The 72,089-nt window shown below is 42.3% G+C and overlaps 1 protein-coding gene across 4 annotated transcripts; it reads left to right on the top strand.

The window, feature by feature from the left end:
• Positions 1 to 45,386: 45,386 nt before the first annotated feature.
• On the top strand, positions 45,387 to 70,232 carry MSRB2 (methionine sulfoxide reductase B2). Of its 4 annotated transcripts, none has more exons than XM_086334469.1 (6): positions 45,387 to 45,531; positions 52,821 to 52,921; positions 54,558 to 54,704; positions 60,620 to 60,696; positions 68,096 to 68,243; positions 69,239 to 70,232. In XM_086334469.1, the coding sequence occupies exons 1-6, from the start codon at positions 45,414 to 45,416 to the stop codon at positions 69,341 to 69,343; spliced, it is 696 nt and encodes a 231-aa protein (XP_086190595.1). In that variant the 5' UTR covers positions 45,387 to 45,413; the 3' UTR covers positions 69,344 to 70,232. The 4 variants fall into 4 exon arrangements, with proteins under 4 accessions (XP_086190595.1, XP_086190598.1, XP_086190596.1 ...); XM_086334473.1 differs by lacking the exon at positions 45,387 to 45,531 and adding an exon at positions 49,281 to 49,583; XM_086334472.1 differs by lacking the exon at positions 54,558 to 54,704.
• The last annotated feature ends 1,857 nt before the right edge of the window (positions 70,233 to 72,089 follow it).

Genomic DNA, 72,089 nt, shown 5'->3' with positions numbered 1-72,089 from the left:
GTGAGATTGCATGATTTAATAAAGTCCCCTAATATAGTTATTTTGCAGATAATCACTGAAGGTTTTCAAAAAAATTCCTTTAGACAAAATCTTAAATATGCAAAAAGCAAGAATTGCCCCCAGATGAACAATCCTTGAGAAGTGTGCATCTTTCAGGCAGTCTATGTTAGACCAATCCAGGACACAGACATTTTGACTTGCTGTGGGGCCAGAACTCATTTCTCATAAGGTTCCTTCCCAATTACAGCCGAGATGGAATTTACCCCTGTGTTCATAGTCACGCAAGCATGTCTTAATGAAAAACACACCTTCTTGGAGCCCTCTAACAAAATCAGTCCCTCAGCAGGAGAGTGAGAGCTTGTCTGCCATTCTGCATGGAAATGCACATTTGCATGCTAATTACGCAGAAAGCTCCTCCAATTCACTGAGGTGTTATGGAAATGCTAGGTCAGAATTCTAGAAGTCCCCCATTTTGCTGTCCACGGAGAGGAGCACAAACTGAGGATGGTTTAGCATGAAGCAACTGGAATACATTTTATTTTTAGTCATTTAAAAAAAAATCCACTTTAGCTGAATTAATCATGTCCGGATTAAGCAGAGAACGCTCTCTTGGAGTTATGCTGATTGTGGATCAGAGCAGACAGCTTATTCTTTTTCCCGTCATTTACAGCTTAAGGAGGCCCTTTCACTCTGAACTCGAATAGAAGAAAATATAAACATCAAAACTGGCAGACTGCTCCACAGAGCCACAGAACCACCACAACTCCAAAGGCTCTGTTCAATAGCTAAAAAGACATTGTCTTCAAATAGGGTTATAATCGAAAAGAATTATTTTTCGATGGAATAAACTGAAGCTGCCTCTCTGCAGCAAAGTCAATCTCTGAATACAATTTGAAAACTGCTTTCTTTGGAGGAAAACAAGGGAAAGATGGGGGACCTACTTTTACTCATGCATATAAATGAGAAGTAAAAGGCTCTTTTGTTTTCTTTGCTCCTTCCTCTATATTTGCAGGTGATGGGCGACATTACTTTCCTTTTCAGAGGGAAGTTGTTTCTTTTGTTCTGCCATTTTTCTGTTTTGCCTCTGGAAGGTTTTGCCACCCTAAGGATGCTGGAGGGGAGTGGATGTTTTTTGTACTATTTCTTAGACTTTGACTGTTGGTGATTTATGTTCTGACTTCTCTCCGTTGGTGCTAACCTTTCATCTATTCTGAATGTTCTTTCACAGACTTGTGAGATTATCTCTCAGAGCAGCATTCCCATATTAACCAGAAACTCCTAGAAGGTCTCATCCTTGCTGGATCCAAAATCAGCCCAACCCAACTCTCCTGGAACTAGAGGCCTGGATGGAGGGCACAGGCAATAACAGATACCCACTGTACTGACGCCCTCCAGTTCAAAATCTGTCTCATATTGTCTGCATTTCAAATCTTGAATTAAAATAGTGGATTAAGTTCCAAGAAAACACGTTTCCTGTTTTGAACTGTTTCATAAGCTGCTGCTGCTGCTGCTAAGTCGCTTAAGTCGTGTCTGACTCTGTGCAACCCCATAGGCAGCAGCCCACCAGGCTCCGCAGTCCCTGGGATTCTCCAGGCAAGAACACTGGAGTGGGTTGCCATTTCCTTCTCCAATGCATGAAAGTGAAAAGTGAAAGTGAAGTCGCTCAGTCTGTCCAACTCTCAGTGATCCATGGACTGCAGCCTACCAGGCTCCTCTGTCCAAGGAATTTTCCAGGCAAGAGTACTGGAGTGTGGTGCCATTGCTTTCTCCGGTTTCATAAGCAGTGTCATTGAACTCCCAAAACCAAGGATCCTAACTAAGTGTGCATGGAGCTGGATCAGTAATGAAGAAGGCAGGGTTTTGAAACATGCAGTGTAGACCGTGTGACATATGTCTATACTGAGATACCTGTCAATAGTATACGGGGTTATTCAAATTTTTTCCTCTACAAAACGGTGGAAACATGAGCAAGACAATATTCTGGCAGTTGTCTCTGCACAGTAAACACTGTGTAATGGCCACTATTTTCATAGAAGTGTAGAGTTTGGGCTAGTCCTGGGGGTTGATTCAGATTTAGTTTCACCCTACGTCTTGCAATCCAGGATTCCAAACCACTTACAACTATGAGTGCTCATCAAACTAGGGATATGAGGATTGTGTCTTATTAACCAAACAGGAATTTATCCTTCCACTAAACCCTCGTCCCCTCCTCTATTATTTATTTGTAAAACAACCATGGAGAACTTATTATTGGATAATTATTTGGAACAGTCACCTAAAAAAGATTACACTGTCCTAGAAATTAGATTATTTCTTCCTACTGACAAAGATTATTTTCCTTAATCAAACTTTAGCCTAGTCTAGTTGTAGCCATGGAGAAGGCAATGGCACCCCACTCCAGTACTCTTGCCTGGAAAATCCCACGGACGGAGGAGCCTAGTAGGCTTCAGTCCATGGGGCCGCTAAGAGTTGGACACGACTGAGCGACTTCACTTTCACTTTTCACTTTCATGCATTGGAGAAGGAAATGGCAACCCACTCCAGTGTTCTTGCCTGAAGAATCCCAGGGACGAGGGAGCCTGGTGGGCTGCTGTCTATGGGGTCGCACAGAGTCGGACACGACTGAAGCAACTTAGCAGCAGTTGTAGCCAAAATCCTACTAAGTCAGTTCAGCGAGAATCCCTTCACCCTTGAAATCTAATCAAATTCCTCATTCCCCATCCTTGACATCTCATCACCCAGCCTGCTTTTGGCAAGAAATCCGTTGGGTGGGTGTAGTGAGAATATCCCTTGATATCTCAACAGAATGATCTCTATTCCTTTCCAAGGCAAACCATTCAGTATCACAGTAATCCAAGTCTATGCCCCTACCAGTAATGTTGAAGAAGCTGAAGTTGAATGGTTCTGTGAAGACCTACAAGACTTTCTAGAACTAACATCAAAAACAGATGCCCTGTTCATTATACGGGACTGGAATGCAAATGTAGGAAGTCAAGAAACACCTGGAGTAAGAGGCAAATTTGGCCTTGGTATACAGAATGAAGCAGGGCAAAGGATAATAGAGTTTTGCCAAGAGAACACACCATAGCAAACACCATCTTCCAACAACACAAGAGAAGACTCTACACATGGACATCACCAGATGGTCAACACCGAAATCAGATTGATTATATTCTTTGCAGCCAAAGATGGAGAATCTCTATCCAGTCAGCAAAAACAAGACTGGGAGCTGACTGTGGCTCAGATCATGAACTCCTTATTGCCAAATTCAGACTTAAATTGAAGACAGTAGGGAAAACCACTAGGCCATGACTTAAACCAAATTCCTTACAATTATACAGTGGAAGTGAGAAATGGATTCCAGGGATTAGATCTTATAGACACAGGGCCGGAAGAACTATGGATGGAGGTTTGTGACATTGTACAGAAGACAGGGATCAACACCATCCCCAAGAAAAAGACATGCAAAAAGGCAAAATGGCTGTCTGAGGAGGCCTTACAAATAGCTGTGAAAAGAAGAGAAGAGAAAAGCAAAAGCGAAAAGGAAAGATATACCCATTTGAATGCAGAGTTCCAAAGAATAGCAAGGAGAGATAAGAAAGCCTTCCTCAGTGATCAATGCAAAGAAATAGAGGAAAACAATAAAATGGGAAAGACTAGAGATCTCTTCAAGAAAATTAGAGATACCAAGGGAACGTTTCATGCAAAAATGGGCACAAAAAAAAGGACAGAAATGGTATGGACCTAACAGAAGCAGAAGATATTAAGAAGAGGTGGCAAGAATACACAGAAGAACTATTCAAAAAAGATCTTCATGACCCAGATAATCACGATGGTGTGATCACTCACCTAGAGCCAGACATTCTAGAGTGTGAAGTCAAGTGGGCCTTAGGAAGCATCACTATGAACAAAGCTAGTGAAGGTGATGGAATTCCAGTTAAGCCTTTTCAAATCCTAAAAGATGATGCTATGAAAGTGCTGCACTCAATATGCCAACAAATTTGGAAAACTCAGCAGTGGCCACAGGACTGGAAAAGGTCAGTTTTCATTCCAATCCCAAAGAAAGGCAATGCCAAAGAATGCTCAAACTACCACACAATTGCACTCATCTCACACGCTAGTAAAGTTACGCTCAAAATTCTCCAAGCCAGGCTTTAACAGTATGTGAACGGAGAACTTCCACATATTCAAGCTGGATTTAGAAAAGGCATAGGAACCAGAGATCAAATTGCCAACATCTGCTGGATCACCGAAAAAGCGAGAGTTCTAGAAAAACATCTACTTCTGCTTTATTGACTACACCAAAGCCTTTGACTGTGTGGATCACAACAAACTGTGGAAAATTCTGAAAGAGATGGGAATACCAGACCACCTGACCTGCCTCTTGAGAAATCTGTATGAAGGTCAAGAAGCAACAATTAGAACTGGACACGGAACAACAGACTGGTTCCAAATAGGAAAAGGAGTACGTCAAGGCTGTATACTGTCACCCTGCTTATTTAACTTCTATGCAGAGTACATCATGAGAAATGCTGGACTGGATGAAGCACAGGCTGGAATCAAGATTGCCGGGAGAAATATCAATAACCTCAGATATGCGGATGGCACCACCCTTATGGCAGAAAGTGAAGAAGAACTAAAGAGCCTCTTGATGAAAGTGAAAGAGGAGAGTGAAAATGTTGGCTTAAAACTCAACATTCAGAAAACTAAGATCATGACATCTGGTCCCATCACTTCATTGCAAATAGATGGGGAAACAGTGGAAACAGTGACAGACTTTATTTTTCTGGGCTCCAAAATCACTGCAGATGGTGACTGCAGCCATGAAATTAAAAGATGCTTGTTCCTTGGAAGGAAAGTTATGACCAACCTAGACAACATATAAAAAAGCAGAGACATTACTTTGCCAACAAAGGTCTATCTAGTCAAAGCTATGGTAGTCATGTATGGATGTGAGAGTTGGACTATAAAGAAAGCTGAGCACTGAAAAATTGATGCTTTTGAACTGGGGTGTTGGAGAAGGCTCTTGAGAGTCCCTTGGACTGCAAGGAGATCCAACCAGTCCATCCTAAAGGAAATTAGTCCTGAATATTCATTGGAAGAACCAATGCTGAACTGAAACTCCAATACTCTGGCCACCTGATGCAAAGAACTGAGTCATTGGAAAAGACCCTGATGCTGGGAAAGATTGAAGGCAGGAGGAGAAAGGGATGACAGAGGATGAGATGTTTGGATGGCATCACTGACTCAATGGACGTGAGTTTGAGTAAGCTCTGGGAGATGGTGAAGGACAGGGAAGCCTGGCGTGCTGCAGTCCATGGGGTCGCAAAGATTCAAACACGACTGAGGGACTGAACTGAACTGCACTGAGTGAGAATCTCCCTCGATTTATCTCCTCTTAGAGACTTTCTATCCATTGATCCACTCACTTTACTTAACTATAACCCCCCAGCAACCATTACTGTATTTGCAGTTAAGCCCAATCTCTCTCCTCTATTGCAATAGTCCTGAATAAAATTTTCCTTAGGGCTTCCCTGGTGCTTAGTGGTAAAGAATCTGCCTGCTAATGCAGGAGGCAGGAGTTTGATCCCTGGTCTCGAGGATCCCTTAATGCCTTTGAGCAACAGAGCCTGTGCACCACAATGACTGAGTCTGTGCTCTAGAGCCTGGGAACCACAGCTACTGAAGCCTGTACACCTAGAGCCCAAGCTCTGCAACAAGAGAGCAGCCCCTCCTCATCACAACTAGAAAAAAGCCACAAAGACCCAGCACAGCCAAAATAAATAAACAAAATTATTTTTAAAGAAATTTTAAAGTCTTCCTCACCCCTTTAACAAATATCAAAATAATTCTTTCCTACCATCTCCCAAATATTCTTATTTAGAGCACATCTATATGAACTAGTATCCCTGGTGGTTCAGATGGTAAAGAGTCTGCCTGCAATGCAGGAGACCTGGGTTCGATCCCTGAGTTGGGAAGATCCCCTGGAGAAGGGAATAGCAACCCACTCCAGTATTCTTGCCTGGAAAATTCCATGGACAGAGGAGCCTGGTAAGCTACAGTCCACAGGGTCACAAAGAGTAGGACATGACTGAGCAACTGACACACACTATATGAATTTTTTCATACTATTTTCCTCATTGCAGATATATCACCATTAAATGGAGATGACATTCATAATATGCTTAGAGAAATCAAAGGATCCCAGAGCAAATGTGTGTTTCAGATTTACAGTTAATAAATCAAAGACTAGTGCACAACATTCAATAATATTGATATAGTATCAATACAAAGATAGAATTTTAAAGCTTGAAGAATTCCTAGAAAGCATCTTGTTCAAACTTCTCATTTGACAGCAGAGACAAACTGAGAACCAGAAAAGCAAGCTGATTTGTTCAAAGTTTCTAAGCCCTTGGCAATGCTGCTTGAACACAGGTGTCAGTAATGCTGCATTCAGAAACTGTGCCTTCGTGTTGGTGGCCTTCACCAGAGCCTGTTGCCCTCACACACCCGGCCCCCTCCCCCAAGAGTCAGCACCATTCTGGGTGCTCTGCACTCTGGGTGAGGGGTGAGTATAGGGACCAAGTGCAAGAGTGAGCCCCTCATCTGAGCATTGCAGGAGACTGAGTTCCTCACTTCCCTAATAAAAGGGCTGGCTCAGTGGGCACACCGCTGCATGTACTTCCTGGTTTATCAAGCTCTATCACCGAGGGATTCACCTGATGGTTGCAGAGACCTGGGAAGCACAGCAGATGCTGCTCATTCCATCCACACCTAAGAGAAGGTGAGGTTCAGCAAGGTTGTCACTGGCCCCCTTTTTCCATAACCACTGGGAGCCAGGAGCACAACAGCCCCTGACTCCAAACCATGTGCTCTTCCCTCTTTCCTACATGGATGCCGCTCTAGGCGACTTCCAAGGTCTTCTCATGTCAGAGACAGAAGATAGGGGAGAACGAGGGGAGGGGAGGGAGGAGGAAAGAAAAGGGAATTGCATCTATGACTTTGTGTGGGCACGTACCTTTCCACATCTCCTTACTGAGATGATTCATGAGAAAGCCTCCTTATTTCATCACTGGCACAGTTGAAAAGAAAATAATTTATAGTGATCCTAGATAGACTCACAGCACTATGTCTACATTATATATTTCCCCAGGGAGCTCAACTAATTCAGAAATCATGGCAGATGACTGGCCTTAAACAGTAACCACGGTGGCCAGCCTCCTCTCCCAGGCAGAATCACATCGGGCGTGTCCTGTCCTGGGAGCCGGGTCCTCTACCCCAAGACCTTCATAGAAATTCTCCCACAGTTCAGCCAAATAAGAAACTGGCTGATGTGAGGGAACTCTCTTAACACAGGGAGAGCACAATTTCTCTTTGCCTGGAGTGTGTAAAACATGAACAACATAGCATAGAGCAGCTCTTAAATCACTTATATTTCCCCTTTTTATGATGCCATTGCAAATTAGCTATTTCTTGCATTTGTAATTAGAGGCTGGAACAGATGGGGAGGCCGTAGTTCAGAAAGATAAATTTGCAGGCGCGCAACGGCTGTGCAGGATTTCCTCCCTGCAAGTCACCCAAATGCTTCCCAGTACAACTCCCTCACACCCCCACTGCCAGCAACTCTCTCCCCATCAGGGAGAGTCCTGTCTGCCAATGAGGGCACCTTCCCAATCCCTGAGGGGAATCCTTCAAAGTAGAATCTGCGTTTCTCACAAATCCCTTCAGCTCTCAACTGGATTCAGAGCAAGTCACAAGGACTCTATCCATCGCATGTAAACCCAGGACACTGGTTTGAAAGTCACAGAGCTAATCACTTTAGAACAAGAGCTGTTCGTAAGTCAAGAAGCACAGGGGAAGGAAGTAGGGGTCGCTGCTCATCTCCAATGTCTGATTTTTTCTTCTTCTCATTTTATTTGGTATAATTACTAATATTGCTGATGTCTTTTACTTCGTTTTTTAATTACAGGTGACTTTTAATTTTTTTATTTTTTAACTCCTTATTTGACATTGGAGTATAGCCGATTAACAATGCTTGACAGTTTCAGGTGCACAGTAGAGCGACTCTGCTGTATATAAACATGTTTTGCCTAGAAAATGAATTCCAAGGAAATAATGCAAAAGGCTCCTGAGTGTCTTGTGTGACTTGGTGGCTGCCACGTCGGCAGTCTGTTATAACTACTAGTGAAAGGATGCTTGCTGGAGAGATAAAATATACAGGAACTGGAAGGTCCTTTTGCTGTTCAAGGCTCTTCCTGAAGGAAGGATTCCTCTCCCATCCAGGGCTGAGCTCCTGCACCCCGTGAGCTGCCCCAGAGCTGGGAGCCAGGCAAGCCCCTGCTCCCACTGCCCCCAGCTGGGCCGGCCTTCCCTATTCTTTCCCAGGGTATCTCCTCTGACCTGAGAGCACATCCAGCTGCAACCAAGAAATTGGAAGGCCTCAGAGAATGAAAGGTAAACTTTCCGAAAGCCTCAGTCTCTTTTTCAACCCCACAGGAAGCGGTTTACGTCTGGGGTATTGGATAGCAGTTTGGGCCCAGTTAACACATCTCTCCCACCACAAATCACCCTGTCGCATACTCAGATGACATTGGCCAAATAAACTCTGGGATCGCAAGGCGCTGCTGCCTTTTGTTGAAATGTAAAACGAGGGAGGGGAAACTGGATATAGGACATTGGCCTGAGAATTAGGAACTGACCTGAAATCCACTTGGGATCCCGCTCCTGTTCCCTCCGCCGTGAAAATGCAATTTCGGTTACACAGCATATGGGTAATACCACACGGCCCTCCCTTACAATCGGTCCTGTCCAACTTAAACCAGCCTGCAAAGAGCTGCTGACAGCCAACAGCTGAAGGAAGACGTTTTAACTAGTAGCGGTGAGCAAATGTTTGTATGCCGAAGTCTTGGATGGGTTATGGCATTTTAGGCTTGCTTTGCAAACTAAAACCCTCCATGTGTTACCATTTGGAGAAAACAGAGAATTATAAAGAAGGGAGTTCTAAGAAAGAATAAACTGTGCTCATGAATTGGTTTAAACTATTTTTCTTTTCTCTCTTTTTTTTTTTAGTTTTTAAATTGAAATATAGTTGACATGCGAGCCATCCGTGGTTCAGACGGTAAAGAATCTGCCTGCAATGCGGGGGACCCAGATTCAGTCCCTGGGTCAGGAAGATCCCCTAGATAAGGGAATGCCTATCTACTTTAGTATTCTTGCCTGGAGAACTCCATGGACAGAGGAGCCTGGCAGGCTACAGTCCACTGGGGTCGCAGAGTTGGACACAACTGAGTGACTAACACGCACATCGTTGATGTATGGCTTAAACTTTTTTTTCTTTGTCATGCTGCATTTATGGGGTCGAACCTGGGCCCTTAGCAGTGAAAATATGGAGCCATAACCACTGGACCGCCAGGAAATTCCCTGGCTTAAACTTCATCTTAAGTGCACTCCCTACGATATCCAGAGTATCTTGTGTTGGATATTTCTTTTAGGATGATCCAGCATCTTTCAGGTAAATCCCCAAGGTGGCAAATTTTGCCCCTGCACTGCCTCCTACCCCATTTCTCCCTAGGATGACACCGGGGTGATCACAGGTCTGCAGGGGACCAGTTGGGGAGCTGCTGGCATCTGGCTTTAAGGAGGGAGAGAATATTATGGTGGCACCATGGTCCCAGCTATTTGTCTCTGGTCACAAATTTCTTGTGCTCTCTGGTTCCTCTGTTCCATCTTCAGTCAGCCCACGGACTTCTTCAGCCCCTTGCTGGGGCATGCAGTAAGTTCTAGACCCTCATCAAACACGTAGGAAGACTGGGAGAGCCAGGAGCACCACAGGCTCTGGCCAGTGGCCCAGACATCTCCTGCTGCCAAAGCTGGGTGACAACTCCCCGGTGTCCGGCATGACAGATTCCTCCATACCATACCCAGCAAAAAAGACCTCTGGGTCCTGACATCCTCAGGTTTTCCAAAATCTCACCCTTCCAAACCCTCATACTCAAGAACAAGGAGAAAGTAAGAAGCTTGACATTGACCTTCCCATCTTACTTCTCTGACTGCCCACGTTCAACCAGTGAAGGGAACAGGCTTTTCTTTCGTCATCATATCTGCCTGCTTCCCTACTGCAGCCTCATGATGGGTCAGCACATCAGCTCTTGCTGTATATCTTACGGGCATCAAACTTGTGAGCATTTATTTAGCTCTCATGTCTGTGGGCGGGCAGGAAGTTAGCTCACTAACTGATGGGTCTCTCACCCGCCTTCTCAGACCAGAGGGCGTGCCTGAGCCATGCTCTCATGGAAATGGCTGAATCACAAGACAGCAAGTGAAAACACACGTCTTCTTAAGACCGAGGTGCATCCTCTTACTTGTACCTTATTCTTCTGGCTAAGGCAAGTCACATGGCTAAATACAAGATGATAGGTTTGGGAAATACACTAATACACTCTGCCCCTTTGGTGGGAGAAACTGCAAAGTCACAGGGCAAAAGGAATGAATAGAGAAGGGGAAAGATCTGGGGGCAATGACAGACCCTATCATGGTACAGGAAAGGGAGAAACTGGCTTGCTAACAATGGAATATAATTTAGGAATTCTTTCAAAAATATTAGATCCACAAGAGACTGTTATACAGAGTGAAGTAAGTCAGAAAGAGAAAAACAAATCTCATGCATTAACACATATATATGGAATCCAGAAAATAGTACTGATGAACCTACTTGCAGGGCAGGAATAGAGATGCAGACGTAGAGAACGGAATTGTGGATGTAGTGGGGGATGAAGAGGGTAGTAAAAGAGTAGCACTGACATATACACAGTACCACGTGTGAAACAGCTAGTGAAAAGTTGCTGTATAACGCCAGAAGCTCAGCCTGCTGCGCTGTGACGGCCTAGAGGCGCAGGGAAGTGGGAGGGAGGTTCAAGAGGAGGGGGATATATGTACATTATGGCTGATTGACGTTGTTATGAATCAACATGACATTGTAAAGCAACGATCCTCCAATTAAAAATACACTTGAAAAAAATGTTTAATACTAGATTCATTACCTTTGTCTGTAAGCTGGTGCCAATAATCCATGGTTACTTGACCCACTAGGTAGCTTAACTGATCTTTGGGAAACATTCCTGCTTTCTTCCTTATCTTGCTGGCAGGTTACAACTGGGAATCTTCACCAGCCTGCCAAGGTGTACAATTGTTTACGAAAGGTGGTTCACTCTCCCAGTACTGTCCCTGCTAAGTGAATACCTTACAAAGAGAAAACCAGGGCTGTCCTCCTGGCCTCTGCTCTGGTCGTCCACCCTTGGAGGATTTCCAGCATCCAGACTGTGAAGGAGGCTGCTTGAAAAGCTAGACTGTGCTCCCCTGACCTGTCCGTTTAATGGACATGCAGTAATAACAAGTGTCAGTCCCTTCCTCACACACAGATCACATATTCTGTCCTCACCTCCATATAACAGGTTAATGATAGGAGGAATGCAGATCTTTTTCTGCCCAACTTGAGGATCCACAACACCTATGTCTTCATCAGAGACTCTGGTATAGGAAGAAAACTGCAAATGATAATGCTTAGAACAGACATGATCTTCTGGAGTTAAATATTATACCAAGATGGGGGTTATCTCTGTCTCCAGAATTGCCTGATTATTTAAGATGAAGCATGCCAATAAACATACCAATATACTTTCCTCATGGCTCAGTGGTAAAAGAATCTGCCTGAGATGCAGGAGATGTGTGCAGGAGATGTGGATTTGACCCTTGGGTCAGGAATATCCCCTGGAGGAGGAAATGGTAACTCACTCCATCATTCTTGCCTGGGAAATCTCATGGAAAGAGGAAACTGGCAGGCTACAGTCCATGGGGTTGCAAAAAGAGTTGGACACTACTTAGCAACTAAGAAACAACAACAACAATACCAACATACAACAGATATTAAAGCCAAAGGGAACATTTGAGTTAATAGGGAATATATAGGGTGTCAGAATCATTTAACATGGTGATAATACTAACATTTTGAATACTTACATTCCAGATACTGTTCTAGGCTTTTGTATACATTCCTTATTTAATTACAGTTACAATTCTTTGAAGGTACTATTATTATCTTCCCTGTAGAAATGAAACCTGAGGCTGGAAATTTAGATAACCTGTCCAATTCAGGGTCACTTAGATTGTAAATGATGGGTCTGTGATTCCAACCTGTTTATGGAGAAATATGTGGTCAAAAGTCATTCACTTTCACCTATAGGTCTTAGCTTAGCCTTGAGATATCCCACTCTGATTTTGTATGAATTTCTTAATTGGTGTGATTTAAGTTACTATTTTAGTGTCTGGAAGACACAATGTCTGGAATTTATAGTCTTTAAGGGAGACTGGAACAATATACAAAGGATATTCACCGTAGTTCACTTTTAGGTGGTAGGGTTTCAAGGGATTTTTGCTTTTTTCCTTTTCTTTGTGCTTTTCTATTATCACAAAGTTTTCTATATCAATAATATTACCTTTATATTGAATAGAAAATTGAAATTTCCTCCTAACTTTTAAACAGATATAACTGGGATGGAATTTTCTATTAGTTTTAGATGAACAATGTAATATATATATATACATATATAATGATCACTACAATAAGTTTGTTAACATTCATCACTTCACATAGTTACAAATTTATTATTAATATTTAAAATTATCTCAGAAACTAGATACTTTTGGTAAAAATGTGTTCTTTATACACATGAATGGGTTTGTTACTATTATTTTTAATGAACCAATAAATAATTGAATTTCAGTTGTAATTTCTAGCGCAGTAAATGGTGACTAATATAACCTACAGAAACAATTACTCTTTAAAACCTTCAGTAATTAGAGTGCAAAGAGGTTTTGAGGCAAAAACTTCTGTGGAATGGTGGTGGATAGGATACAACAGGAAGTTCTAAATTCTATTTGAATTCAATTCAATTCAAATTCAAAGTTCTAAATTCAAATTCAAATTCCATCACAAAACTGACTTTGATTTTTGGTAAGTTACATAAGGGCAGGCTCCAGAGTACCTGGGTCACAGCTTTGGCTCCACTGCCTGCTGGCCGTGTGACTCCAAGTGAGACATTTTACTTTTGTAAATATGAATGACTACAATACACCTTCATCTGGTTGCTGCCAGGATTAACTGGCATCGTCCTTTATAGATGTTAACAACTGTTCCTGCAGCAGAGAAAGAGCGACTGTTATAAGTCTCAAACTTTTTTTTTAGCCCATGCCCCCTGCAATGGAACCATGGAGTCTTAACCACTGGACCACAAGGGGAGTCCTTCAAACATTTTAAAATAGGAAAATAAAATTCCTTCCTTGTTCTTCATCTTGTGGCTCAAAACTGTCCATAATATTAATAACTACGTGTGATTCTCAAGGGCTGCAAGTGGTAAGAATGCCCTTCTCCATCTTCACGTCCTGCTTCTGTCAGGCATGCATGGAAGTCAAAATGGTCATTGTTATTTTCCAGGAGGAGGACATAAGCAAGGCAAGTTGTGACTCTAAAGCGACAGAAAAATCAGGGAGGTTGCAGGTTGACACAGGGGCCTGGAAGGACCCTGGAGAGATCCAGACAGCCAGGCCCACAGGATGCCTGAAACCTGCGCCTGGGTCACACATCCTGATCTCCTAATTCAGCTCATACCTGGTTCCTTCCCTATCTCCTCCCCGCTTCCCAATACAGTCCACCAAAATACCCTATCCCAAGGCCTCTGGAGCACCCCAGTCCTACAGAAATCATCCTTCCTGCCCATCCTCCCTTCCGTTCTCTGAATCCCCCCCCTCACCCTCCCATCTCGGGGCTGGCAGCGCTCTTCTCTGTCAAACCCATTAACAGACAGATGAAGGCCTTCCAGGAGCAGCTCCAGAGCCTCTGGAGTTAAGAGGCCTCCCAGCACCAGGGCTGGCAACCAGCCCTCTCTGCACAGAGACGAACTATCCTGAGGCTCTCAGCGCCCCCTAGTGGGCCCTTCCTTGTACCAAATCCCACAGACACAATTCTTTACTCACCAGCGAAGATGCCTTCACTTAGGAGCAAGAAGGTTACAAAATAATAATTCTGTCTCAATAATACAACAAAGCCCTCAAAATCTCTGCTCCCTCTCCAAAATATTTTTCTAAGTAGGTAAGAATAGAAAGTTGTTAAGAGTCACCTCACTCTACAACAGTGTTCAATTTGTCCAGTGTGCTCACTCAGTCTTGTTCAACTCTTTGCCACCCCATGAGCTGTAGCCCACCAGGCTCCTCTGTCCATGGAATTTTCCAGGCAAGGATACTGGAGTGGGTTGCCATTTCCTTCTCCAGGGGATCTTCCCAACCCATGGGTCGAACCTGCATCTCTTGTGTCTCCTGCAGGTTCTTTACCACAGGCACCACCCAGGAAGTCCCCCAATTTGTCTAGAGTTCCTAGTAAGATTCCCTAACACAAAAACAGAGTGAAACAGACTATGGAGTAAATAGGGATGCAGAGATGGTACCGGAAAAAGCAAAGGCAGGAGAGATGTGGATTCAACAATAGCGGAGGCTTGACCCAGCTCTGGCACTCTGAGCTGCTGCTGTATATTTGAACATGAGTTCAAGATCGGTGAATGGAAGTTCAAGAGCATTAAGAATGCTCTTTGGGGAGATACACAAGCAGGACAATCAGGATTTCCTGTATTCCCTGCTTTTCTGTAGTTGCCCTCCGCAGGCAGTAAAACTAACCACCTCCAGACTAGAAGAGAAAATGTTTCTGAGTATAGCACCCTGTCTTTCAGGCTACAGCTGCCTCAGGAGGTGCCGAAGAAATCCCAGCCACAAATTCTGGCTCTTTCCACTGCCAGAGACCCCCCACTCTCTTTAAATGTCAGATTGTTTCGATGGAAAACCTCTTCTGTACAGTCAGCTCAGGATGAGAGTAGACTGCTTTCAAAGTCAGGTTGTTATAACCTAGAACTCTGGGAAGCATCGTCATGAAATCATAAGAGCCTGTGTTTAGCCAAACTGGGGTATGTTCTCGTATCAATCATTCATGCAATCCCGTACAAATGCAATTTTAACAGCTGTTAGTATGTACATGAGCTGGGTGAGCATGCCCATTAATAACTGTCTGCTTGTTCTGGGAGAATGGGAAGACCTCTTCTCAGCTACAGGCTCAAGTTCCAGGCAGGCTGGGAATAGTATTTCCACTTAGACATTTTTAAAGTAACATTAGTAGAGGCTTGAAAGTGTCTGACAAATGGCAGGACATAAATATGTGACCCAGTATGATTGTTTTTAACCCATTCATGCAGGCAGTCATTTCTCCTCGGTCTTACTTGATGTGTGCTAATTCCCACCTTTTCCAAACTGATTTGATTTGAGGTCCCTGGGTCTCTTAGTGACAACAGGGCAACTAAGAGGAAAGGTGGCATTTCCTGAGAAAGAATAACAATTCCCACATGAAGAGGCTGCGCTGGGGCCAGGTGGTGGCTGCTCTGTTGCAGACACAGGAAGAAACCTAGGGCAGGTAGTCAGGGGCTGGAATATTCTGGCCCCAAACTTCTCCTTGCATTGCCCATTTCATTAATAGGAGAAAGCTCACGGAGTGGGAAAGACCCTCTACTGGGTATAGACTTTTTTTTTAAAAGGTTTTTTTGATGTGGACCATTTTAAAGTCTTTATTGAATTTGCTGCCATGTTGCTTCTGCTGTTTATGTTCTGGGGTTTTGTTGTTGTTGTTGTTTTTGCCACAAGGCATGTGGGGTCCAGTTCCCTGACCAGGGATTGAACTGGCACCCTCCGAATCAGAAAGCGAAGTCTTGACCACTGGACCACCAGGAAAGTCCCTAGACACTCTTCTGACTATTCCTAAAGGTGAAGGCTCAGGAAGATCTATTAAGTATGCTGATGCCAGCACTTATCTTTCAATTGCACATTTGATGTAAAGTTCTTGTCAAAATGTTATAGGAACCATTGTAAAATGCAGGAATGGACATATGTTTAAAATGAGGGCCAGGGAGTCTGTTAGAAAGAACAGATAGGAGTCAGAGAGACTGGGTGATTCAAGTGTTAAACTACTTCTGTCTGCAGTATCAAATTTACTGCAGTTCAAGGAATTTTGCAAGGAAAAAAAATATTCTTTTTTAAAAAAGAAAAAATTTACCCTATAAGATCTGGTTCTTTGTCACCTGTCAGAGTGGCTCTCATCAAAAAGAAGTGTTGGAAAGGATGTGGAGAAAAGAGAATGCTCCAACACTGTTGATGGGAATGTAAATTGGTACAACTATCGTGGAAAACAGTACGAAAGTTTTTCAAAAAATTAAAACCAGAACCACCATGAGACTCAGCAATTCCATTTCCAGATACATATCTGCTGCTGCTGCTGCTGCTAAGTCACGTCAGTCGTGTCCGACTCTGTGCAACCCCATAGACAGCAGCCCACCAGGCTCCCCCCGTCCCTGGGATTCTCCAGGCAAGAACACTGGAGTGGGTTGCCATTTCCTTCTCCAGTGCATGAAAGTGAAAAGTGAAAGGGAAGTCGCTCAGTCGTGTCCGACTCTTCGTGACCCCATGGACTGCAGCCCACCAGGCTCCTCCGTTCATGGGATTTTCCAGGCAAGAGTACTGGAGTGGGGTGCCATTGCCTTCTCCGAGATACATATCTGAAAGATACAAACCACCGTTTCAAAAAAATCTGCACCCCGGTGTTTTTAACAGCACTATTTACAACAGCCAAGGTACGGAAGCAACCTAAATGTCCATCAACAGAACAAATGAATAAACACACACACACACTCACACAATGGAACACTACTCACTAGTAAAAAAGAATGAAATGTTACCATTTGCAGTAACATGGATGGACTTGGAGGGCATTATGCTAATGAAATAAGTCAGACAGAGAAAGGCAAATACTATATGTTATCACATATGTGGCATCTAAAAAATAACAAGCTAGAGAATATAACAAAAAAGAAGCTTACTCACAGATACAGAGAAAAAATTAGTGATTACCAGTGGGGAGAGAGGTGAGGGGAGGGGAAAAGGGCAATATAGGGGTAGGGGATTAAGAGGTACAAACTATTAGGTATAAAGTAAGCTACAAATATATGTTGTACAACAAAAGGAATATAGCCAATATTTTATAATAACTATAAGTGGACTATAAGCTATATAGTATACCCATAACTTATAAAATATTATACAGCAATTATACTTCAATTTTTAAAAAAAGATCTGGTCATTTTTCTCTGAGGTGCCCTTGGTTATGACTGAGGAATCAGCTGTGGGCTATGCCCAGGTTCAGGCGTGTCTCCAGAATATTGGCCACTAACCACTCAATTTGTTGACATCATTGTCTAAATGTAAACAGTTAAGTAATTACGGATGCCATTAACTTAGGCCAAGGAGTTGTGGCCCCCAAACCACAAGGCACTTTAAAGGAAAAGTAATCCTTTATGTTCCATTCATTAACTACTACTTTGCATTCACTACACTTGGACATACTCCAGTACCAGAAGGGGAAGTGAGTTTACTGCTCTCATACCAGGATTCAATTCTGGGCACTTGTTCTCATACTAGACTCAGAGCAGTGGTATCAAACGTTAGCAGCATCAGAATCACGTACCCTCTTGTGATTACTGGGCCTCACTCTCAGAGTTCCTCATTTAGTAGGTTTGGGGTAAAACCAGAAGATCTGTGGTTGCAACAAGCTCCAGGTTGTACTGATTCTGCTGGTCTGGAGCCACCCTTGGGAAATCAGTGACCTAGAACTGGAAGCTATCTCCCACTTAGGCTAAGCTCTTTCTTTCCCAGCATATGGTAATAGCAGATACTACTCAATTCTGAAATGTTAACTACCATTTTGACTCATAACTGAAGGATACAGGCAGTTTTGAGAATTTCTAAAGTCTCTTTGCTAATAACCCATCAGTTGAGTTCAGTTCAGTCGCTCAGTCGTGTCCGACTCTTTGTGACCCCATGAATCACAGCATGCCAGGCCTCCCTGTCCATCACCAACTCCTGGAGTTCACCCAAACTCATGTCCATCGAGTTGGTGAGGCCATCCAGCCATCTCATCCTCTGTCGTCCCCTTCTCCTCCTGCCCCCAATCCCTCCCAGCATCAGAGTCTTTTCCAATTAGTCATAGGGACCTACATTTTAGCCTTCTTCATGCCCTGGAAAGACTGTTTAATTATATGTGTAAATAATGAGTAACTGTATGCTCGGGGTGCAGCTTTAGCTGAGTCCTTTGCATCAGGAAGATGCCCTCAACCATGAATTCTGCAGTCAGGGTTCTGCAGGTTTGACAACCTCAGCAAAGAGCTTGGCCCACATCTGTGTTCATTCATTGATAATTTCCATTGTCACAGTTAATGATGGTGGCAAGACACCAAAGGCCACCCCTATAAACATCTATGTGGGGCTTCGTGATTGGATCATTTTTTTTTAAAAATGACAGAATGAACACATCCAAATTCAGGTGGAGGTATAAGTTCCAGTGTCTGTTAAAAATTCTGTCAAACTACTTCACAGTAAAACACATTATACTGTTCTACATATTCAATTATATCGATTCATATGGTGAGATTGGGTTTTTAGAAAGGAATGGCCATGTTTTCCTTGAATCTCAAGACTGTGTATGTCATGGTCTAGTAAGGTCATGAAGTCTGGGGTCCTGCTCTTCAGAACTGACAGGAGGAAGAGGAATGAAGAAATCGTCAGATTCCAGGAAAAGCGTGGAGCTCCAAGCTGGGGGTTCTCATGGGTGCAGACCGGGCAGAAGATGGAAGAGCATGGAAATCCACAGAGGAAACAACTCTGGTGTTCCTGCCACACATAAGGTGATTACATGCGAAGTCCAGACTTACACCTGTTCCCAGCAGGAATCCCCTCAACACTAAAGGGAAAGATCTTTTCCATCTGAACCCAAAGACTATAAGCCCATCTCTCAGCACCTCCAGCAGCACTGTGTTCACAGCACTCAATAAAGCAGTTGTTATAATGATATTTTTCCAGGAACTGACACTCCAATGCTTTGCAACATCACTAAACATAGCTGGATATTCATCTAAGCACAGGTGAAATGATAGATGTAGATTTTGTTTTCTAGGACTCAGAACAATAGCTCTGCCTCCAGGAACCTAAAGCTGTCAAAAGCCACAAATTTGCCTTTTTTAATTGGTATTTTATATCCTATTTTGTCCTGAAAATAATTTGAAGAGGTTCATAATATCCATGCCACCTTAAAATAAGAAAATGTGAATGAAAAGAATGAAGAACAACGTGGACAGAATGGAAAGACATGATCAAAAGGCCTTATGCAATCTCCAAAACTGGAGACTAGACCAGAAATTGGGCCCTGAGCTTTTCAGCAGCCATAATATTAATGGAAAATTCATACTGTCTATCAAACAAAAGCATAACAATTCACCAGAAGGAAGGCTTTTCCCCAATTTGGGGGATGAAAGTACATATCTATGGGAGATGGCCTGGCCATGGTGGGTTAACCTCACCCTTCCAGTCAAGCCTGTCAGGGAAAATAACAAATGGAATTGATGTCAGAAGTTGTGCATCTGAGTGGTGGTTCCAATTGATCTAGGGTTAGTCACTTGCCTCTTATAAAGCAGAAACACATACTCCACAGCTGGCATGAGAATTAGGATGAGATCAACAAAAATCACTAAGTGCTGTTCAAGGGGAAAGCATTTTAAAATCATGTTTTATTACTCTTCTAGCTTTCCTTGCCATGAGCTCAAGCATGCGCTCCCATGCATCCTCCTGGGTCCCTGAGATCTACAGGTGCATCTCTGGTTTCAAAACTAGCCTACATCCTGGAGAGCTGATTTACTTTGGGGGCTTGCTCTCAGTAATCAGTAACTGTGAACAGCCCCTGATTTATTACAGCCCTTCTCAAATTCAATCTCTTCACCAGCAAGTCAGAGATTAATCTGAGAAACCCAGTCTGTGTTCATTTGTCACAATTTCTACTTTTTGCCCAGCTCACTCCATCGTCCTTTCTCACCATCCTTTCTTCACAGTGGAGCCTGACACATCCCAGAAAACCCCTGCAAGTATCCACAATTGAGGGCAGAACACAGGCAATGAATTCAATTTTATTTTGTATATTCAATTCTTTAAAAGCCATTACACGTTGTTCCTAAAGCTATGTAGAAATGACATCAGTTGCTTAATGTGAAATGTTCAATATAATGAAAGATTGTTTTTAATCCCAAATTTTCAAATACCAGAGATAAAATACAAACTATAAGAAAAGTGCTAAAAAGCCAAGGTGAAAATTTTACCAAAAGACCATCGAAAACAGAGGCTCCAACTTGTAATACGCTAACATTATGGGAATTTGTCTATATTTACTTTGATATTGGTGGTGGTGACTGGACCATTTAAGATGATAAAATCTCTTTACTCAAAGCAAAGGAATTCACACGAAATAAAAGAAGAAGGGGTTATCCATTTCTTGTTCTGTAATTTTTCATCAGCTCTACTTCGTATTTTTCATGACACATGGGACAGGTCCTCCAGGTGAGAGGGGGCTCAATGGCTCAAGTTGATAAGATACATGAGCATTTCATCCATGAGATCACCATACGGAAAACTGCTGTTTCAAGACACTGACTATAAGTGAATGAATGTAAGTGGTACTTTCTTCATATTTAAAGAGATAAGATGTCTTCTATTTGAAGAATCTACTTCACTTATTAATAGGACACTATCCATCCCAGATCCCAGTAATTTCTCTGTATTTTATTTTTTAAGACAAGTGATGAAGTAGGAACTGTATTAGTACTTTCTCTGAAAAAAAGATTGATAACTTATAAATTAACTTCTAGATAGAGTAATCTTGCTGCTTTAAAATCCCAAACTTAGAAAAAAAAATTATGCCAACTTGGATGGCAGTCTTTCTAAAATGAAGTATATGTGTAAAGGATTTACCAAAGAATTTCAATTCTTTGAGAATATAAGGACAGTATTTCCCCCTTAACCACCAGTTTCAGTGGTGCTACGTCAGCTGAGCTTTTCCCCTCTAATGATGTCTTTCGGCAGAATCTGTCATTGCTGGTTACTTTCAGTCATTAGAACATAGCTAAATTCAAAGCTCCTCCCTGTACCTAACACAGGCTAGATGTTTGAGGGCCAAGAGCTAGGAGTGGGGTCTGGACCATGGTTTGCTTATTCTTTCTTTCTCCCACCCTAGCAAGGTGGATTTGAGTAGTGGCCCCACTCCTGGGTCCAGCTGCTTCCCGGCGGGAAGGGGAGGAGAGGTAAGGAAAGTACCACTGCAGCTCTGTGCTCACAGCACTTAATAGGCAGCAGTTGTTGTGATAATAAAATGTTTTTTAGGAACTGATGTTTCAATGCCTTGCAATAACCCTATATATAGCTGGGGCTGTGCTGTGTGCTCCAGTGTTCTTGCCTGGAGAATCCCAGGGATGGGGGAGCCTGGTGGGCTGCCGTCTATGGGGTCGCACAGAGTTGGACACGACTGAAGCGACTTAGCAGCAGCAGCAGCAGTGCTGTGTGCTTAGTCGCTCAGTCGTGTCCGACTCTTTTCGACCCCATGGACTATAGCCTGCCAGGTGCTCCTCTGTCCATGGAGTTCTCCAGGCAAGAATACTGGAGTGGGTTGCCATGCTCTCCTCCAGGGAATCTTCCAAACCCAGGGATGGAACTGAGGTCTCCCACATTGCAGTCAGATTCTTAACCACATGAGCCACCAGGGAAGCCCATATATAGCTGGATATTCACCCAGTTGCAAATGAACAGATGGGTTTGACATATCGTTTTATAGAACTCAGAAATTCAGCTCTCTGACTTGCCTTTGGTTTAGTCTGATAGTTAGTGACTTGGGTTGATGGGGTACACTCCTCACAGGGGGCTTCTCCCCTTTAGATGGATGGTGTTCAGCTCCATCTCAGCCCCTCTGTTACAGAAGATCCCTCAGAGCAATAGCTAAGCTGCCTCTCTAGCAGTCCACATGTCCAGCCCCTTCTCAGATTGGACCACCCCATCATTTGGCTTGAGGACCTCCTGGGAAGCCTCACAGCCCTTACCCTTCCTCCAGGTTCCATATTCCTTCATGTGGAGCCATGGGAATAACTAGAATACTTTCCCTCTTCTCTCAAGAAGCACAGAGAAGTTGGTTGGGGTGGGGCTGCACCCTACTTCTTCCAGGCCACCACCATGGTTCAAGACTTGCCAGTACAGAGTACTCTACTGGGCACCCATGGCCTAAAACTGACAAGCCTCTTGTGCTTGTACACCCCAAACTCCAGAGAAGGCACGCTGAGTATTCTTATGAATTCTCTCGGCATCCTTTGCTTTAACTTGTTAAGCCTCCAGCGAGGGGATCAGAATCAAGTCTATTGCAAGCACGGCAAGTTCTATAAATAATTATCTTGAGGAAAAAGAGAGAGTTAAGTTAAAAAACAGATAAAGAAGGCAAGGTTTGCTTAAGTCCTCTTCTGGAATATATTTGACTTGATCGAAAAAGGGAATGGAATCAAAGTCCTCAGGGAAAGAACTACAATACTGTTTCACTTCTCTTGGAAAGAGTAACTCCTAAAAAGTTCACTATGCAGAAGAAAAAGAGACATGTGATCTTCAGATTTCCACTAGTGATCAACGAGGTACGTGCTATGGTTTTCTCTTTCATTGTCTCTTAACCCTAGAGAAGAAAGTTCCTTATGCATCATGTCATATGACACAGGGAAATATTGCCTCATGGCCAAAAGACAACCTTCAACTACCTTGACTTGTCTGGCATTAGTATGTCAGGATTGATGGAGTGTTCCTCAGGGGGAAATTAATTAATATGCATACATGACTAAAACTGTTCATTAGTTGTATGTGTGTGTGTGTGTGTGTGTGTGTGTGTGTGTGTGTGTGTATGGTGGTGGGTTAAATACTTTGACTTATACAGTTTGGTCAATGACTCAAGTCAAAATAGAAAACTAAGTAACAGAACTTTCAATTGAAGAGATGGCCTAACAAACCAGAGTTTACACAAGAATTTCATATCAACTATTAAATATATAGATACCTCCCAGCATACTGTGGTACCCTCAGAAATGCTGCTGATTCATTATTAGTCCGCATGGATACTCATACCCTATACTTTCTTACAGAAAAAGTCTTCTTACTCTTGATTGTACTTGTTTCCTAAGTGCTAGGATAATTGTACATCCATGAGTAAATATCCACAGTTTTGGTAAAGTATTAAATAAGGTATTGTCTTTTGGAGACTAATTAAATACTGGCTATGATGATATTATTTGTTGGCAATCTTATTATCCTCAGATATCCATCTGAGAGTTCAGTGTTCTTTGTATATAATGTGACACGTCTGCAAAATATAGATAGAAATTCAGATGTGGTCACATCTCAGGTTTTATTCTTTATCATAACAGAGTAAAGCAGGACAGTAGAATCCTACTAAAGCCACATTAAACTGGCTGCAAGTAGTTCTGACCACCTAATCAGAAGGAATGATTTCCAGCATATGTTAACCTGGATGTAAATTTGTACAGCAAAACAAAAATTTAACGCCAGCAAAAAGATTTTTCATGCAGCAGGTCCAACCAAAGTTTTTTAAATTGAAGTACAGTTGATTTACAGTATTATATTAGTTTCAGGTGTACAACATAGTAATTCAATATTTTTACAACCAGTGGGATTTGGTGAGAATTTTCCTTCATGCCTGTAACGCTCATCAATCACTCCTTCAACTTGACTTCTTCAAGACCTTTTCCAAGTCTCACCTCTTCTATGAAATGGAAGTTAGAAATTCAAAATTGGAAGCTATAATAATCACAGTTATGATAAAATTTCATCCACAACTAAATGGTGATCTTAAAATAGTATCGGACAGAGGGCAGACCTGAGGCTGAAAAGTGGAATGAAGCTGAATTTAAGTCACTTCCCAAAATATAATATTAAATGGGTATAAATCTTCTCAGCCTTCTGGTTTGCAAGGCAGGCGAAAGCATATAGGGATAGTGTTGGTGCTGTTTGCAAAATCCTAAATCTGGATCAGTCCCATAGTCTCCCACAGTTAATAAGAATAGATATTTCACTCCTGTTATATCCAATCCCCCTTGATGGAAGCCGCATGAGAGCACAATGGTTAAGAGAACAGAAAGCAGAGCCAGGCAGCTGGACCATCAAATTCCCACACCCCTCTCCTCCTCCCACACCACTGGGGCACATCACTTCCATTTGTGAACTTCAATTTCTTCATCTATGATAGAGTGGCAGGGATAATATCTATTTCTGATAGAAGCCACATTCTTGGGGAAGTTAAACAAAATTAGCACGCACTGGAATGGGTAGAGTACCTGGATTTCAAGGAAGGCTAGTATTGGTTCTTCTTGATGTTCTCAACCAATGTAGTTCTCACAGACAGTCTGCCTCCTCTGCTCCGCGTCTGTTTGCTGTGCTACTCTTGCTTTGAATGCTTTCCTTCCAACTTCAAGGTCTCTCTCCATACTTACTTCAATCTCACTACTGTAAAACCATCCCTGACTCTCCCAGCTTCTCCACAGGGATGTTTCTGCTCATGCAGCTGTGCATCTTGACAGCCCAGTTTGGTTAGAGACATTATGAAGACAGAGATACTATCATGTCCTTTATTTTCTGAATTTTCATGAGTGTTTACTAAAGACTTGTTGACTTAGTCGTTCGGTGAGGTAGCAGTTACAGTGCTGAGTGTCTACAGATGATGTCTATTATATCATAATGTGAACATATGCTGCTGCTGCTAAGTCGATTCAGTCCTGTCCGACTCCTCGCGACCCCATGAACTGCAGCCTACCAGGCTCCTCCATCCATGCGATTTTCCGGGCAAGAGTACTGGAGTGGGGTGCCATTTCCTTCTCCAATGTGAACATGTAAAGTTCTAGAAAATTATAAATACTACAGAATCAAGAAGTAAATGATTTTTATTCAAGTGAAGATTATTTATTTACAAAGGCATAAAAATAGATGATACCCTGTGTAGATAATTATGAAATTTGTGTGAACTTAGCTTTCAGAGAAATGGTGTGTGAAGTTCTGCTTTTTAGTTTGCTATTCAGGCATTCAAAAGCCCAGACAGATCTGGGTAAGTAAAGCAAGGTAAAATATAGTGAAAATAACCTGAAATGGCCTGCTTATTCAGCTGTACAGTGGATATTTTAAATAAAATATATGCATTCATTACAACAAAAATGAATATGTTCATTAAAACATAGGCCTTTAGAGCAGTAAACCAAGAATAAGGAGGTTAGAATGCATCAAGACTCAAGGCAAAATAGACATACCATTAGTCATTTCTGTTTCACCATGGCTGCCTACAGAGTTCACCAGTAAACAGAACTTACTGAAAATCAGATCTATCTCTGATAAGGGAACCAGGAGAGATGAATCTTCCATTTACACAATAAAACATAATCTACACTATAGGTCTGGAGAAGGCAATGGCACCCCACTCCAGTACTCTTGCCTGGAAACTCCCATGGACGGAGGAGCCTGGTAGGCTGCAGTCCATGGGGTTGCACAGAGTCGGACTTTCATGCATTGGAGAAGGAAATGGCAACCCACTCCAGTGTTCTTGCCTGGAGAATCCCAGGGACGGGGGAGCCTGATGGGCTGCCATCTATGGGGTCGCACAGAGTCGGACACGACTGAAGCGATGCAGCAGCACACTGTAGGTCAGATAACACATGCTGTCAATCTGCCTCTGATCCTTTAAGTGTGTGAGATTGGGGAAAATGTCATCCTCTCTGGACCCCATTTGACTAAAATGCAAATGAAAAGGTTGAATCTGATGACTCCTAAGCACCCTTCTACTCTGATATTCAACACAATTCTTGCATAACTCTGATATAATGCACAATTCTTGCATTATCTTGGGCAGATAAACTCCTACGATGCTATGTATTACACTCAAGTTCCTAATTATAAATGCTAAGATTTCTGCACCATTTAAAACATTATTTCATGAACTGTAATGGGTTGACTGCTCTCTAGCTTGGTGGTGGTGTGGATAGATTTTCTGGGGTGGAGCTTCACTTTAACCATGACCAAATTCAGAGTATAGACCATTAAAGTCCTACTATTCTCTTAGGATCAAGGCACTTTCCTAGACCAGAAAATGAATCAAAAGGCTCAGGGAAGTTAGGAAGCTTGAATTGGGTTCCCATGGCTTTGTCTGAAGAAAAGACAGGGTTTTGAGACCACTCTTAACAGTGAGAAATAAGAATGTGTTCATTTGGACAGGAGAATGGGAGGATGATAAGGCAAACTAGTTTTCTGACAGCTGTGTGTTCCTGGTCTTTCTAAAACTAGCTGTTTATATGCTGCATATACCTAAATTCCTCCCCAATTCCTTTTTAGGTAAAACTCTAATATATACAGACTTACTGTTGTATAAAATTTTTCTGTAGCTGCCAAAATTCGAGTTTGCATATAAGCAAACCTTGTGGCACTCCTATTATGGAGAATCAGAGAAAAAGAAAGAACTGGATATAGAGAAAGGGAAAGGAGAGAAAAATTAAAGATCAGCAGATATATTTTCAGGACTACCTTAGGAAAATGAATGGACAAATGAAAATATAGTGTTCCTTCCCCCAACACATGAAGGTTTATATTTCTAAAAACCCTTGAGCTGACTTTTGGATCTGGTCATGAAGAAGTAACAAGAATCAGATTCACCCTCCCAACATAAAAACTACAAAACTGAACAAAAACTACAAAACTGTTCTCAGGCAGTAGACAAACAGGCAGCTCGAGGCTGTGATCTCTGAAAGAAAGGAAATGGCACATCCACCCTGCAATCTCCCTCAGGACACTTTCCAAATTGCGGCACAGGCAAATCACATTAGAGGAAGGAGACTAAAAATCACCATCGACTTCTAAGACACAGTGGAGCCAGAAGTCCATGGAGTGACATTTTTAATGTGCTGGTGTTTAGTTGGGGGACGGAGAGGGTCTATCAATCTAGAATTCTCTAACTAGCATAAATATTTTTCAAAACTGAAGGTGAGGACCTCCCTGGTGGTCCAGGCTAAGAATCCGCCCGCCAATGCAGGGGACATGGGTTGGATCCCTGGTCCAGGAAGATTCTACTTGCCCAGGGTCAACTCATCTGGTGCGACACAGCTACTCTTGAGCCTGTGCACTGCAACAAGAGAAGCCGCCCCAATGAGAAGCCTGCACACCCACCTAGAGAATGTCCGCACCCAACAATGAAGACCCAGCAAAGCCAAAAGTAAATATATCTATTTATATTTATGTATTTATAAATACATACATGTATATTAAAAGTGAAGGTGAACGGGGCAGGGACAAATTAGAAGTTTTGGACTAGCAGATACAAATTACTATGTATAAAAGAGATAAACAATAAGGCCCTACTGTATAGCACAGGCAGCTATATTCAATATCTTACAATAAACTATAATGGAAAAGAATATGAAAAAGCTATACTATATATATATATAACTGAATCACTCTGCTGTTCACCAGAAACTTAAAAAAACATTGTAAATTAACTGTAGAGTAATTTTTTAAATTGTTATAAAAAATCTAATTCTTCAAAAAAATGAAGGTGAAAAAAAAGAAATTAAAAAGAGAGAGACTTTGTTGCTAGCATGTCTGTTTCACAATAAATACTAAAGAATGTTCTTCAAGCTAAAAGGGGAACTAATATCAGTTGGAAACTCAAATCTGCACAAAAGAATGAAGAAAACCAGAAATGATCAACTTAAAAAATTTTTTTTGGTTGTTTTTAAAAATTTTCTTTACAGGTTAATTGACTGTATAAAGCAAAAATAAAACAGTGTGCTGTGGAGTTTATAGTGTATGCTGAAGATGCATAACAACAGCACAAAGTGAGATGGTAGTAAGTGGATGCATATGGTTTAAGAGTTTATCTGGGACATGGTATAACGAGCTGTGCTTTAGGGTATATACGGTAATCCCTAGGGCGACCATTAAAAAAATAAAGAGGTAACACTTAAAAGGTCAAATATCTAAATCTAAATATTGTTTAAAGCATGAGCTAACATAATGAAATTAGCACAGCTTTTAGCAAAAAAAAAAAAAAAAAAAAGAAAACTTAAAAAGCCAACAGAAGGGGGGAAATGGAATCTCAATCCAAAAAAAAAAAAATCTCAATCCAAAAAAATTCAAGAAATGAGATTTAAAAAGAAACAAAAAACAGATGGAGCAATTAGAAAACAAAAGTAAATAATGCCCAGGCCAAGTGTAATAGTGCCTGGGGGTAGCTCACTTACTGTGGAAAAAGATCTTACAAATATCGTTATATTCACTAAATCACATTAGCATCAGATCAGATCAGTCGCTCAGTCGTGTCCGACTCTTTGTGACCCCATGAATCGCAGCACGCCAGGCCTCCCTGTAGTGGCACACAAAATCAACAGTGATGTCTACGCAAACTTCAGTTTTAGTCACAAAGTCTCACCCGATTCTTTGTGACCTCATGGATTGTAGCCCAACAGACTTCTCTATTCATGGGGTAACCAGGCAAGAATATTGGAGTGGTTTGCCATTTCCTTTTCCAAGGGATCTTCCTGATCTGGGGATGTCCCTGATCTAGGGCTCTAACCGACATCTCCTCCATTGCAGTTATTTCTTCACTGCCAAGCCACGGTGGAAGCCCATGCTAACTGTGCTAACTTATTAACTTTAATAAGTTAATATATTAAATTAGTATGAATAGGTTCTTAGTAATTCCCATTGACTATGTTTCACTCAAGATAAATTTTTAGGACCTTCTTTCCTAGCACTTTAAACAAAAAGCTTGAAAATCTGCCTTGCCTCAGTTCAGTTCAGTCACTCAGTCGTGTCCGACTCTTTGCGACCCCATGGACTGCACCATGCCAGGCCTCCCTGTCCATCATCAACCCCCGGAGCTTACTCAAGCTCATGTCCATTGAGTCAATGATGCCATCCAACCATCTCATCCTCTGTTGTCCCCTTCTTCTCCCATCTTCAATCTTTCCTGGGCATCAGGGTCTTTTCAAATAAATCAGTTTTTCACATCAGGTGGCCAATGTATTGGAGTTTCAGCTTCAGCATCAGTCCTTCCAATGAATATTCAGGACTGATTTCCTTTAGGATGAACTGGTTGGATCTCCTTGCAGTCCAAGGGACTCTCAAGAGTCTTCTCCAACACCACAGTTCAAAAGCATCAATTCTTTGGTGCTCAGCTTTCTTTATAGTCCAACTCTCATATCCATACATGATTACTGGAAAAACCATACCCTTGACTAGATGGAACTTGTTGGCAAAGTAATGTCTCTGCTTTTGAATATGCTGTCTAGGTTGGTCATAACTTTCCTTACAAGGAGTAAGCGTCTTTTAACTTCATGGCTGCAGTCACCATCTACAGTGATTTTGGAGCCCCCCAAAATCAAGTCTGTCACTGTTTCTGTTGTTTCCTTATCTATTTGCCATGAAGTGATGGGCCCAGATGCCATGATCTTTGTTTTCTGAATGTCGAGTTTTTGTTTGTTTTTTGTGTGTTTTTTTAAATTTAATTTTATTTTTAAACTTTACAAAATTGTATTAGTTTTGCCAAATATTGAAATGAATCCGCCACAGGTATACATGTGTTCCCCATCCTGAACCCTCCTCCCTCCCCATACCATTCCTCTGGGTTGTCCCAGTGCACCAGCCCCAAGCATCCAGCCAACTTTTTCACTCTCCTCTTTCACTTTCATCAAGAGGCTCTTTAGTTCTTCTTCGCTTTCTGCCATGAGCGTGGTGTCATCTGCATATCTGAGGTTATTGATATTTCTCCCAGTAATCTTGATTCCAGCTTGTGCTTCTTCCAGTCCAGCTTTTCTCATGATGTGCTCTGCATATAAGTTAAATAAGCAGGGTGACAATATACAGCCTTGACATACTCCTTTCCCTATTTGGAACCAGTCTGTTGTTCCATGTCCAGTTCTAACTGTTGCTTCCTGACCTGAATACAGGTTTATCAAGAGGCAGGTCAGGTGGTCTGGTATTCCCATCTCTTTCAGAATTTTCCACAGTTTGTTGTGGTCCACACAGTTAAAGGCTTTGGCATAGTCAATAAGGCAGAAATAGATGTTTTTCTGGAACTCTCTTGCTTTTTCGATGTTGGCAAAAAAAGCCAACCCAAAAGATGTTGGCAATTTGATCTCTGGTTCCTCTGCTTTTTCTAAAATCAGCTTGAACATCTGGAAGTTCACGGTTCATGTACTGTTGAAGCCTCGCTTGGAGAATTTTGAGCATTACTTTGCTAGAGTGTGAGATGAGTGCAATTGTGCAGTAGTTTGAGCATTCTTTGGTATTGCCTTTCTTGGGGACTGGAATGAAAACTGAACTTTTCCAGTCCTGTGGCCACTGCTAAGTTTTCCAAATTTGCTGGCATATTAAGTGTAGCACTTCCACAGCATCATCTTTTAGGATTTGAAAAGGCTCAACTGGAATTCCATCACCTCCACTAGTTTTGTTCATAGTGATGCTTCCTAATGCACATTTGACTTTGTATTCCAGGATGTCTGGCTCTAGGTGAGTGATCATACCCTCGTGATTATCTGGGTCGTGAAGATCTTTTTTTGTATGGTTCTCTGTATTCTTGCTACCTCTTCTTAATCTCTTCTGCTTCTGTTAGGTCCATACCATTTCTGTCCTTCATTGTGCCCATCTTTGCATGAAATGTTCGCTTGGTATCTCTAATTTTCTTGAAGAGATCACTAGTCTTTCCCATTCTATCGTTTTCCTCTATTTCTTTGCATTGATCACTGAGGAAGGCTTTCTGATCTCTCCTTGCTACTCTTTGGAACTCTGCATTCAAATGGGTATATCTTTCCTTTTCTCCTTTGCTTTTCTCTTCTCTTCACAGATATTTGTAAGACCTCCTCAGACAGCCATTTTGCCTTTTTGCATTTCTTTTTCTTGAGGATGGTCTTTATCCCTGTCTCCTATATAATGTCACAAACCTCTGTCCATAGTTCATCAGGCATTCTGTCTATCAGATCTAATCCCTGGAATCTACTTGTCACTTCCACTGTATAATCGTAAGGGATTTGACTTAGGTCATACCTGAATGGTCTAGTGGTTTCCCCCACTTTCTTCAATTTAAATCTGAATTTGGCAATAAGGAATTCATAATCTGAGCCACAGTCAGCTCCCAGTCTTGTTTTTGCTGACGGTATAGAGCTTCTCCTTCTTTGGCTCAAAGAATATAATCAATCTGATTTCGATATTGATCATCTGGTGATGTCCATGTGTAGAGTCTTCTCTTGTGTTGTTGGAAGACAGTGTTTGCTATGACCACTGTGTTCTCTTGGCAAAACTCTATTATGCTTTGCCCTGCTTCATTCTATACAGCAAGGCCAAATTTGCCTGTTACTCCAGGTGTTTCTTGGCTTCCTATTTTTGCATTCCAGTCCCCTATAATGAAAAGGACATCTTTTTTGGGTGTTAGTTCTAGAAGGTCTTGTAGGTCTTCATAGAACCGTTCAACTTCAGCTTCTTCAGCATTACTGATAGAGGCATAGACTTGAATTACTGTGATATTGAATGGTTTGCCTTGGAAACGAATAGAGATCATTCTGTCATTTTTGAGATTGCATCCCAGTACTGCAATTCAGACTCTTTTGTTGACTATGATGGCTACTCCATTTCTTCTAAGGGATTCCTGCCCACAGTAGTAGATATAATGGTCATCTGAGTTAAATTCACCCATTCCAGTTCATTTTAGTTTGTTGATTCCTAAAACGTTGACATTTACTCTTGCCCTCTCCTGTCTGACCACTTCCAATTTGTGTTGATTCATGGACCTAACATTCCAGGTTCCTATGCAATATTGCTCTTTACAGCAACAGACTTTACTTCCATCACCTGTCACATCCACAACGGGGTGTTGTTTTTGCTTTGGCTCCGTCTCTTCATTCTTTCTGGACTTATTTCTCCACTAATCTCCAGTAGTATATTGGGTACCTACCAACCTGGGGAGTTCATCTTTCAATGTCCTATCTTATTGCCTTTTCATACTGTTCATGCTGAACTGAAGTGGTTTGCCATTCCCTTCTCCAGTGGACCACATTTTGACTGGTTCCTCTGCCTTTTCTAAATGCAGCTTGAACATCTGGAAGTTCTTGGTTCATGTACTGTTGAAGCCTCGCTTGGAGAATTTTGAGCATTACTTTGCTAGCGTGTGAGATGAGTGCAGTTGAGCAGTAGTTTGAGCATTCTTTGGCATTGCCTTTCTTTGGGACTGGAATGAAAACTGATCTTTTCCAGTCCTGTGGCCACTACTGAGTTTTCCAAATTTGTTGGCATATTAAGTGCAGCACTTTCACAGCATCATCTTTTAGGACTTGAAACAGCTCAACTGGAATTCCATCACCTCCACTAGCTTTGTTCATAGTAATACTTCCTAAGGCCCACTTGACTTTGGACTCTAGGATGCCTGGCTTTAGGTGAGTGATCACACCATCATGATTATCTGGGTCATGAAGATCTTTTTTGTATAGTTCTTCTGTGTATTCTTGCCACCTGTTCTTAATATCCTCTGCTTCTGTTAGGTCCATTCCATTTCTGTCCTTTATTGTGCCCATTTTTGCATGAAACGTTCCCTCAGTATCCCTAATTTTCTTGAAGAGATCTCTAGTCTTTCCCATTCTATTGTTTCCCTCTATTTCTTTGCATTGATCATTGATCACTTAGGAAGATTTTCATGGCTCTCCTTGCTATTCTTTGGAACTCTGCATTCAGATGGGTATATCTCTCCTTTTCTCCTTTGCCTTTAGCTTCTCTTCTTTTCTCAGCTATTTTTAAGGCCTCCTCAGACAACCATTTTTCCTTTTTGCATTTCTTTTCTTGGGGATGGTCTTGAACACCGCCTCCTGTACAATGTCACGGACTTCCGTCCACAGTTCTTCAGGCACTCTGTCTGTCACATACAACCCCTTGAGTCTGTTTGTCACTTCTACTGTATAATCGTAAGGGATTTACCTCAGATAATACATTTTAGGGCTAAGAACAATTTCCCACATCATTGAGGTATTTCTGATTCTATGTTTGGATGTTCCAGTGGCTGCTCGAGACAAAAAGTTTTGGGTATTATCTTTTATTTAAGCTGCCAGGCTTAGTGATTGTGATGAGCAAGATGTTAAACTTTGTAGCCAAACAGACCCACAGTTAGGGTGTTGAACACTCCCCCTGTGTGAACTCAGGGTGCCCCCCAGTGAGGCTGGAGAGATGGAACAAGGGCCAGGTGCGGATGTCCTCAGTGAATGTGGGAGAGTGACCTGAAGGTTGACAGATGGCAGGACAGAGGACCAGGTTCCAGGCACTGTAGGCATGGGCAACCTGAGAGCCTCAAAGCAGGGGTTTGTTTGTGGAAGAAAGAGTTCCAGAGGGGACATCAGAAGAGCCTATGTAGAAGGGAATCCAGGGGAAGAAGGGAGAACCTGGGTACCGTGAAACTGGACTGTGGGAGACATGGGTGAATGGAAATTAATCTCTGTTTCCTTCTGATTTTCCTTTTGCATTTTCTCACTCTTTAGAAACTGCCCTCCCACCTGTGTTGTGCTCAGGGGAACCCAACACAGTCTTTTATTGTTGTTATTTACAGCAGAGCAAGACAAAGGGGTAGGATGTATCCAATGGGATAAAACAGAGACCCATGTGTGGACTCTCTGTAGGCTGGAAGATATTCTTTCTAGAGCTCTTCTCTGTCCAAACACTGGAGGGCTCCAGGTTTCACATATCAAGGCAAAATTTTCCTTTACAGATAATGTCTGCGATTTAATCCCATCACTGTTACCGTAATGTGAACAAGAGCAACTTAACATTCACATGCTTTGCTATCTCCATCTATAAACCGTGGAATAGGAGACTGACAACATTCCCAACTGGTAGGGAGTCTGGTGAAACAAAGTCATTACAAACACTTTTATGTCATGTGTGATAAAACAGAATTAGAATTCCATTTCTCCAGCATTTAAAAACAACATGTAATAAAGTCAATGCACCATTTTACAATGACTAATAAAATCTAATTTAAATACAAACTTTAGTAATTTATAAAATTGAGAGAGATGCCAAGGACCTACTTTTTTTCTACTTCAGTTCAAATACACTAACAGTGCTTTCTTGTTCTCTCATAATTGTTGATAGTCATTAAAAGCCAAGCCAAGTTATGACCTACATAAAAAACATACAATTTTTATAGTGTCCAGAGTTGATTTTTAAACTCCATCATCTTGGTAGTGTGTCTAAGGAGGCATTTATACAGGGACTATTCTCTCCTTCATCTGCTTTGTAACTCTGAGATCTTTGTTTTTCCAGTGGAATTTAGGATGCTTCACTTTTTTAACCTTGCAGCAGCCATCAAATGAAAGAAAAACATTCAACACCTAATTTTTTTAAAGATTAATTTATTTCATTTTTTGGCTGTGGTGGGTCTTTGTTGCCACATGTGGGCTTTCTCTAGTTACTCTTCGTTTTTGGTTCTCAGGCTTCTCATTGCAGCAGCTCCTCTTGTTGCAGAGCACAGGCTTTAAGTACCCAGGCTTTAGTAGGTGCAGCTCTCAGGCTGTCAGGCACAGACTCAGTAGTTGTGGCACATGGATTTAGTTGCTCCATGGCATATAGGATGTTCCAGGACCAGGGGTTAAACCGGTGTCCCTTGCATTGCAAGATGGATTCTTAACCACTGGACCACCAGGGAAGGCCCCTAATTTTTTTCTGAGGTAGAACTTCCTTTTTTGTACTTGAGTATAAATTGTACTTCTATGACTTGCTGAAGATTGTCTCCAGTTTCCATTGCAGAGTTGTCCCTATAATGAGCCCTGGAAACATCTTGCCTCAGATTGCCTGGGACCAGAAGCCAATCAAGCAGGCAAAGGCGAATCCAGTTACGTGATCACTTTCCATATACAATGTTTTGATGCTTTGTTTTACTTTAAAACATTCCAATTCCAAATGCCTCTGGACTTGTGAGCAAAATCAAAATAAATACACACACTGATGCAGAACAGAGGGCAACCTCTCTCACACTCAGATATAACAAAACTCAATCAGACTCAGCTGTCTGCATGGCAAAGGCCCTAAAAAGGGCTCTGCACAGAGCTTTTGAGGTTGAGAAACCCAGGGCTATGTAGAATAATTTGCTCTTATTTTTTTTCCCCATGGTTCTGATTTTTAAGTGTAGGGGATTACCCATTGCCTGCAGCTCATTAATCATGGTAGCTTTTGATTATGAAAAGTGCAATCCAAAAGATAGTAGTCTGAGGACTTGGCAGAGAAGTTCTATGCCCATACCCGAGATGTGCCAGAACACCCCGCACTCTGCCAACAGTGATTACACTTGGCATTAATTGAAGATGCTGAGAGCTATAAGCCTTCCTGAGTTTAGCCACCTGGAGCAGATTAAAATCTGGGTCCTGTCGGTGAGGAGGTTTGAGGGATTGGGAATACAAGGCTGTTTTAATCTTTTCCAAGTCAGGCTGTTTAGAAATATCCATACATCAAATGTTCATGGATCTCATACAATTTCCTTCTCGGGGGAGAATTCAATCACCAGTAACACGAAGCGGGATTAACTTGTAGAGAGCCATCTGGAGAGAGAGGATTCACCTTCCCCTATAAATATGCTCAGAAATTTGCCACCATGGTTCTGAAGAAGTTGCTGAAGTTGCTCAAAGGTACAAGGTACAAATGATATTTTCTCTGAAAACCTTGTTCAGTTGACCCAGTGAAATTAAAATGCAACTGAAGGAAAATCTAGTCCTTCCTTTGTGTTTTAATATTCCTCTGCTACAGGAGGGTGGTGTCAGGGTTTCATGGATCGACCTGAGTTCTTGCAAAGATGTGATAAAAAGCCAGTGGAAACTGTCCTGAAACTATATTGCATAGATAAAGAGAAAGGCTCATGAAATGGAACAGTGAGTAGAGGGAGAGACTAACAGAGAAATTACTATGAGTCAGAATTCAGCTCTCAGGATCACGCTAGTGTGTCAGATAAGGGCTGACTCCCTTGAAGAACACAGAAACAACTGTATGTCTTCCTTTTGGATTGGTCCCTTGATCATTATGTAGTGTCCTTCCTTATCTCTTGTAATATTCTTTATTTTAAGGTCTATTTTGTCTGATAAGAGGATTGCTACTCCAGCTTTCTTTTGCTTCCCATTTGCATGCAATATATTTTTCCATCTTCTAACTTTCAGTCTATATGTGTCTTTAGGTTTGAGGTGGGTTTCTTGTATACAGGGAGATAAGAATTCTATCAAACATTTAGAGAAGAGCTAATGCCTATCCTTCTAAAACTCTTTCAAAAAATCGCAGAGGAAGGAATACTTCCAAACTCATTCTATGAGGCCACCATCACCCTGACACCAAAACCAGACAAAGACAACACAAAAAAAGAAAACTACAGGCCAATATCACTGATGAACATAGATGCAAAAATCCTCAACAAAATTTTAGCAAACAGAATTCAGCAGCACATCAAAAAGCTCATACACCATAATCAACTTGGGTTTATTCCAGGGATGCAAGAATTCTTCAATATACGGAAATCAATCAATGTGATACACCGTATTAACAAATTGAAAGATAAAAGTCATATGATAATCTCAATAGATGCAGAAAAAACCTTTGAAAAAATTCAGCACCCATTTATGATTAAAAGTCTTCAAAAAATGGGCATAGAAGGAACCTACCTCAACATAGTAAAGGCCGTATACAATATGCCTACAGCAAACATTCTCAATGGTGAAAAACTGAAAGCATTGTCCCTAAGATCAGGAACAAGACAAGGGTGTCCACTTTCACCACTATTATTCAACATAGTTCTGGAAGTCCTAGCTACAGGACTCAGAGAAGAAAAAGAAATAAAAGGAATCCAAATTAGAAAAGAAGTAAAGCTCTCACTGTTTGCAGATGACATGATACTGTACATAGGAAACCCTAAAGATAGTATTAGAAAATTACTAGAGCTAATCAGTGAATTTAGCAATCAATACACAGAAATCACTTGCATTTCTATATACTAACAATGAAAAATCAGAAAGAGAAATTAAAGAATCAATCCCATTCACTACTGCAACAAAAAGAATAAAATATCTAGGAATAAACTTACCTAAGGAGACAAAAGAACTATACACAGAAAATTATAAGACACTAATGAAAGAAATCAAAGACAACATAAATAGATGGATAGATATTCCATGTTCCTGGGTGGGAAGAATCAATATTGTGAAAATGACTATACTACCAAACTCAATCTACAGAGTCAATGTGATCCCTATCAAATTACCAATGGCATTTTTCACAGAACTAGAACAAAAAATTTCACAATTCATATGGAAACACAAAAGACCCCAAGTAGCCAAAGCAGTCTTGAGAAAGAAGAATGGAGCTGGATGAATCAACCTTTCTGACTTCAGATTATATCATAAAGCTACAGTCATCAAGACAGTATGATACTGGCACAAAAACAGAAATACAGATCAATGGAACAAGATAGAGAGCTCAGAAATAAACCCATGCAACTATGGGTACCTTATTTTTGACAAAGGAGGCAAGAATATTCAATGGGGCAAAGACAGCCTCTTCAATAAATGGTGTTGGAAAAATTGGACAGCTACATGTAAAAGAATGAAATTAGAACACTTCCTAACACCATACACAAAGATAAACTCAAAATGGATTAAAAACATAAATGTAAGGCCAGAAACTATAAAACTCTTAGAGGAAAACATAGGCAGAATGCTTGATAACATAAATCAAAGCAAGATCCTCTATGACCTACCTCCTAGAGTAATGGAAATAAAAGCAAAAGTAAACAAGTGGGACCTGATTAAACTTAAAAGCTTTTGCACAGCAAAGGAAACCATAAGCAAGGTGAAAAGACAGACCTCAGAATGGGAGAAAATAATAGCAAATGAAACAACTGATAAAGGATTAATTTCCAAAATATACAAGCACCTCATTCAACTCAATACCAGAAAAACAAACAATCCAAGCAAAAAGTGGGAAAAAGACCTAAACAGACATTTCTCCAAAGAAGATATACAGATGGTGAATAAACACATGAAAAGATGCTCAACATTGCTCATTATTAGAGAAATGCAAATCAAAACTACAATGAGATATCACCTCACACCAGTCAGAATGGCCCTCAACAAAAAGTCTACAAACAATAAATGCTGGAGAGGGTGTGGAGAAAAGGGAACATGCTTGCACTGTTGGTGGGAATGTAAATTGACACAGCCACTATGGAAGATGGTATGGAGATTCCTTAAAAAACTAGGAATAAAACCACCATATGACCCAGCAATCCCACTCCTAGGCATATACCCTGAGGAAACCAAAATTGAAAAGGACACATGTATCCCATTGTTCATTGCAGCAGTATTTACAATAGCTAGAACACAGAAGCAACCTAGACGTCCACTGGCAGATGCATGGATAAAGAAGTTGTGGTACATATACACAATGGTATTCCATAACTCAGCCATAAAAAGGAACTCATTTGAGCCAGTTCCAAGGAGGTGGATGAACCTAGGATCTATTCTACAGAGTGAAGTAAGTCAGAAAGAGAAAGATAAATATCATATTCTAATGCATATATATGGAATCTAGAAAAATGGTACTGAAGAATTTATTCACAGGATAGCAATGGAAAAACAGACATAGAGAACAGATTTAGGGACATGAGGAGAGGGGAGGAGAGGGTGAGATGTATGGAAAGAGTAACATGGAAACTTACATTACCATATGTAAAATAGATAGCCAATGGGAATTTGCTATATGGCTCAGGAAACTCAAACAGGGGCTCTGTATCAACCTAGAGGGCTGGGATGGGAGGGAGATGGGAAGGATGCTCAAGAGGGAGAGGATATATGTATACCTATGGCTGATTCATGTTGAGGTGTGACAGAAAACAATTATCCTTCGATTAAAAATAAATTAATTTTTTAAAAAAAGAACACAGAAACAAATTTAGACTAGTCTTAGAAAGCAGAGGACCCAAAGGAGTATGAGGCAGAGAAAGCCTTCACATTTTAATGGAAGAAAACGAATTAGCATAATCTGGGGATAGAGAGAAGATGGCCCAGGAGGTCAAAGACCAACCTCAAGTTCCCTGGGCCAACCCAGGTCATCTGAAATGATGCTAGTCTTCAGAGCAGAAATATGTCAGTCTTCTGGAAGAAGAACTGAACCTCAATAAAAAAAAGTAAATGCCAGCCATACCAATTTGACCTGCAAACTGCTGTAATATGGAGGCAGAGTCAGATCAATCAGGAAAATAACAGATTATTTAAAAATAGGTTTTATTAAATATTTAACATCTTCACTATTAAAATTATAGACAAACTAGACACATGGTATTGTCTTCAATTTGTAAGTCAACTATGATATAAACAATACTGAAGCCATTAAAATGAATATACATTGATTGATTGTGAACAATATCCATAAGCCTCTAAACTCATTTGGTGGCATAAATTTGATATTTAGACTATGCTGTGGCACAATGAGAAAAGAAACTTATAAAGTCAACTCAGTTTTGAATATAGATGTGAAAATCCTTAACTAAATATTGGCAAACTGTCTAAAAATGTGTAAAAAAAATATTAGTTGGCCAAAAAGTTCATTTGGGTTCTTCTGCAAGATGTTATGGAAAAACCAAAATGAACTTTTTGGCCAGTTCAATATATGACTAAACTGGGTTGATCTCAAGATTTCAGTGATGGCTTAACATTAGGAGGAAGTTTATTGATGTAATGATCTACATTAACATAGTAAAAGAGAAAGGCCATATCACTAGATACTGGAAAACCAGTAAATAAAATTCAACACTCACTGAAGCAAAATCTCTTAGTAAACTAAGAACAGAAGGGAATATCTAAATCTTAGTAAAGTTTACCAAAAATCTACAAAACATATCATGTGCATTGGAGAAACGTTAGAAGCATTTTCTTTAGAGTCAGGAACAAAACAAAGGTGCCTGCTTTCACTACATCTATTCCATGTTTATTGGAAGTCCAAGCCAGTTCAATAAGAAATAAAAGATACAAGAAAGAAAGAAAGATGGAAAGAAAGAAAGATGATCTAACAATAAGATTGTTTTCATGGACAATTCAAGAAACTCTTCAAGAAAAACTGTGGAATATAAGAAGAGAATTTGTCAAGATAACTAGATAAAATAACAACGTATTAGAATTGCATTCAAAATCACAAACAACAAATAATTAAAAATTAGAATATGAAATGAAACACAAAATAGCAACAGAAGTTACCAATGTTCTATGAATAAATCTAACAAAAGATGGGAAAGTCCTTTATCAATAAACTTTATCAACTCCCTCATCAATAAAATAAACCTATAAAAAATATAAAGTAAAACCTAAATAAATGAGCCATATTACTTTAATATATACTATCAAAAATAGCAGTTGTCTGCCCTTTAACTTGTAAATTCAATGCAATTTCAATGAACACTTCAATAACATTGTTTTTATACAACTAAATTTCATGTGAAAGGTAATCATATATTTCATTTGGATGAATGAAGAGCCAAGAAGAGCTTTTGAAGAAGGGAGACATATATTCATTAGATAGTAAGGTTTAACATAAAATTATAGGGTTAAAACAGTGAGTATTGGCATAGAAAAAGACAAATAGGATAATGGAACAGAATAGACTGTTTAATAAGTGGATGTTTAATAAAATGGTTCTGACAATTATCTCTCCATACAGAAAAAGACAAAATTAGATCCTTACCTCACACTAGACACAAAAATTAATTTCAGGTGGACTTAAATATGAAAACAAAACTGTAAGCTTTAGAAGATAAGAGAATATCATTATTACGTAAGAGCTGTTAAAAGAAATAAAATAGATTTTAAAAATCCATACAAGTAATTAAAAGACACTTGCTCCTTGGAAGAAAAGCTATGACAAACCTAGACAGCATATTAAAAAGCAAAGACATTACTTTGCCTGCAAAGGTCTGTATAGTCACAGGTATGGTTTTTCCAGTAGTCGTGTATGGATGTGACAGTTGGACCATAAAGAAGGCTGAGCACCAAAGAACTGATGTTTTTGAACTGTGGTGTTGGAGAAGACTCTTGAGAGTCCTTTGGACTGCAAGGAGATCAAACCAGTCAGTCCTAAAGGAAATCATTGACTATTCATTGGAAAGACTGATGCTGAAGCTGAAGCTCCAACACTTTGGCCACCTGATGTGAAGAATGGACTCACTGGGAAATACCCTGATGCTGTGAAGAAGAGAAAGCAGGAGAAGAGGATGAGGATGAGAAGAGGACGGCAGAGGATGAGATGGTTGGATGGCATCACTGACTCAAATGACATGAGTTTGAGCAAGTTCTGGGAGTTGGTGATGGACAGGGAAGCCTGGCGTGCTGCAGTCCATGGGGTTGCAAAGAGTTGGACACGACTGAGCGACTGAACTGACTGACTGATACAGGTAAAATGTTAAAACAAAATATTGAGTAAGAAAAGTAAGTTGGAAAAGAATGAATACATTTTGATAATAGTAGTATGTACTGTTTGTGTAAAATTATGTATGCACATGTATGGGAACAAATGCAATAGAAGAACATAAGCAAATTCTAAAGGTAGATACTCCAGTACTGTTGCCTGGAAAATCCCATGGATGGAGGAGCCTGGTAGGCTGCAGTCCATGGTCGCTAAGAGTCGGACACGACTGAGCGACTTCACTTTCACTTTTCACTTTCATGCATTGGAGAAGGAAATGGCAACCCACTCCAGTGTTCTTGCCTGGAGAATCCCATGGACGGGGAGGCCTGGTGGGCTGCAGTCCATGGGGTCGCACAGAGTCGGACACGACTGGAGCAACTTAGCAGCAGCAGCAGCAGCAAAGGTAGATAACTCTGACTACTTAAAACTTAAAACTTCTATATAAAAGATATAGTAAAAGATAAAGTAAAAATTAAATTCACATAATGGGAGAAAATAATTAAAACCCATATAATCATCAAATAATTTATATACTTAATAACAAAGAATTCCAACATGGCTATAACTAACAATCTAAAAGAAAAAGAGACAAGAATGTAAACAATTCACAAAAATTGTGAATTGGTAACTATTAAAGCATCTGCCCGCAATGCGGGAGATCCGGGTTCAATCCCTGGGTCGGGAAGATCCCCTGGAGAAGGAAATGGCAACCCACTCCAGTACTCTTGCCTGGAGAATCCCATGGAGGGAGGAGCCTGGTAGGCTATAGTCCACGGGGTCACAAAGAGTCGGACACAACTAAGCGACTTCACTTTCAAGCATCTAAAAAGATTCTCAACCCCGTTAACAATCAGGGAAATGAAAATTGAAACCTGATTTTGAAATTGAAAATGATTTTGCACCTATCATATTGGCAAAAATTAGTAAATCTCATAACATCAAATATTGGTGAAGATGTAGGGAAATGGATTCATACAAATTATAGGTACCACCACTTTGGAGAGCAATTATTGAAGTCCTAGGAAAGCGGAGGAGAAGGCGATGGCACCCCACTCCAGTACCCTTGCCTGGAAAGTCCCATGGATGGAGGAGCCTAGTAGGCTGCAGTCCATGGGGTTGCGAAGAATTGGACACGACTGAGCGACTTCACTTTCACTTTCCACTTTCATGCATCGGAGAAGGAAATGGCAACCCACTCCAGTGTTCTTGCCTGGAGAATCCCAGGGATGGGGGAGCCTGGTGGGCTGCTGTCTATGGGGTCGCACAGAGTCAGACACGACTGAAGCGACTTAGCAGCAGCAGCAGGAAAGCAGAAGATGCGTTAATCTCTGATCCAGTAGTTCTAGATGTCTTTTCTAAAGTAATCTTGGGTGAACAAAGAGGTTTGTACAGAGTCATTCATTTGTAACATGGTAGTTTGGTTTGCAATAGCAAAGAATGAAAACATCTACTGTCTCTAAGTAGGATAATGGATATCCTCTGCTTTGTCAGTACAATGCATTCTATACAGCATTTAAATGAATGAAGTAGATCTGTATCTGTCTGTGTCTTCCACAATAAATCTTGAAAAACCAAAATATTGAATGATAAAATCAAGTTGTAAATACATACTGACAGATTTTAGAACACATTTCTTGGAAGGAAGGCTATGACAAACTTAGACAGCATATTAAAAAGCAAAGACATTACTTCACCTGCAAAGGTCTGTATAGTCACAGCTATGATTTTTCCAGTAGTCATGTATGGATGTGACAGTTGGACCATAAAGAAGGCTGAGCGCCAAAGAATTGATGCTTTTAAACTTTTTTTTTTTAAGTTCTTGTAGGGCTTCCCTGGTGGCTCAGACAGTAAAGAATCTGCCTGCAATGTGGGAAACCTGGGTTCAATCCCTGGGTCAGGAAGATCCCTTGGAGAAGGAAATGGCAACCTACTTCAGTATTCTTGCCTGGAAAATCCCATGGATGGAGGAACCTGGCAGGCTACAGTCCATGGGGTTGCAAAGAGTCGGACATGACTGAGTGACTTCACTTTATGAAAAGCATAAATATAAACATCTATGCAAAAATCAGGTGCTTCCCCTTACAGAATTCTTTCCTTGGGATTTACTCCCCAAAGCAGATTTGCCACATGGAAGGATATGATGAATTCTATAATGTAGATTTCTTTCCAGAAAAATTATGCCTCTAAATAGAGGCAACACATGGGTATACCTGAGTTTCCAAAACACTGTTAATTTTTTTTAATCTATTATTTAATATATAGGAAGTAGTGTATTGAGCTCTTCCAATTTGTAACTCTTTTAACTATTAGGGAAGCTAAACATTTTCCCAAGTGTTTGTTCACTATTTGTATTTTCTCCTGTGCAAACCATCTGTTCATATCCCTTAGCCATCTGTCCAATCAGAGCTGAGTATTGTCCACATAGATAATATTAATTTTCCTTACATTCATAACAGTAAATCTTTGTAGATTATTATATCACTCCCCTTATTGTTTTCCTATTTATTTTTCCAATTTGGGACTGTGATGGTTAATTAAATGGGTCAATTTGACTGACCAGCAGATTTTCAGGCAACGGGTTAAATATAATTTAGGTGTATCTGTGAGGGTGTTTCTGGAAGACAGGAGCCTTGGTGGAGTCTGTAAGACTGGTGGGCCTCCCTAGAATGGAAGGTGAAACAACCACTTTGGAAAACATTTTAGTAGTTTTTAAAAGTTACAGTTATCTTATGACCTAGTCATTCCATTCCCAGTTATTTACCCAAGAGAAAGGAAATCACATGTTTATACAAATGAGACAGGCTGGGACCTGGGACTCCGATCGCTTTGCTATAGTGCTTGCATCTGGATAAATGTCTCCTCCAGCAACAAAATACAAAGAAACTATAAGGGACTAAAAAATAAGTGCATGCAATTGGCACAAATTATGAACAACAAGGTACAAAAAGACCAAAAACACAACTGCCATTGCTGAGGAGCCAGGAGCAAACCAGGGTACTGCACATACACCCTGCACACAGCACCATCAAGAGGGTGGGCAAACCACCCAAAGAACCCCTCCAGCATGACCCCTGGACCCGCCCCTACCCTCACTCCATATAAGGAAGCAGCTCACCCCTGCTCAGGGAGGGATCAAGGGTACCTGTTACTTGTTTTCACTCTCTCCTGTTGCAGCACAAGTCCCAGTTAGCCTTGTCTGAATTTCTTATCTGGCCTCTTTATCAATTTCTAGTCCAAGAACTGTGGTCGGTAACACAAAGATTTGTACAGAAATGTTCCCAGCAGTTTCATCTCTAATAAGGAAAAATTGTTAACTATATACATATCTATCAACAAGTGACTAGATAAATACATGTGATACAGCTACAAATGGAATAGTACTCAGCACTAACAAGGAATGAACGGTTGCTACATGCAAAAACTGGAAGGAGTGTCAAGACATTTATTCTGCATGAAAGAAACCAGACCCCCCCCCCCCCCGCAAAAAAAAAAGGTTCCATTTATAAGCAATTCTAGAAAACGCAAACCAACTAAAACAGATTAGTGGGCTGGGGGTGGGGAGCAGAGTGGGAATGCACGCAGCTAGGTGGGACCAGAGGAGGAGCAGCAGGGGTGCAGGGAAGGGTGTGGGGGAGGCACGCAGGGAGGTGGGGGGTGGTACCTGAGTAGAGGGTACCAGAGAAGGCCAAGGGGAGGCAGGTAGGGACAGGAGCAGAGAGGGATTAGGAGGAGGGATGGAGGAAGGGGAGGAGTGCGGGGACAGGAGTTCAGGAAGGTTAAAAATAGGCGGAGCTTCGCGGTGGCTGTAGTGCCGAAAGGAGTGGAAAGGAGGAGGCGGAGCCGAGTCTCGAAGACGGGGGCGGGTTCTACGCGAGTGGGCGGGGCCGTGGCGTGGGCTCCGCCCGGCCGCGCTCAACGTCATGGCGCGCCTCCTGCGGGCTCTGCGGGGCCTACCCCTCCGCGAGGCCCCCGGGTGGGCTGCGCGGGGCCGAGCGGACTGCGGCGGCTTCCGCGCAGGTGCTGGATCCCCGCAAGCAGGTAGGCCTTGCAGGCCCCGCCCTCACCTCCCGGCTTTCAATTTTTGTTCGCTTGCCGGGTCTCGGGGGGCCCCAGCCGGCTGGTCCTGGATCTGACTCGTCCATTCTCCGGAAGCTCCGTCGGGGCTCCTGCCCGCCCACCCCCTGCCATCTAAGTACTGCGGGCTGTAAACTTGAAGGGGCGTGGGCGGGGGAGTCCCTGACCCGTATGAGGGTTTGTGGAAAAGTACAAGTCCTCCCCTCCCACGTGCACACATACTTGTTTTGTTTTTTTGTATAAAATGTACTCTGGAGCCGGGCTTCCAGGTGAAGGACGGCGGTGTTGGTTGAGCAGCCCGCCCAGAGCGCTCTCTGCTGCAGCCACCCACTGCTCTGTTAACTACACTGTCCCCCTCGTCCAGTTATGCCTGCTGCTTTCCGCGTTTCAGAAGCAGGCAGTTCTAACTTTGCATGCCTGTGGATCTGCTCCCTGATCTCTATATCTGTGTTTCCAGGACCCAGGGGGAACGTGGGGACTCGTAATCCCTTCCCCCCTCTAACCCGATAACCATCGTTAGTCAGTGGCTGTGACATAGACCGGGGGAAAGTGTGCGTTTCTTCTATCACATGGCTTTGGCTGCTCTGTGGGATTGGGGCACGCTGACACCTCATCCTTTAGTACAGAGTCACTAAAGGCGACTCTAGTGGGATCTTGGGTCAGCTGGCTGTATTTCATGTCCAGTTTGGGGGACACAGTGCCATGTGTTGATTGCCTTTCTGGGCAGCTGCCCCAGCTAGCCCATCTTGGAATCCATTTGTTATGTGTCCATTGAAGATATTTAAAGATAAATATCTGTGCTATAAATGTACCCAGTCACTCGGAATTCTTTTTATCCCCTGAAAATTTCAAAATGTAGTGTTAAATAAATAAAAGCCCTGGCAGGGTGCAATGAGAGCTGATCAAATATGACTTGGGGTCACGGACCTCAGACCACTCCTGGTGTCTCTAGTCAGCCAATCTCCTGTGTGTTCTTTGCCCACTCAGTGCTAAGTGTTGACTTCCTGAGAACCACAGGTGGTGGTTCAGGCATCACAGTTCTGGGCTGGAGCCCTCCTCATTCCCCTTTAGAGGGTGGTGGTTTCAGCGGAAATTTGCCCTTTATGTTTGTACTTAGTGCTGCCGGAAACAGCCTAATAAATTGCCCTGGAATCTGCGGTTCTTCAGCAACATTAAAATTTGGCCCGACACCAATACTTAACAGGAACTGCTCACTTATCAGACACCCACTCTTGGGAATTTATTCTAAGGAAATAATTCAAAAGAAGAACAAAGTTATATGTGCAGAGATGCTTTTAACAGCACTACTCTTAAGAAGGAGAAACTGGCCATAACCCAAATGTCTGTCAGTTAAGGAATGCTTAAGTAAACCGTGAAAGTTCAATTCAACAAACTAGTAGGCAACCATTGAGAATGATAGGCAGCTGATAGTTTCGTGGTTAAGGGGTTTCAGTGCTGACGGTGCCACACCCACTGGCTGTGTGTCTTTGAGCATGTCTTGAACTTGGTAAGCATAAGCCTGTTTTTTTTTCTTTGTAAAATAAGGGTAATGATGATAGTAGGGTTATTATACAGAATAAATGAAAAAACTAAACATGTTTTATCACAATATTCGTGCTTAGTAGGTATACAATAAGCATTAGTTATAATTACATAAATGAATGGAAAGGATAAAAGTGTAGCTATATTTAACCCTGTGCTGTGTACTTAATTATCCACATTGAGGGAAAACTAATCAGACATAACAAGTACAGAGAGATGCTGACAGGAAGACATTTTATAGTCTATACATTTTACCACTTATATAAAGTTGTCACTCAAGCATTGTACGTGTACTTTTAGCAGTAAACTCAAAACCAGCAGTGGTACACATCGTAAGTAATTATACTCTGTGATAACTTCCATCCCAAACGTTGGGGTCAAAAATATGCTTTGAAGCAAAACAGTAGCTTTCCATTAGAATTCTTTAAATTTCTCACCCAGTTCAGCATTATGACCTGAAAGTTAATCAAATGTTTTCCATATAATTTAACATACCAAATAATCCTAGTTATTTTAACATTTCTTCTGAGATGCCTATAGGCCCTTTGGGATACTCAAAGTTAGCTAGAGAAAGAAACTTACAATCTGTTGTCAAAAGCACCTCAATATTCCAGTAAAGTTTTTATCTCTTAACAAGGAGAAAGAAAACCAAATTCTACTTTTATACCAGCTTACTATTAATAACAAAGTATATTTACCTAATTAAATCCAGTCTAATCTTAATCACTCCTGACAACAAATAAAACTCTTCTCAAAGTTCCCTTTTTTCACAAACCTTTTGTCACTCTTTGTATCCATATGAGTTGTCCCCATCCAGAAACAACTGAGGTAGGAGATGCATAGGCCCCTGGGGTGCACAGTTGGTGTTTGTCAAGTGGAATAAAATTCAAGGTTTTTTCTCACCCAAACCCTCCAGGGACAAGCTAGTGGCAAAAACTGAGCTCGGCTAAAGAGATAAGGTGTCGACTCCTGAGGTCAAAGAAAACTTCCCTGTCTACACATGCGCGGAAGGCTTCTTGGGGGTCGAAAAGGGAGGGGGCCCCACCCTATAATAAGCATGGACAGGCACCCTCAGGCTTCTGCGATGGGATCCATCTTAGCAAAAAGTTGCGTACTCATCGTGGGGAGGGTCCAAGGACCAGTCAGTCGTGGAAAAAAAATAATTGGCCAAATGTAAACAAAGATGGGGAAGGACTATCCAATTAAGGGATTTAAATCACCTTTTTACTGGCTTATCATTTAGGACACCCACACTCCTCTCTGGGTGGGTATTTCTGCCTTACTTCTTATGCCCTCCTCGTTAGAGAGAGTGCCCATGCCCCTTCTCTCCAGCTGTGTATTTCTTCTTCTGTCTTAAATAAATGATTTATCTGTATGCCCTCCCACTTATTGTGCTGTGTACTCATGATAAACTTTGTACCTGTTTTTACAGTTCTGCCTCCTCGAAACATTCTTGCTTTCAAATGAGGGAAAGAGCCAGGACCACTTTGCTTCTAACCTCTTGCCCCTAGTGGTCTGCTGGCTAGGATTCCTGGCTTTCATCCAGGTTACCCAGGTTCGATTCCTGGTCAGGAAGCAGCTTTCTCTTCAGAACCATTCACTGCTCTCGCCTCAGAGATCACAACCAGCTCCAGGACATTATTATTATCATCATTTTTCCTCAACAAAAAATAACCTCCATTCTTTATACCTCCTCTCACCAACACGTATCCCACTTGCTTTACACACTGAAGTGCTTCCTCATCATTTTTAGTAACTTTAATTACATATGTAAGGCAGACTTATGTACATATGTACATAACTGCATATGCAAAAAGAACCAGTTTGGGAATTTCAGAAGTTTCATAATCCATTTTTTTCCCTTGGAGTCTAAAGAATACTGATGCCATATGTTGTTGAAAAAATTATCTTTTTCTTTAATCATAATCTCATAGCTAAAATTTTTCAAATAAATTGAACCAAATCTCCCATTTTATAAAAGACAAGAAAGATACCAATCACACAAATGGAATGCACACTCACACACCAGAAGACAGAGCTGTCGCAAATCTTCAAGACAATAACCGATACAGAGTCCCCAACGCAAACGCTCCTCGGCATCATACCCATGTCAGAACCAATTGGCGAAATGCCCAAATAGTATTTTGTGCTCAAAGAGAACTTAGCCCGGCTGCACACCGGTGGACCGACTTACTGGGTCTTGGGTCTCATCAGCTCATCCAGACACGTTTCCATTCCACCGAGGAAAAGTGTATGTACGTTGACAGCCAGTGCCGAGCAGCGGAGAAACAGGGAGGATCCCCAAAACAAAATGGATTCGGCAGCTGCTAGGAACGTCCTCTCATATCCGCCTCTTGGGGCCAGCAAGCCAGGAGCAGCAGTTCCTCACAGCCACTCTGGCGCGTCGTCATGGCCGCAGCACTGCTCAGGAAAATCCCGCGAGCCAGGTGTTGGGAGAGCGCAGCGGTCCCATGGTGAGAGCCGAAAAGCCTAACTGAAAGTAGGGTCCCGCTGCTCGCTGCTCAAAAGCTAATAGAGGCGAGAATGGTGGAAAGTTTGCTTAACTGCAGAGGCCCGCAACCTGGGCTTGGCGGGGCATGTGCAAGGAGGACTCCTGTCCCAAGGTTGACTCCCGCGCCCCACTTCAGTGGGCAAGAGCTTTTGTAGGTGATGGGAGGGGGCTACATGCAGAAACAGCACAGTCAGCTCTGACAGTCATCTTGAAATTGCTTATGCGGTGATCTAATCAGTGTCATTGATTGTTTCAAGTACAGTTCATCTTCAGTTCCAGGGTAGGTCTGTTCCTATTTCCAGGCCAGCTCTGAGAACTGCGGTAGTTTATGTCATGGCTGCAGTCTGATCATCATGTTTATTTTTTCCACCTGGTGGGGGTTTCAGTATAAGACAGCTCACAGGCTATATGGCTCAGAATTTTATCTGTATCCCTCGAGAAGGAACTAAAAGTCATTGACTTTGCTTAAATGACTAAATTATTATTATTTTGTCTCATTTGACTGTTTTCTTTTGTTTCTGTATTTTCTCACTTCTCTGATAAAATATTGTGTTTTTTTTAATATACTTATTTCGCTATTCTGGGATCTTAGTTGTGACAGGTAGGCTCTAGTTCCCTGACCAGGGATTGAACCCAGGCTCCCTGCACTGGGAGCTCAGAGTCTTAGCCTCTGGACCACCAGGGAATTCCCTGATTAAACTTATTCTTTGGCTAAAGTTATTTCACAGACAAAAGGCAGACTGAGGACATGTTGGGGAAGGACCATAGGATCCTGCTCCATTTCACTAGGACACTGCATCTCTCAGTTTCCTTCCCACCTCCCTGCTTGCCTCCATGTATCTTCAGCCTGTATATCGAGGAGAGCCTCAGAGTACAATCCTCAGGCCTTTCTGTTTTGTCTACACTCACTGACTTGAGGATCTTTCAGCCCCCCAAGATAAAAGACAGCTTCAGGCTGAGGAATCCTAAAGTTCACATTTCCACCTTAGACCTCTCCCTCTCTGTATCCATATAGCCATACTTGACACCTGCACCTGAATACCTGAATGGCATTTTAAAAGTTAACAAATTCAAAACCATGTTTCCAAACCTACTCCTCCTGAAGTCTTCCCCAACTTCCAGAGCCTAGAAGCTGTGCTTTATGACTCTTGACCTTTGCTTTCTCTCACCTCCACAACTGGCCCATCGGCAGATGCCCCCGCTCCGCCATCAGACTGTGTCCACCGACTGATCACTTCTAAGCCACTACACTGCTGCAACCCCAATCCAGGTCTCTGCCTTTCAGCAAGGGATACAGATAATATTCTGAGCCATAGCCTGTGAGCTGTCTTATAGACACTGAAACCCCCACCAGGTGGAAGAAGTAAACATGATCAGACTGCAGCTGTGACGGACGCTGCCACAGTTCTCAGAGCTGGCCGGCCTCTGTAATGGTTCTCGTGCTTCAGCCTTTACCCTGATTCTTTTTTTTTTTTTGGAATGTCTGCCACTAATTCTTTTAAAATATGTTAGATTCATTCCATGCCTCTGCTGACCTTCCACTGCCTTCCAAACTCATTGAGAACAAAAGCCAGCGTTCTTACAAAAGCCTTCAAGGCCTGAACATCCCTGGTGGGCCAGTGATTAAGAATCCACCTGCCAGTGCAGGGGACATGGGTTTGATTCCTGGTCTGGGAAGGTCCCACATGCCTTGAAGCAGCTAAGCCTGTACACCACAACTACTGAGCCCACGAATCTAGAGCCTGTGCTCTGCACCTGCCATGAGAAACCCTCACACAATAATGAAACACAGTCTCCACTCACCACAATTAGAGAAGACCCAACAGAGCCTTAACTAATTGATTAAAATAATAGTCTTCAAGGCTCTAAGTGATCTGGGCCCCATTGCTTGTCTGTTCTCATTTCTATTAACCTTCCCTGCTGGCTCCACCTGAGTCGCTTGGGCCTCTTTGCTGTTCATAGGACATGCCAGGCACACCCAGCCTGTTGCTCCTCTTGCCTGCAGTGGTCCTCCAGGTATTCATCTGATGTGTTTGTTTACATTTCCTTCAACTCTGTGCCAAAAGGCCACCTTCCTAATAAAGCCTTCGATCACTACTCTGATTTCTCTTGTGTAAGTTGAGGTGTGCAGATGATACGATCCTTTCATATTCTTAACATTGGATGATTAGAACGTTATAATAGACGTTAGACTTCCCACCCCCGCCCCCAACCCTTTGGCCAAAGAGAGTATTATCCTAGTTACTTTGTTTATACTCATGGGAAGAAAAGTAACATAGAAGCTATAGGAAGGGAAGAAAGGAAGACACAAGTGGATAAAAACCATGAAGCCCAAACATAGACTATGGTAGGTCTCAGCCTCCCTTTCAGGAATGTGTGCTGTAGGAGTCTTCTTTTTTCCACACAAGAATTTTTAATAGAGACCTCCTTTGATGAACAAAATCAGAGATACCTTTATAAACCAGCAAGGAAGAGGGTTTTAATAACCCACTGGCTCAACGATCTTTCCTCTCCAGTCTCACAGCTACTCCCAGCTGTATCCTGACAGGAAATACTCCTTTGAATGTAGTAATGGGAGAGGGATTGATTTCTACCCTCAGCAAACCAAGGAGAATTTATTCTGCTTTATTTCATATTTCAGCCGCCTCTTTAACTTCCATGCCCCAGTACAATTGGAAAACTGGCTCTCTGCTTATTACTCATCTCGTACTAAGCTAATGAGTCAATTAAAGCATTTTGTACCTGAACTTTCTGGTCTCTGTGAAGAAGGAAAGGTTGGGAGCGGAGGGGACGTTATGGTGTGTTCTGTTGGGAACTGGTGCACTTCAGGAGAGAGGCTTAGCAAGAAAAGGTCATTGTGCCTTCCTGGGTATTTTCTTGAAGCAAAATATATTTTAATAATATAAAAATATATAAAAATCCAAAACCTGATCAAAGACATCATTTGAAGCCAATAGCACCCATCTAATAATTTGCAATTTGTCAACCACTGCTATTAAATACATTCTTATACAGTAGTTATTTTGAGAGTCTAAACAATGCAATGAAATACAAACAATTAAAATACAAATATCTGTAGTGAAGGCATGACTCTAATTCTTTGGGGAAATACCTAAATTTTCTTAGACAAATCCAAGGAAGTCAAACTCAGTGTTCCTTGCTTTTTTCACTTTTTTGAAATTCCTGTTTAACAATACAGGGTCTCTTATAAAACGTCAGCCGGCTCTCTCCAAGAGTGAGTGGCAGAAGAAGCTGACACCAGAGCAGTTCCATGTCACGAGAGAAAAAGGGACGGAGCCGGTAAGCTACACTTGTTTACAGTTTCTGAGTAGATGTGTTGGGTGTGGCGCAGGACAAACTGGAGTCGATCTCACTACAAAACCTAACCTGGTGCTGTTCTCTCAGATCACCCCACCTTCTCCTTCCCATATGTACAAGGAAAGCCAGTGGGAGTTTGATGTATGAAGCAGGGCACGCAAAGCCATTGCTCTGGGACAGCCTGGAGGGGTGTGGGGAGTGTGAGGGGGGCTCAGGCGAGAGGGAACACATGTATGCCTATGGCCGATGCATGTTGATGTATGGTAAAAGCCATCACGATATTATAAGGTAATTACCCTCCAATTAAAATTTAAAAAAAAACAAAAAACAAAAACATCATTTTCTTTACTAATCTGGCACCCTCCACTGCTCTCCTCTGGCCATGAATATCCATCCAGTTACGCAAGCCAGAAGCCTCTCTCTAGACACATTGCCCTCCGGCGGCCAGTCCACCCACTCAGCCTCCTGAATGACTGTCTCATCACCCTGCTTCTCTCCACTGCTCGCCCCTGTAGGCTGGTCCAGGCCCCACCATCCTGGGTTCAAAAGCAGCTGCCTCAGCTGTGCTCCTCACATTTGTCCTTGCTCCTCACCTTGCCATTCTCCTCCCGGCCGCCAAAGAGATCATTTGAAAATGGATATGACCACATCACCCCCTACTCTAAATTCTTGTTTTCAAAGTAAAAGAAAAAAGTTTAAAGTGGCTAATAAGGCCCTGAAGCTCTGGTCCCTACCTCCCACGTCCATCCTCAGATCTGGCCACTTTTCCTCATTTAGCTCCAAGACCCGGGGCTTTCCCCACTTCAGGCCCTTTCACCCTCTGTCCTCCCCGAACTCCAACCCATTCAAACCCACCTTTCAGCTCTTGGCCCGAGTCTCACCTGCAAAGGGAAGCCTTTCCCCAGCCCCAAGCTGGGTTTTCCCTGCTTAGTACCTGCCGTCCAATACATGACATATCCTGCAGGTAGTGGGTACTCAAAAAATCAAGCGTTGGGACTGTTGAACCACTGCAGGCCAAGAGGGGGACATATTACTGAAACTGTCTTCAATAACCTCAGCTTTCTTCCCTTTCCTGAGAAAGCAGCCCTCAGTGGTTACTCAGTATAGTACCATTTTTACCACGCTGAGTTTCACAGCAAGTCATTTGTCTTAGGCCCAAATATGACCACTGGAAAATAGCTATGGAGCCAGGTTAGTAGATATTTTCATTTGTGAAGCAGACCCCCTAGAGTGGACCACAGCACAGCAGTTTTGAATGTTGTAGGATATTTATATCTTTGAAGTTAGCGGTCCCTGCAAAATTCAGGTAAGCTATCCATGTGCTGGAGCCATATAATCATGGTCTCACCTTCAACTTCACTGCCAATCCAAAGTCATTAGACAGACCAGAAGATCCCATAGATTCTGGTGAAATACTGCTATTTTTGAAAACTTCCTGTGGGTAGGGTTTTAATAAAGGCTTCCTCGGAAAGAGACTGTTGTTGTTGTTTAGCTGGTCAGTTGTGTTGTTGACGGCTGGGTCTCCAGTGCCTGGAAAAGAGCCCAGCATAGAGCAGGTAATCCTTATGTGTGTGTGTGCTCAGTCATGTCCGACTCTTTGCAACCCCATGGACTGTAGCCCACCAGGCTCCTCTGTCCATGGGATTCTCCAGGTAAGAGTACTGGAGCAGGTTGCCACTTCCTCCTTCATGGGATCTTCCTAACCCAGGATTTGAACCTGAATCTCCTGCATTGGCAGATGGATTCTTTACCACTGAGCCACCAGGTAAGCCCAGGAAAGATACTTATACTAGCCATTATGCAGATAGCACAAGAGAGCTAGCTGTGATTCCCTGAGCAGTTGTGTGTCTTCCCAGAGCACTGTAAGTCAGCCCTATTCTGAAGGGCAGAGCCACACAGGGTTTGGAGTTGGAAGTGGTAGCCTGAAGATAAGCTGCCAGATGTTTAGGAGAATAAATACGTGGGATTCTCAGACAGATGGTGTGTTATACTCTGCATTTGGCCATTTTACAAAATGAGCATCATCCATTATTTTAAGTAATGTTATAAATCCCTTTCAGTTGATTCATTTCCACATGTAACTTTTTAGAATGCTGCAGAACGATAAGCCTCCATAAGCTCCATGAGGCTAAGAAAAGAGAAGGGAAACACCTCAGCCTTCTATTTGGTGACTCAAAATTAAAATTCAGTTGCATGTGCTTTTTGTTGGGCAGCAGTAACCTGCTAGCCCTCTGCCAAGTGCGACAAGGGGGTTCACAGACTAGTTGAGCAGTAACTAAAAATCAGATATCAGGGACTTCTCCAGTGGTCCAGTGGTTAAGGCTCCACACAACCAAGGTTGGTTGTGGGCCCAGGTTCAATCCCTGGTTGGTAGGGGGCCCAGGTTCAATCCCTGGTCAGGGAACTAGATCCCATATGCTGCAACTGAGTTCACATGTCACAACTAAAGATCTCACGTGCCATAACTAAGATCCAGTGCAGTCAAATAAGTATTTTTTTTAAAAGTCAAATGTCTGTTCAGTTCAGTTCAGTCACTCAGTCGTGTCCGACTCTTTGCAACCCCATGAATCGCAGCATGCCAGGCCTCCCTGTCCATCACCAACTCCCGGAGTTCACCCAAACTCATGTCCATTGAGTCGGTGATGCCATCCAGACATCTCATCCTCTGTCGTCCCCTTCTCTCCCCACCCCCAATCCCTCCCAGCATCAGGGTCTTTTCCAATGAGTCAGCTCTTCACATGAGGTGGCCAAAGTACTGGAGTTTCAGCTTTAGCATCATTCCTTCCAATGAACACCCAGGACTGATCTCGTTTAGAATGGACTGGTTGTATCTCCTTGCAGTCCAAGGGACTCTCAAGAGTCTTCTCCAACACCACAGTTCAAAAGCATCAATTCTTTGGCGCTCAGCTTTCTTCACAGTTCAACTCTCACATCCATACATGACCACTGGAAAAACTATAGCCTTGACTAGACGGACCTTTGTTGGCAAAGTAATGTCTCTGCTTTTGAATATGCTATCTAGGTTGGTCATAACTTTCCAAAGAGTAAGCTTTTTTTAATTTCATGGCTGCAGTCACCATCTGCAGTGATTTTGGAGCCCCCCAAAATAAAGTCTGACACTGTTTCCACTGTTTCCCCATCTATTTCCCATGAAGTGATGGGACCGGATGCCATGATTTTAGTTTTCTGAATGTTGAGCTTTAAGCCAACTTTTTCACTCTCCTCTTTTACTTTCATCAAGAGGCTTTTTAGTTCCTCTTCACTTTCTGCCATAAAGGTGGTGTCATTTCATATCTGAGGTTATTGATATTTCTCCAGGCAATCTTGATTCCAGCTTGTGCTTCTTCCAGCCCAGAATTTCTCATGATGTACTCTGCATTTAAGTTAAATAAGCAGGGTAACAATATACAGCCTTGACGTACTCCTTTCCCTATTTGGAACCAGTCTGTTGTTCCATGTCCAGTTCTAACTGTTGCTTCCTGACCTGCATATAGGTTTCTCAAGAGGCAGGTCAGGTGGTCTGGTATTCCCATCTCTTTCAGAATTTTCCACAGTTTATCGTGATCCACACAGTCAAAGGCTTTGGCATAATCAATAAAGCAGAAATAGATGTTTTTCTGGAACTCTCTTGATTTTTTGATGATCCAGCAGATGTTGGCAATTTGATCTCTGGTTCCTCTGCCTTTTCTAAAACCAGCTTGAACATCTAGAAGTTCATGGTTCACGTATTGCTGAAGCCTGGCTTGGAGAATTTTGAGCATTACTTTACTAGCGTGTGAGATGAGTGCAATTGTGCGGTAGTTTGAGCATTCCTTGGCATTGCCTTTCTTTGGGATTGGAATGAAAACTGACCTTTTCCAGTCCTGTGGCCACTGCTGAGTTTTCCAAAGTTGCTGGCATATTGAGTGCAGCACTTTCACAGCATCATCTTTCAGGATTTGAAATAGCTCAACTGGAATTCCATCACCTCCACTAGCTTTGTTCGTAGTGATGCTTTCTAAGGCCCACTTGACTTCACATTCCAGGATGTCTGGCTCTAGGTGAGTGATCACATCATCGTGATTACCTGGGTCACGAAGATCTTTTTTGTACAGTTCTTCTGTGTATTCTTGCCGCCTCTTCTTAATATCTTCTGCTTCTGTTAGGTCCATACCATTTCTATCCTTTATGGAGCCCATCTCGAATGTCAGTAGAAGCTAGGTTTTGTGCAGGTTACTGTTTGCCTTCCAGATCTGCCATCCACATGCTTCACTCTGCTCTGAACTCTGGGAAGGCTAAGCAGCTCCCTTGCCCTCTTGACTCCTGATTGAGTTTGGCCCCTGGGAGATGCCAGCAAGATCAGAGGACACAGTAGAAAAACAGGCATCAAGGGTCCATTGGGGCTGTGTTCCTCCCACGCAGCTTGCAGCCTCCCCATCCCCCACCCCCGCAGGCAACCCGCCCTTCCAGCTTTGGCCTCATGGGTTCTGCCCACTCTGTGCCTCACAGGCCAGTAGGGCAGTGTGTTCTCAGTCACTAGCCCAGAGATGCTTCACCTTCCCTGGCTGGTATCCATCGGCCCTGTCCCCATCTTTGTAAATATTTCTCTGTGAAATAACCTGCAAATCATTTAAGTGTATCATCCATTTCCAACAGGTGTGTAGTATTAACAAGATCAAAGAAGGGAAAGGCTGAGTTGGTGTGCACATAGTCTTAGTTTGGGCTTCTCTAGCAGGATGTCACAGACGAGGGTCCTTAAACAACAAACATTTGTTGCTCACAGTTCTGGGGGCTGAGAAATCCGAGATCAAGGTGCCAAACAATTTGGTTCTGATAAGGACTCTCTTCTTGGTTTGCAGATGGTCACCTTCTTGCCGTGTCCTGACGTTGGGGAGAAAGAGGTCATCCCTCTCATGTCTCTTCTTCCCAGGGCACTAATCCCACTCTTGAGGGCTCCACCCTTATGAACTAATCACCTCCCAAAGGCCTCACTTCCAATACCATCACCTTGGGGGTTAGGGCTTAAACATGAATTTGGAGGGGATACACAAACATTTAGGGGCTTCTCTGTGGTAAAGCAGTAAGGAATCCATCTGCAGTGCAGGAGACACAGGTTCAATCCCTGGATCAGGAAGATTCCCTGGAGGAGGAGATGGCAACCCACTCCAGTATTCTTGCCTGGAAAATTCCATGGACAGAGGAGCCTGGTGGGCTACAGTCCATGGCAGTGCAGAACATTTAGTCCATAGGATAGATTTTGAAAACCGGGGAAGGGGTATCTTTTTGTCTCTGTCTCTGACCACCTCCCCGTACAGTCACTCATTTCAGTTCTCTCTCCAAAACAATTCTTAAATCCGTCCTCATCTTGTTATTTCCTCTATTCTTGCCATAGTTAAATCCAGGCCTGAACTGGTGGCCGTTTGACTGTCCTTTGAGTGCTCCTTCTAAAAACCAGCTCTGATTGTGTGTGCACCCAGTTTAAAAGTTTCCAGTGGCTTTCCATTTTCAGTAAGCTGGCACTTTAACTCTTTAGCATCATCAACTCAATGGACATGAGTTTGGGCAAACTCCAGGAGATAGTGAAGGACAGAGCAGCCTGGTGTGCTGCAGTCCATGGGATGGCAAAGAGTCAGACAAGACTGAGCGCCTGAACAACAACAAGCATGGTCTGATTAAAGCTGCTATGATCTGGCCCTCCCTGCCTATCCAGCAACCTCTTCTTCCTCCTCCACGTTGCTCTGTTCTGTGATGTGAGCCCAGCCCAGGCTGCTCTGTCTGAAATTTCTTTATCTGATTAACTCCTTTATCTGATTAACTCCTTCTCATCCTTCAAAACTCACTTTAGTGTCTTGGCATTTTCCTGTAATAAACACTAGTCAGCCATGCAATGAAAAATAATGATGATAAAAGATTAAAGAAAAAGAAAACCCTGATCTCAGACATCTCATATATGACCTGGTCCAGAAAGGTTTCATGAAGACTTCCCTAGTAGTAAAGGGACTCGTGGTACCCGCCACTCGCTGCTAACCTCCCCATCAGAACTGCGGTCACATGCTGTGACCACTGCCAGCTCACATCTCTTCCCGACTTGGTAGCAAATTCCTGGTGCAGGAACCATGGTTAGTGTAGTTCTGTTTTGTTTTTCCATCTCTGCAACCTTAGTACCCAGTGCAGCATTGGCTACACACTTGGTTTTCAAGTAATACTGGAATGAGAGAATGAAATAGAAGCTGGGTGTGGCCCTAAATAATATGACAGGACTTGTATAAAATTAAGGAGAAAGGGTGAGAGGGTAGACAGTAGGAAATCAGGCAAGGAGGCAGAGGAGAGATGTCATTTCATAAAATATGTCAGCAAAGGATCCTTTTATGTCTGATTTTTTAACTTACTGTGGTTACCAGTTCCCTGTCACTTCCTCTCTCCAACTGTCCCTGCAATAACAAATATTATATTGTGAATATTAGCATGCTGTCCGGATCCCATAAGTAGGCATTTCCAGATCAGCTTCACATCTGGGTAGCCCTTTGGCATGTTTGTCTCTTCAGCCCAGGTGGGAGAGAGGCGAAACTTCCTTTTCATCCCAGATACCCTTTGTGCCAGCGTGAGGTGCAAGCCTTCAAGGGGACAGGCCAGAAAAAGACCAGCTCACCACTGTTAGATGTCTGCAGCCAAGTTTAGGGATTTTAGAGAGGGAAGACATCCAAGTGTGCCCAGATGGTGGGCTCAGTAGGTTAATTTGAAATTGACTGTTATGCTGCTCCCTGAAAATGTGCTGTTACTCCGACCATGGGAATGTGAACGTTTGACTGGGGATTTGTCTAGAGAGGGCTGAAGGGGCCGCTTGTTTCCTAAATCAGCTCTGGGACTCAGTGACCCATCCCGTGTTCAGCTTCTCTTCCAAAGAGTAGGACAGTGCCTGCCACCAGCCACTGCTTGTGGATTTTCACAGGAGGCTCATGCAACAGTTTCTCTTTCTTGAAATTTCTTTGATAGAGAAGATGGAATTGGGCAAAAATGGTCTTTGTTTGTTCCAAACAATGAGATCAGTTTACCAAATAACATTTAAAAAAATACATAGTAGTCTTGGCTCACTCATTGATTGAAGTCTGCTGTTCTCGGAACCTGCAAACTCCTTAAGCCACAATTTAATGTGGTAATTTCATCTAAGTAGTAATTTAGGCACTGGGAGAATCTCGCTCGTTATTTAGCATTTATTCAGTATGAAGTACCCTAAACACCACGTGAAGCATATTAAAGGCATAACCCCAATCTCACTGAGCTTTGCTTTTTAATGTATCTATCGCCATCTTTAATTGGAGATTTCAGAGTGCTTTAGTCAGTGGACTAGATTCCTGTTGTATTAACTTTTGAAATGGAGGCCGAGATCTAACACAATCCAGAGGCCCATTCTCTTGCTTTTTCACAGGCTTTGATGCTCTTGGATGAAAGGTGCTATATAAATACAAAGCATTATTAAGGTCATAATTTGAATATTTGGCACAATAAAGGCCGGTCGTAAACAAGCCTGCAGACTGCTCCACTGGGCATGTTGTAATTTTCTCTCCAGTGATACTTGCACTTTGTGAAATTAGTACAAAAATTCCTTTATTGGAGAACTTAATCTTGGATTTAGATCTGCTGTATCATGTCCTGCTGGTGTTATGAGAAACCTGAACAGTGATATATCTCATTTACTTTCAGCCTTTCAGTGGGATCTACCTGAATAACAAGGAACCAGGGATGTATCACTGTGTGTGTTGCGACAGCCCGCTCTTCAGGTGAGATAAAGACCAAGAGGGACCAAAGGAGAGTGAGCCTCAAAATTCATACCGCTCTGTCTTTTGGGGCCTTGGATAAATATTGGATTGGCTAGAAAATTCACTTGGGTTTTTCCATAGGATCTTACAAACTTTTTGACCAACCTAATACATCCCATGGTTTTCATTCCTGATTAACTTGGTTACTATAAGGAGGGCTGTTCATTAAGATTCTTGCCTGTCTTATTATTATTTATAGCATTAACATGTTAGCCTATAGTCTTTCTTTCTGTATCTGCAAGAATAGCAAAAAGCAAACCAAAAAAAAAAAAAAACTTGGTGGGCACCTTAAGATAAAGCTATTAGTTTTTCCCTGGGAAAGTATTTAAAGACATCTAAACCATAATGGTATTTGCTTGACCCATGTGATTAAAACTATATCTCTCCCAGGGAAAAAATGGGTTTATAATTTAATTTAGGAAATGTAGAATTTTATGAGGATGGATTCCCCACAGTGCTTGACAGTAGTGAATACCATGCCTCTTCTATATAGCTAAAAGTAAATTTAATTGTCCCTTGATTTCAAAGCCTCTTTTAAGTCAATCAGGATCTGAAATCTCTCAACAAAGGCTTTTTTGTTTAGACATGCAGGAAACAGTCTAAAAAAAGTAGATTCGATGAAGAAGAAAGGAAAACATCTTTGAAGTCCCATTTTTCAGAAGTTCAAAGATGTTTTTTATTTCTTTTGCATCAACCCTAAATTGGTTTAGAATAAAATATAAATCAAGCCAGGTCTGTGAATCTGCCATTAGGCCGCGCTTCATTATGTGCTCTGGGTTTTCAGCAGACTGGGCTTTCCTGGGCTGCTGGCTGCTAATGGGGGCTGAATTTGGAAAGCCAAACCCCGCCTGCAAAGATGAGCAATGATCAGGATTGATTTTCCCTCATGCTCACAGAAGGGCAGGCCTTCGCCGGGATTCATTCACTCTGTCAGTGGCTGGTGAAGAAACAGCAAAGATGGCAGTCAGGCTGAGAAGATGGCCTGGGGGAGCTGGCAGTGGTAAAATGCATGCAGATTTCTGAACCACTAGTTACTGTTTGACCTTTGGTTCTGTTTAAAGGGGGAGGGGTGGGACTTGAGATGGCCAACCTGCTTTTAGCCAAACAACCATGTTGTAAACATATAAAAGATGGCTTTGTGACTGCAGTAAGCAGCCAGAGGTTCTGTTTCTAGCTTTTGACCATCATCCTTGCGAGAACATGTTCCTCCATTTTAGTTTTTGTTGTTTTGACTTCATTGGTGTTCCAGTTTCTGCACCTGTGAAGATGACACTTTCTTCCTACCCAGTGCCCAGCATGGGCACCTCGCAGGCTCTGTTGGGGAATCAGAGTGTTGGGGCAGGGGAGGGACTGGAGAGACCAGAGCAAAAACCTCTGTCCAGTAGAACTTTCTGCAGTGCTGGAAATATTCTATATCTGCTCCATCCACTTTGGTGGCCACTAATCACGTGTGGCTATTGAACACCTGAAATGTGGCTGATGCGACTAAAACACTGAATTTTTTATCTTATTTCATTTAAGGTAATTTAAACTTGAAAGACCAATGCTAGTCCAAATTAAGGAAGTTGAGTGACCATCTTCACAGCAGCCAAGACTAATAAAACCATCCAAAAGGTCTCCAAAAGCCCTTTCAGCAAGTGGCTAGTTTACTGACCTGCCAATCTGCCAACCTATTTGTTTCTTTTTAATCATTTAGTTTTAGCTGCAGTTTCCATTTTCATTTCTTAAGGATTTTTGAGTTTGTTCTATTTTTTTCCTCCTGCAGCTTAGTCTGAGAAAAATAAGAATATATTCATAAGAATCTTTTATGTTCTAGAATCTTCTGTGCTATTAAAGATGCATTTGTTTATAAGAGAGACAATGTAGTAGAGTGGTGAAGTCTGTAGATATGCATCCTGGCTTAATTGCTGTGTGACCTTGGACAACTTTCTTAACCCCTCTGTGCCTTGTTTTCCCCACCGGTAAAATGAGCATGTTAGTAGTCCTGAACTCATAAAGCTATTGGGAGGAATAACTGATCAGATCAGATCAGTTGCTCAGTCGTATCCGACTCTTTGCAACCCCATGAATCGCAGCACGCTAGGCCTCCCTGTCCATCACCAACTCCCGGAGTTCACTCAGACTCACGTCCATCAAGTCAGTGATGCCATCCAGCCATCTCATCCTCTGTCGTCCCCTTCTCCTCCTGCCCCCAATCCCTCCCAGCATCAGAGTCTTTTCCAATGAGTCAACTCTTCACATGAGGTGGCCAAAGTACTGGTGTTTCAGCTTTAGCATCATTCCTTCCCAAGAAATCCCAGGACTGATCTCCTTCAGAATGGACTGGTTGGATCTCCTTGCAGTCCAAGGGACTCTCAAGAGTCTTCTCCAACACCACAGTTCAAAAGCATCAATTCTTCAGCGCTCAGCCTTCTTCACAGTCCAACTCTCACATCCATACATGACCACAGGAAAAACCATAGCCTTGACTAGACGAATCTTTGTTGGCAAAGTAATGTCTCTTTTGAATATGCTATCTAGGTTGGTCATAACTTTCCTTCCAAGGAGTAAGCGTCTTTTAATTTCATGGCTGCAGTCAGCATCTGTAGTGATTTTGGAGCCCAGAAAAATAAAGTCTGACGGTGTTTCCACTGTTTCCCCATCTATTTCCCATGAAGTGGTGGGACCGGATGCCATGATCTTCATTTTCTGAATGTTGAGTTTTAAGCCAACTTTTTCACTCTCCACTTTCACTTTCATCAAGAGGCTTTTTAGTTCCTCTTCACTTTCTGCCATAAGGGTGGTGTCATCTGCATATCTGAGGTTATTGATATTTCTCCCGGCAATCTTGATTCCAGCTTGTGTTTCTTCCAGTCCAGCGTTTCTCATGATGTACTCTGCATATAAGTTAAATAAACAGGGTGATAATATACAGCCTTGACGTACTCCTTTCCCTATTTGGAACCAGTCTGTTGTTCCATGTCCAGTTCTAACTGTTGCTTCCTGACCTGCATACAAATTTCTCAAGAGGCAGATCAGGTGGTCTGGTATTTCCATCTCTTTCAGAATTTTCCACAGTTGATTGTGATCCACACAGTCAAAGGCTTTGGCATAGTCAATAAAGCAGAAATAGATGTTTTTCTGGAACTCTCTTGCTTTTTCCATGATCCAGAGGATGTTGGCAATTTGATCTCTGGTTCTTCTGCCTTTTCTAAAACCAGCTTGAACATCAGGAAGTTCACGGAACAGAGTTATGCGTTAATACACATGAAAGCAGCAGAGCAATGCCTGACACATGCCAAGCACCAGATAGATGTTAGCAATGAGATTCTTACAGACAGAGCCTTCTTAGGGCCTTATACATGAAAGTGTTTTTGATAATGAGGAACTCCTAAGAAATCTCTTCTAATTAATGAGAATCTATAAATGAAGACTATATTCCTGACAGTGCTTCCCATTCAAGAGGGTAGATAACTGTCAGGATTCTTGTTGGACCTCTCATTTTCCCTCTCTTCCCGTCCCCAGTCTCCATCCTCAGTAATAGAGAACAGGGGTATAGAAGAAATGAACATCCCTTCAAATACTCGCACACAGTCAAAAGGAGGTGAAAAATCAACCAAAACTAAACAGTTAAGAAATCAAGTGGATGAGGGATCACAGCCACTTGGCCACTGGGCTCCTTGCTGCCTGCAGACTTCCCTTCGAGCTGAACCAGTATGGTTCAGGGGAGCTGCTGACTCTCCAACTCAGAGTCATTTGATTCAGGGTTTCCAGGTCAAGAGCACTGGACTCCAGACTGTCACTTCATTAACCTTGGAATTATGTGACTTCGACCCCTTCCTCTATTCCCTTTCCTTCCTCCTCTACAATTCTGGATGTGTTTATTAAAATCTACTGTGAGATCACACTTTTGACGGTCATAAATCTTTTTAGAATAGAAGGAAACTGAGAGCCTGATGTTAGTTCCCTTTTTACAGAATATCCTGGCACCCCACGTGTTGTAGGAACTAGGTAATATTGTTAACCTTTTCTGTGCTCCTGATTCCTTGAAATGAATGGGAATTCTTCTACCATGAGGATTGTCAGTTATCACCAAGTGCCTCTTGCTGCTGGTTTGGGGGCCATGGAGTTTCTAGAAACAATGACAAAAACAAAGCAAATAAACATATAACAAAACTAAATAAAAGGAATCCCTTAAAGAGTATACATAATATACATCTTTACTCCCTTTAAGAGTAAAGATGGTCCAGAATGGTTTTAGTTTCTCAAGGGCAGGCCTTACAATCTGCTAATCATTTAAATATATATATTGCAATTTCTAATTGCCCTTAATATTTAAGTTTTCCCTCTTAAATGATATATTATGGGCCTCTCATATTACCTGGTAAAATCTCCAGATTCTGTTAATTGCATCAATAAAAGTTTATTGTTTCCCATAAAACGTTTTAAATGACTTTTTATTAGTCTTAGAGTCATTCATTAAAAAAATTATTATATTCATAATTCTCTATCAGATTTGCTTTAATGATCACTAGTTTATATATAATGTTGAGGATGGAAAAGCTATGATTAAAGGATATTTAAAATGTTTTTCCCCGGACCAAAGTGGCTCAGATGAATATTTTTGAACCCTTGGAAAAGAAAAGGGGTTGCAGAGAACCCAGTCTGAATAGGTGTGTGCACATGTGCTCAGTTGTATCCAACTCTTTGCAACCCTGTGGACTATAGCCTGCCAGGCTTCTCTGTCCATAGGATTCTCCGGGCAAGAATACTGGAGTGGTTGCTGTTTCCTTCTCCAGGGGATCTTCCTGACCCAGGGCTCGAACCCACATCTCCTGCATTGGTAGGCAGATTCTTTACCACTGAGCCACCTAGGAAGCCCCAGTCTGAATGTGCAGACACTTCTAATTGGACCCACAGCTGCAAAAATTTCATGGATACCTGTTACTAATAATAATAATGATATTTTAAAAATCATAACCACTAACTTAGGTACCATGTGTCCAACACGATGGTAAAAACGCTAAATGAAGAAAGCATCTTGGTCAATCCTCTGCAACCCTGTGAGGTAACAATGCTGTTACTATTCTGTGGACGAAGGAACAGAGACTTTACGAGGTTAAATAACTTGCCAAGGTCGTACAGACATACCAGAGCCCGGATTCACACCCCAGGCTCTCAGAAGTCAACCTCAGAGCTGTACCTGAGTTTCTGGGATCTTTCCAGGGCTCTTCAAGGTGCTTTCTTTTCTGTGTATCCAGGAGACTGGGGCTTCCCTAGTAGCTCAGACGGTAAAGAATCTGCTGGCAACGCAGGAGACCTGGGTTCGATCTCTGTGTTGGGAAGATCCCCTGGAGAAGGGCATGGCAACCCACTCTAGTACTCATGCCTGGAGAGTCCCGTGGACAGAGGAACCTGGCAGGCTATAGTCCATAGGGTCGCACAGAGTCGGACATGACTGAAGCAACTTAGCACACACCCACACGTCCAAGAGACTACACCCTCTTCCTACACTTCAGTCAAAACAATGCTGCAGCAGATTGAATGCATGAGCACATCTGGAGATTCAATTGTCATTTTTTTAAGGCTAGACCTTAAAGAGATTTGCAAAAAGTAGAAATAGAGACAGACATAGAGATCAAACATATGGATACCAAAGTGGAAAGGGGGGTTGGGATGAATTGGGAGACTGGGGTTGATATATATACACTATTGATACTATGTGTAAAACAGATAACCAGTGAGAACCTACTGTACGGCACAGGGGACTTTATCCAGTGCTCTGTGGTGACCTAAATGGGACGGAAATCCAAAAACAGAAAGAACGTTTGTATGTGTGTGGCCGATTCATTTTGCTGTACAGTAGAGACTAACACAACACTGCAAAGCAACGACACTCCAATACAAATTAATTTTTTAAAAAGAGATTTGCAGAGTCATAAAACAGTGCAACTCATCCCACTAAATGTTTGTTTCAGTTTGGAAAACAGAATTATCTGTTGTAATAATAGGTTGTGTTAGCCTATAATGAATTTATTATTTTAAAAAATAATTCAACGCATAAATGTCTTTAAAACTCTCACTCATAATTTCTAATTTGTTAACTGCTTATAGGCACAACTCATGTAAACCAAGCTCTCAGAGATCCTTGATAATTTTTTAGTATCGGGTCCCGGGACCGGAGTGTTTGAGTCACTGACCTACCCGAGACTCGTTCTGCTGGGTTTGCGCTCTAAACTGAGCTTCCGTCTGTGCTTGTGTTCTAGGGGTTTGATTATTTGCCACTTTGCCCCTCTTTTCACTCAGTTTTTGTTTTGCAGACTTTACAATTCATTTCTTGTCTCTCCCCCAGATAGACAGAGCCATTCCCCTGCCATTTAAATTTCTGAAACTTGTTTTTCTAGCATGATGTAAAGGAGTTCATCTTTGGGGACTTCCCTGGTGGTCCGGCGGTTGAGACTCTGCTTCCAATGCAGGGGACGCAGGTTCAATCCCTACTTAGGGAAACTAGGATCCCACATGCTGCAAAGTGTGGCCAAAATTTTTTTTAAAAAGAAAGAAAAGGAGTTCATGTAACAAAGTATTTAGAGTGGGTCTCTGATGAGTAGATCTGCTTGTTGCCCTCCTCCCCCTTTTGTTGGCACCTCTGTTCTCCCCACCCCCTACCCCCAGCATCATTCATTCCTGTGGGGCTTTCCCAGGAAGGCCACTGCACTGCAGTGATGAGTCTGGGTGCCCAGGCTTATTAATCACTACGTGCTCCACTGCATAGCTCCCTAAGCCCTCAGAGCATCTCTATAACGTAGATGTTACTGTCCCCAAGTTACAGGTAAGAACACTGTGACTTGGACAGGGAAGCAGCCCGTCCGGTTTCACACAGCTAAGAAGTGGCAGAGGCAGCTCTTGAATCCCCAAAGGCAGTCAGGCTCTGTGTTCAGATAATCAAAAGTTCCTGTGGCTGACATGGCTGTTTGATCAGTTCTCACGTTTCTCTGACTCGCTGAACCTGCGATACGCTAAACACTTTGGCCACTCGTTTCATTTCAATTTCCCCCTTCCCTACGTTTCAAACTTGGGCATTTAATCTGTTTCCTAACGTGGAGCAGTTCACAAAGCTCCTTGTGTTTGTGGTCCTTGTTGAAGCTTGAGAGGGATGCCTTCAACATCAAAGGAACAAGAAATCTTTGACGTGACGAGACAGCATCTTGAATAGTGGAGGTGTGGTGGGCAGACCCCTGTGGTTCAGAGAACTGGCCTTGAGATGTGGCAGAGAAGAAGGGAATCAATTTCTGCTCTGTAGAGACGTGGGTTGGGGCACACAGTGCTCTTTGTTTGTTCATAGCGGTTTTCACAGCTGTAGGTGTCGTGATTTCTAACACAGCTCTGAGAAGAAGTTCTGCTCCGGCACGGGATGGCCTTCGTTCTCTGAGGCTCATGGGACATCTGGCTCTGATGAGAGTAACACGGGGATCCTGAGACGTGCGGACACCTCGTTGGGACTAGCTCGCACAGAGGTCGTCTGTAAGCAGGTGGGTGTCTTTGTTTTGTGTGTTTTGTTTTCCCCTGTGCCTCCTGAGTGCAGTGGAGAGCTCACTTGTCCTTGCACATCTGGTGTTATGGACGGGAGCGCTTTTGTCATGGAAGCACTTTGGGTTTCTCCTGGGCTGCTACCAGTTCCTCTCTCCCATCACTCCCAGCACTGCAGACCAAAGAAGGAGCCTTGCCTGGTTCTAGCCTTGCAGAGTGGGAGTGAGCGAGGGTCTGAAAGAAAGAGCTGGCCCTTCACATTCTGTTGTGCAGGGAGAGCAGCAGGAAGGTCCAGGGTGATGGCATCTCTCTGCCCCCTTCCCGCTCTGCAGCATGTCGCCTATAAGCAGAGCAGTACCAAAGGTGACATCAGGGCTTATTTCTCCTGGGAGCCTGGCAGGAGACAGTGGCTTAAATCCAGACAGCAGATTCAACTTCATATCTTTGGGTGCTCAAATGTTCTGGTTTTGTAAGCAGATAAATGTAGCTTAGTCTTGTCTTCAGTGAAAAAAACAATAATAATATACTGGCTACAAGATTCACTCACTCAGGAACTGTGATACTACTTTTTTTTTTTTTTTTAATCTATTTGGCTGCCCCTGGTCTTAGTTTTGGCATGTGGGATCTAGTTCCTTGACCAGGGATCGAATCCAGGCCCCCTGCACTGGGACCAGGGAAGTCCCAATGCATTGTATCAATGAATCATAATAACAGCTCTGTTACGTAGGTATAATTATCATCCCCATTTCATAGATGAGTAAATCAAGGCCTAAGATAAATCACTTGCTTACATTCTCACTGATCAAGTAGAGAGCTATTTACCACCCCATGCGCTCTACATCCTTTCATTTCTGAATCAGATTCTGATACAATAGACTTTCCCCCAATACCGAGGTCAAAGACGTGAGTGGGCCCGCCAGGTGGGGTTCATCTGTCTGGGTTTTACTTAAAGAGCCTTTTCCCTGGTGAGAGATGACAGAGGCTGCTCTCCTTGCAGTGTGAAGCTCACCTCGGCCATGTGTTCCCCGACGGACCTGGGCCTGCTGGGCAGAGGTTCTGCATCAACAGTGTGGCGCTCCGGTTCAAGCCAAGAAAACACTGACCACCTCCGAGTTCCCTTCCCTCCCTCGCCACTCCCTCACTTCCAAATTCAATTTGCAGAACTTATGTGAATGACTTTTTGTGACCCCATGAGGTGTAGCCCGCCAGCCTCCTTGTCCATGGAATTTTCCAGGCAAGAATACTGGAGTGGTTAGCCATTCCCTTCTCCAGATCTTCCCAACCCAGGGATCAAACCCAGATCTCCCGCATTGCAGGCAGATCCTTTACTGTCTGAGCCACCAGGGAAGCCCGATGTGAATGACTACCCATTGTGAATGGTAGTTTTATTAACTACCAAACCAAAGCTAAGTTCACTGCTGGCACCACGCAAACCACACCTTCTCTGATTTACTACCTGGAGTCAACTCAGCCCTGGCTCTGGCTTTGACTAGAATTTCACAAAATGACAGAGGGAAAACTGTTTCCACTAAATCGACTTCTGTGGGCTTTGCCTGGACCAGAGGACATGACTCTAGGGACGCTTGGAGGCAGATGGATAAACCAAAAAAATATTCCTACAAAACGACCCTGAACCTTCCATCACAGTTAAGTTCTCCCCAGACATATACAGGTGAGAGATCAAGTGAAAAGAGGAAGGAAAATATGGCATTAGAGTACTCCACAGTTCCAGCACTGAAGGAGGCATTGAGGAGAAGGAGGAGGAGAGTTGTGGACAAGGTGGGTTTCGGGAGCATGCCTGGAGATCCATGGGATGCATGATTTTTTTTTTTTTTTTTCCCAAAACGTTAATAAACTGTCTTGAACATTCTGGTTCCAACCTCTCTACCTGCAACTACATTTCAATGGGAATACGCTAGATTGCAGTGATAATGAATACGCGTGGCTACAAAGTTAAACTTTAAAGTGTCCAAATAAAATATTTACTAAAATTTGTTTGCTTTTTATCTAAATCTGTGAATTTTCTCTCTTACAAAAGTGACTAAATCAAATGCCAAAAAATAATTAAATCACCTGGTCGTAGTTATTGGTTACATCAATGGTAATAGCAACTCACGTGTTTTTTATGAACTGAGTTTTTAATGATTTGTTACTGAAAACGTTTACGTCATTTTCTTTGAAACTTTATGGACAGAAAAGAAGCTTAAGTGTTCCATTTTTCTCTGTATTACTGTGCAGGTGTGAATGAATTAAAGACCTTGATGCAGGGAAATAGATTATCATGAATTCTCTGATGGGTCCATTCTAATCATGAGTCCTTAGAAGTAGAGAACCTTTCCTGGCTGGGGTCAGAGAGAGGTGGTGATGGAATATGGGTCAGAGAGATGCTGCTTTGCTGGCTTGAAAGTTGAAGGAAGAGAACCATGAGCTCAAGAATGGGAACAGCGTCGAGGAGATGGAAAAGGCCAGAAAACAGCTCCTCCCCTAGAGCGTTCCAAAAGGAATGCAGCCCCACCAACACCTATTTTATAACCCGGTGAAATGCTCTTCAGACTTCTGTGTAACTGCAAGATACTGAATGTGTTGTCTTAAACCACCCAGTTTGTGGTTGGTTGGTACAGCAGCAGCAGAAAACTAATACAAGAATCTTATCCCCTTTAGTTCTAGTCACCTCAGAAATTTTCTGCTGCCTATGGAGATAATTATCATTAATAATTTATAATCTAATAGATTTAATACATATTTGTAAATTAATAAATGAGCCCTGTTCTGCCTGGCTGCTCTTGCTGTCCTGGATGGGAGTGCTGGTATGCTGCTAGCCACTCATTGCCCTTGGATAACAGCTCATAATTTTAGTCTCCAAAGCCTTTTAACTTTGCTTTGGGTATAATGTATTCTTCTTTTTGTAGTTTCTTAAAGTAGAAGCTTACATCATTGAGTTTTAGACTTTTCTTTTCCCACATAGGTATTTAAAATTCCAAATTTCCCTGTGGGACTCACCCTATAGTTCAGTGGTTAAGAGTCTACCTTGCAATGCAGGGGACTCGGGTTCAATCCCTGATTGGGGAACTAAGATCCCACATGTGTGTGTTCTCAGTCGTGTCCAACTCTTTGCAACGCCATGGACTGTATCCCACCAGGCTCCTCTGTCTATGGAAGTTTCCAGGCAAGAATACTGGAGTGGGTTGCCATTTCCTCCTCCAGTGGATTTGCCTGACCCAGGGATTGAACCTGTGTCTCCTGCATTGGCAGGCAGATTCTTTACCACTGAGCTACCTGGGAAGTCCAAGATCCCACATACCTCAGAGCAACTAAGTCCACTCACTGCAACTACTGAGCCCGAGTGCCACAACTAAGACCCAACACAGTCAAATAAATATTTTTAAAATAAAAATTAATAAATTTCCCTGTTTACCTTATTTTTGCTATCTCACAAATTTTGATATGTGTATTTTAATTATCATATTTATATGATATACTATCAACATATTTTCTAACATTCCCATGACTCCTCTTGGACACCCCCTATTCCCTGCCCCCACTAGGGTGCACCACAGGCTTTTCTTAGCCTCAGGCTAAAATCTGGGCAGATGAGACTTCTGGTGTGGCTCCACTGTGCCTTCTTCAAAGCTGGCACTCTGCACTGGATGTCATTTGCTTCCTCTTACTCTCTGGTGCCTCCAGGTAGGTGCTCTTTGTATGATGTCCAGTTTCACAGTTTTCTGCAGAAGCACAATCGTCTGAAGGCATTTTAGTCATTATTTGTGGAAGTGGAGACGTAAGACTCTCAGTTGCCAGTACTTTTCTTAGTGGTGTATCCTCCTTTCTGGCATAGTCTCCAGAACTTT

This window comes from Bos grunniens, chromosome 13 (assembly GCF_055505025.1).
Source record: "Bos grunniens cultivar Pamir isolate PY7600 chromosome 13, Bosgru_T2T1.0, whole genome shotgun sequence".
NCBI lineage: Eukaryota > Metazoa > Chordata > Mammalia > Artiodactyla > Bovidae > Bos > Bos grunniens.
This window is presented reverse-complemented; position numbering and strand designations above follow the sequence as displayed.

Coding starts and splice junctions, on each gene's coding strand:
- MSRB2 (XM_086334473.1), top strand. CDS start 49,421: ATGGATTCGGCAGCTGCTAGGAACGTCCTCTCATATCCGCCTCTTGGG. Junction 54,705..60,619: donor CTTTACCACTGAGCCACCAG/GTAAGCCCAGGA, acceptor ATTTACTTTCAG/CCTTTCAGTGGGATCTACCT. Junction 68,244..69,238: donor CAGAGGTCGTCTGTAAGCAG/GTGGGTGTCTTT, acceptor CTCTCCTTGCAG/TGTGAAGCTCACCTCGGCCA.